Source organism: Jaculus jaculus, unplaced genomic scaffold, assembly GCF_020740685.1.
Source record: "Jaculus jaculus isolate mJacJac1 unplaced genomic scaffold, mJacJac1.mat.Y.cur mat_scaffold_46_1_974171_arrow_ctg1, whole genome shotgun sequence".
Classification (NCBI taxonomy): domain Eukaryota; kingdom Metazoa; phylum Chordata; class Mammalia; order Rodentia; family Dipodidae; genus Jaculus; species Jaculus jaculus.
In genome coordinates, this window is record NW_025423499.1 from 861,693 (window position 1) to 927,352 (window position 65,660).

The following is a 65,660-nucleotide window of genomic DNA, read 5'->3' on the forward strand; positions in this document are numbered from 1 at the left end:
GAAATCCCCCAAGCCGGTTCTCCAACCAGGAACGTTGCCCTCTGGTCTTGCCATTTCTCCTCTTTCCTTTTGTACCATGGGACAGAACCTAGGTAAGCATAAATTGTTAAAAGGCTTAAAACTTCTCTCAAGGCACAAGGAACACAGGTTTAAAAAAAAATGATTTAACAAAGAGTAAAAAGGAACTAATTGCCATAGTAAAAGATATTTTAAAAACACAAACAATTGAGATTACTTCAAGTTCTTTTTGATTTTATCAGGAGGATTTGTTCTCTGTGAGTGTGTGTGTGTGTGTGTGTGTTTATGTGTGCTCATTGTGCTTGCTAGTCGTGTCATGTTTGTGACTGTAACTAAAGAGATGAGATAGACGGAGGTGACATTCCTTTCTCTTCTAGAAAACCATTCAAGGAAATCAAAGACCTAAGCATAGAAATTACAAAGGAAAAGTTAAATGTCTTTTACAGGAGTAAATTTGCCAGATATTTGTTCTAGATCAAGTTCACCTTACATAAAGGATTATTAAAAACAACAAAACTTCCTCCAAAGAGGTAACTTATAATTTGCCAGATATTTTAAACAAGATTGTAATGTCCTGTTACTTAAAAGGAGGAGGCAACTGACCTGACTTCTGAGCCGGCGTACCTCAAGATAACAACACAATTTGCCTTAGCTACTCCTAATAAAATCATTTCCAAGTGTGTTATTTGTATTATTGATAGAAAATTGTATTAAGACTGCTTTCTTTTTAGTAATAGGATTAATCAATGGGGTGTAATATTTTAATAGCCTTATAAGAAAGATAATCACTTCTTGGCCTTTTGGCTAAGATCAAATGTAGTATCTGTTCTTATCAGTTTAATATCTGATATATACTCTATCTGAGGACAATATATTAAATGGCTTTTTGTAGCTCGGAGCTGGAATAGGAGTTTGCTCCGTCCACTCCATGCATCGACCTGGTATTGCAGTACTTCCAGGAATGGTGCACCCCCTCGGGCGATTAACAACAAAAAAAAAAGAAAAAAAAGAAACGATAATTAATTATCGGGTGAAATGAATTAATTAAAGGAACTGGAAAAGAATTTTTCAATGTTGAGACATAGAATGCTCATTAAAAATGCTTTTTCCGTGGTACTGAGAATGTTAAAGTATTTGGATAAAGATGTGCGTATGTAGGAAAGAATTTTCAGGCTAAACCTAAACGCCATGCCTAATGTTAGAGATTCTTCAACTGTTTACAGACTCTTAAGGATACTCAAAAAGTTTTATATTGGGACAAGATCTTAATCTAAATTCATCTTATATTAGACACAGGTGATGCCTATGTTAGGTGGGTCACAGAGTCATAAGTACAGATGTAATTGGAAGTTTAACCAAGTTAAACATACACAAGAGTCTATCGCCTTGTGTTTTCCAAATGGGTAAATTTGCTATGTAAAAACAAACAACTTCGGAATAGAAAAAAAAAATGTCAGTATGCTTATCTCTCTTCTCTGTAATTTCATTTTGCTCTTGCTTTCCAACATATGCTACTTAAATTCATGGAAAGCTGGACTCTGGAAAAAAAAAAAAGTAGATGGAACCCCCTTTATCTCAAACCCTATGGAAGTTTAAGCCATGTGTCCCCCAGACTCTGACTAGAGACAAAAATGACCAATTGTCTCTGACAAGGAAAAAGAAATGCAGCATATAACTGGTTCTCTTTAATTCATCTCTTACAAACACCTAAGGTCACATCTGTTAGATAAAGTTTCTTACTAGACAAAATGTTAAATAGATAAACTGAGTACTATGATAAGGCCTCACTCATTAACAGGTCACTGATGCTAATTTGTTATGATTTAAGGGTTACAAGACTGGCTTTAAGACTCTCTCAGTAAAGTAAATTAGGTTCCTCTTTTCATCAAGGTTTTAACTATTCTAAAGATAAAGACTCACATAGAAATAGTTAATTTCCAAAGGTGAAGTACTGATACCTAAAGACATTGTGACTTTACAGATAGCTTCTGTCTTATTTATGCTAATTGTATTAATTGGTCATAATTAGGTTTAATTGCTTAGGTTTAAGTGATTTAATTTCAGTATTAATAACTTTCATCTTCCTGGGATATGTTGGAATAACTTACTTAAGTTTTATCAAACTTAAGTCATGGGTAAAATATAAAATTGTTTTATGTTAATAAAAATTTCTGTGGTACATAAAAATCAATAGCTATCAAGTTTAAGCCAAAATCATTGGTTGTCAAATAATATTTTTCTTTCAAAAACTTTATCAAGGGTTATATTAATATTTATCTAGCTGTTTTGGCTCAGAAAAGACCAAATTCTACTCTGTTGTATGTAAAGTAACTATCTCAATTTTGGCACCATGATAACATTTTGTTAGATTTGGTTAACTTACATTCAAAACTTCTAGCTATACAGAACAGTCATCTTGATTTTGATGCTACTAAGGCTGCTACTGATTTATTAACCACAATTAAACACAAGTCTGTGTTGCCTGGTTGGGGCTCTCCAAGTTCCTGGATAGGCAGCTTTACAGCTGTGGGAGTTTGCCTTCTGCTTCTCTTAGGCCTATTGCCTTTTTTCTTCCAGTGTTTAATGAAGTCTATTGTAAATGTTCACACAGAGGATGGAGCTATACACTATAGGACATGTCCCTGGCTCTCTCAGACTTTATCCTAGTTCTCCCTGAATTTTGTCCACTGATGGCCAGAGATGGATAAGAAAAAAGAAGGAGAATCTAAAACAGAGAAACCTGCTGGGTCAAAAAACACTGAGGATAAGGTAATCTCCATTGTGATAGGCTGAGCAAACAATGGAACTTTAAAACTTTTAAAATGATAGGTTCATCTTAACAGGTGGTCAGAGGCCAGAGGCCCCCCACAGTGGAGTGTTTCTGAATTGCCCTTAAAATGGAGATTGCTTCAGGACCTTAAAAAAATTAATAAGGCCATAGTACCTATGGGAGCCATACAATCAGGCCTCCCCACTCCAGTAACAATTCCTGCAGGATATTGTAAAATCATTATTGACCTAAAGGGTTACTTTTTCCCTTATACCCTGAGAATTGTCAGCATTTTACATTTAATTTACCTGTGGTAAATTTTAGAGGCCCTAAATGTAGTGCAGGCTACAATTCTGAGCCAAAGGGTCACTTTTATCTCTTATAAAAAGCCTCTTCTCCTGGTCATTTGTGCCACTAAATTTATATCCACCAGGGTGTTCTGGCAGGAGGGGCCTCTCTTCTGGGTACATTTACCCTCCAAAAGTTAAAAACGGGGGATTTATATCCCATAAAATGCTCTCCAAGAAATATCCTTCATCATGCCTTGTTTGTCCTAAACTTTTTAACCCTTGATACTCAGGGAAATTCAGCTGCTGATCGCCTTTTGGCACACAAATACAAAAAATACTTTGCTAAAGCCATGTGGAAAGATCCTTTAACTTTAAAATGGAATGGCCCAGACCCAGTACTCATTTGGGGCCAAGGATCAGTATGCTTGTTTGACACCAAAGAAAATGCTGCGAAATGGTTGCCAGAGAGACTTGTAAAACAAGCTGATGATCCTCCAGTGACATCTCACATATCTAGGGCAAAAACACTTCCCTGAGAGAATCTCCTTTTTTTCCCTAACAGGACAAAGCTGGAAGGACCTCTACTTATCTTAATCCTCTCACTCACAATTGGACCCATTATTATAATTAAAATCATGTCTTTTATATGTCAACAGATTAAAGCCATTAAGGTGCAGTCTTTACAGGTCCAATATCACTGACTGGAGCGGGCGGATCGAGGCGTTGCCACTAAAGACCTGCAGCTGCCACTCTCCCTTTATCTTACATTCTGTACTTATTTACTATACTGCTGTCCTCAACACATCTGTTATCGCTGCGGTCTACTGGTCTTGGCCAAATAGCTACCCCTCCTACAGGAGCTGCATAGGATTCGGACCTATGCATATCAACACACAATAAAGTGAGTGTGATATGGACACCAACGTGGATGCGAGGCAAAGCACCACAGGGGAAGGTCCTTATCTGACCACCTCTGGATTCCCTGAGAGGTATACCTGGCTTGCATGGAGGTTGGTACCATAACTGTTATCACTAAGGCCGCGCCTCGCTCTCCGGCCACATAGGCCCTGCCCCCCCAAAAGGTACAAAGGGACAAAGATTGTGGGAAAAAGACATCCCACGGGAGGAGTCAGGTCCCTACTTCCCCAGTTGGTTAATGCCCACAGCTGCAAAGTGGGCCTTCCCTCTTTTTGTATAAAAGAAGGGAGATGTTGGGAGCTATGAACCAAACCACAGCCATGTTAATAGAGACTGCCATATAGCAAGTTAAACTTTCTACTTCCTCACCTAATACTCAACTACCATAAACAAAGACTGACATATAGCAAGTTAAGTTTCTACTGCCTCACCTAATATTCAACTACCAGAAACAATGGGATCGTACACCTAGCCAAACATTCCCCCATCCTGCCGGTAGCTAATGAAGAAACAAAGGCATTGCGATTTAACCAGTAACTCTGTGATCTTTGCCTTGATCACATCCCCTTCCTCCTACAACTCCTTGCCCTGACCACGTCCCCTTCCCCCTACAACCCTATATAAGCCTACATGTAAGAATAAACTCTTGAGGCTGTGACAAATGCCTAGCATGGTCTCCTTCCTGTGTCTGTTTGTCTTTCACTCAGGTTAGCTTATCCTTGAGTCCTTGTTCAACTCCCCGCTGGCTGGGGCATAATACAGCTTTAGGTCAGGCATGGTGATGCCTCCAGGGTTATTTTCTTTTTCTGAGGATACACTTGGCTATCCGATGCATTATACCTTTCCAAATGAATTTTGAGATCATGTTTTTCTATTGCTGTGAAGAGCAATGTTGGGATGTTAATTGGAATTGCATTAAATCTGTTTATTGCCTTTGGTAGAATTGGCATTTTCACAATGTTACTTATGCTTATCCAAGACCATGACAGGCCTTTTCATTTTCTCAGGTCCTCCTCAATTTGTTTTTTGAGTGTTTTTATGTTTTCATTGTAAAGATCTTTCACTTCCTCAGTTAAAGTTATTCCAATATATTTCATTTTTTGTGTGTGCTTTTGAAAATGGGACAATGTCCCTTATTTCTTTCTCTATATCTTTGTCATATACATATAGAAGGACTACTGATTTTTTTCCATTGATTTTGTATCATGCTGCTTTGCTAAAGCAGTTAATCACCTTCAAAAATTTTGGGATGGAGTTTCTCAGGTCTCTTATATATAGAAAGATTTCATCTGCCTATAGAGCAAACTTAACTTCTTCCATTCCAAACGTATCCCTTTTATTTCTTTCTCCTTATTGCTTGAGGTAGGACTTCCAGTACTATATTGAAGAGCAGAGGTGAGAGTGGACAACCCTGTCCTGTTTCTGATTTCAATGGGAATTCATCCAATCCCTTCCACAAAGAATTATCTTTTTGCGTTAGGAAGTTTTATGTATAGCCTATATTATGTTAAGATATGAACCGATCATGACAATTCTCTCCAATGTTCTGATCATGAAGTGATGTTGTATTTTGTCAAAGGCCTTTTCTGCATCTATCAAAATGATCATGTGGTTCTGTGTTTAACCTTGTTTATGTGGTGCATTTTATGACCAGAAAATAGGAGGGCGGGGTGGGAGGGGAGGGTAGTGTGGAGGTGGGGTACACTAAACTGGATCCAGATGGCAATGGTACCATAAAATTGTACATCCTAAAAGACAGACTAAATGTTTGAAATTTCATCAAGTCATTAGAGGGAAGACCTGAATCACAAGGCCCTCAGGAGGGTATGATGATAACTAACCTTAATCTTCTCCCCCGCACCACTCTCTCTCTCTCTGTTTCCCTCTTTTCTCTCTTCTCACTATATCTTTTATATAACCTATATTTTTCTTCCTTCCTTTCCTTGGCTCTGGCCTGTAACTCCCACTACCTGCATTGGCTAACATCCACAATGAGCTGTTGATCAGAGAGACCTACAAGGTGTCCCAAAAGAAGACATATTTCTGTCAGAACAATAGATGACACACCATAGAGTAGTGCTAATAACCTACTGCTGAAGACACCAATGCTGTTGGTATGGACAACATGGAATGACTTGGTTGGAATCTGGAAGAGAGTCAGTCCCCAGACGGTTAGCTCACCTAGTGCCAGAAGGTGGTACATGAGTACAGGGGTATGTGACTAACAACTGTCCAAGCAACATGTGGTCTTAGCTACTCAGCATCAAACAACTTGACATGATGCTCACACAATTGCCATAGTGGTACACAGCCATGGTGGGTAACCAACTATTCATGATTTGTCTAACTGATCAACTCAATGGAACAGAACCCAAACCTGGAGCTAGGAAGCAAGTCAGAATCATATAAAAAAGTGCCTGCTTTACATTATCAAGCTCCTATCAATTGTGGGCTACAGAGGGCCTACACCTATTAAATTCTCTCTAAAATAACAATGGTTACCCCATTTATCTGGTGCTGACTTCACTGTCTGTTGGAGAATTTCCTTCTCCTGAGGAGAGATTCAGCCCATTGTACCTCAATAGGGCCCAAGCAAAAACCAAGAAAAATTGGGAAAATGATCAAGAGTGCTGCTTTCTTGGTGGAAAAGAATTATAGAAGAGCGATCACAACATATGTAAAACATAGAACCAATATGTTAGTGAAGGCAAGAGAAAAGTTGATGACATTGTTTGTTATAGGGAAACAGGAAATATTATTCAGAACCCAACATCATGGCTACATAGAGTCTGCATTGAAAGTAGGATGTTATTCGTAGGGCCAGAGAGATGGCTTAGCAGAAAGCATTCTGGCCTGCAAAACTTGATGACCCTGGTTCAACTACCCAGTACTTATGTAAAATCACATGCACAAAGTAGTGCATGTGTCTGGAGTTTGTTTCCAGCTACTATACTTTATGGTATACTCATTCTCATATTCTCTCTCTCTCTGCTTAGATATAAATAAATTTTTAAAAATAAAAATAAAAAATCATTCTTTTTCTTAAGTGTATTTTTGTAGTAAATTACATTTGTCAATTTCCTTATTTTGAACAAACCCTGCTGCCCTGACAATAAACCTACTTGGTCAAAGTGCATGAAAATCTTGATGGGTACTTCAAAGGGGCAGAAAGATTGTTACAGCCACAAGTTGGGACATTTTGCACAGAGATATTGCCTCTCCAACATAAGTGCATGCTGCCCATATAGGCATGACTCACAATACCTGTGGGATTGACCTGCATCCCCAATGAGGAAGTACTCCTCAGAAAAGGGACAGGTAGGAGGGAAATTTGGTACCAATGTGTGATGTTTACATACAAAATATGTCCATATCTAACAATTTAAAAAAGAAAGAGAGCATGAGTGTGAGAAAGGAAGACCGAAAGAAAGACAAAGATTTGGGGTGCAATGGTCTCTAGCCACTGCAGTCGAATTCCATACACATGTTCCACCTTGTGCACATGTGTAAATTACTCATGTGTCTCTTTAGGCATCTGACTTATGAGGGATGTAGTAAGTCAAGCATGGGTCTTTCAGCTTTGCAGGTAAGCATCTTAATTGATAAGCCATCTCTTCTGCAGTAGAAATCATAGGAATTACCTCATGTAAGCAATGTTATTATATAATTCTAATACACTACAAAAATATTTTATTCTTTTAAGAAAAACAAAGGATCAGGCAAATATATAAGGTAAGTTAAGTGAATGAAATACAGCTTCGTTAGGCTGAGGAGATTGCTCAGCAGTTAAGGCACAGGCATGCAAAACCTAACCAACTCAGTTAAATGACCTATTACACAGGAATGACAGATGGACAAAGTGGTACATGTATCTTGTGTTTGCTTTCAGTAGCTAGAGGGTCAGGTGAACATGTTTTCTCTGTGTCTCTTATGAATAAATAAATAATTTTTTAAAAGCCTTGTTTATATCACCATAATATGATGGTCTTTATTAGTTGCCATCACAACTATAGAAAGAACTTCCTTAATTGTCAATAGGAACATGGAATACAAGTATGGTTCATCTCTGAGACACTTTTTATGCAGCGTGCCATGACAAAGAAGGCAATGCTACCACTAATCTGATACTTTGCATCGTTTTCAAGATATGGATTAATATGTGAAATGCCCGACCAATCAGTATGCCAGCATAGAGAAAAATCAGTGTCTCTAAAAACTATGAAGTTTCTGACTTATGAAGATGCCTTGGGAACGGCTCTACTTGTATAGCCCTGTGCTTCTCTACACTTACTGCTCTTGTACTTGGGACTTTTGTGAAGCACCAAGACACACCGATTGTGAAGGCCAATAATCAAACAAACAACTACATGCTGCTCAGCTTTCTCAAGGACTGCTTTTTTGGTCCATTAGTCTTCATTGGACATCGCAACATGGCCAAGTGCATCCTGAGGCAGATCACATTTGCAGTTCTATTCACTGTGGCTGTGTCCACTCTTTTCACCAAAACCATTACTGTGGTTCTGGCCTTCAGGGTAAGTTTTCCAGGAAAAGAGATGATGGGGCTGCTGGTATCAAGAGCATCTACCTTCATCATTCACATCTGTACCTTGTTTCAACTTGTTCTTTGTGGAATCTGGGTAGGAACATACACTCCCTTTGTAAAAGTAAACAATGCACCACATGCTTGAAATATGCCCATGATTCTCCAAATTTCATTGGTATCAGTGTGACATCTCCACTTTCACTTTTAGGCATGTTACTTTGAGAATTCTTTTTGTTTGGTTGATTGGTACATTTGACCACAGGAATATCAATCTTGTTCAATTTCTCAAAGAATCGGCTCTTTGTTTCATAAAATTTTAATTCTTACTTTCATTTCCAATTCATTGTTTCTACTGTGACCTTAATAATTTATTTCTATCTCATTCTTGGACTGTTATTGTATTTTCAGCATCTTTAAATGGGTATTTAAATTATTTATTTGAAATCTCCGTTTTTGTAATATGGGCATTTAATTGTATAAATGGGAAGTAATGTTTTACCTGATTGAAAAATAATGATTTAAATTACTTTCACAATTACAAAGAAATTAAGCATTGGACCTAATAAACAAGTTGCAGACATATACAATGTGTTAGTTTATATGTAATCTCCCAAATTCAGACTGAGTCCTTTAGCATTTTATGGGTCAGTTGAACTATGTGTTTGCTCCAGTTTGATAAGAGAAGTTTTTCAGATCTGATGGGCTCACTTTTGTATGATACTGAATGTTTCTAGAATGAGTTCTCAATACGCTTCTTACTTCTGTATATTAACAATTCTCACTATGACATACCCTGAATTTTTTTCTGTTTTGGCTCATGTGCATTTGCTATTTATTATACCTTTTGTACCTAGATAGTATCTTCTCCCTTTGAAAGAGGAAAATTCCTTCTACATATTTTTCAATGCCTTCAATATCTTTAGTCAAGGGTTCCTTTCTTTCTAAGCCTATATTTTGTACACTTGTCCTTTCTGTTGTGTTGCAGATACCCGTGATTTCCTTTATAAGTTTTGACCATATTAATTTTGACAGAAGCATTAATTCTTTGTCTTTGTCTTCATCTGCTAATATTCTTTCCTTCATAGGATTCAATCTATTGGAGAGGATTTCCAGCTTTTAATTTGACTTATTATGTTTTTTCTTTCCAGAAACATTGCAGTTTGATTTTTCATTGGTATATTTCTATTTATAAACTTCCATTAAAATATCCTATTATGATATTTTGATTCTCTTGGTTGTTTCTTTTGAAAGGCTAAATTTAAATTTTCAAATATTTAATTAGATGTCAAAACCACAAGTGAGGAAGAAAATATTTTTCACTAAATAATGCTATGACAACTGTGTAGCCATTTACAGCCTAATAACATTAAATTGATTTTACTCTACCCATATAAATCCAAGTGCACAAATTGGAACATACAACTGAAATTTGTTTGAAGTGGCAGGAGGTACTGGGGCACCCTTTTTCTCTCTCTCTGTCTGTCACTCTCTCTCTTTCTCTCTCTGTCTCTCTCTCTCTTTTCTCACTGTTTGTCTCCCCTTACAAATATATAAATAAAATTCTTTAGAAACATTCTATGCAAGAGATGAGATACCTGCCAATAAGTTGTGGCTCACTGAGGCAACATAGGCCGCCAACACATTATATGCTATGGCAGTTGTCTTGTTTGCATACCTAACATAAGTTGTACATCTTCATTTTTATTTCTTACATATAAATCTCCAAAGCTGTAAAAAAATCTGTAAAATCTACACCTCTACAGAATATCCCATCCAAATGTGGCACAATACCCATTTTATCAGCAGCATATGGAACAGTCCCTAATCATGTAGAGAAGGCAGTGAGTTTGTTTCACAGTTTAAGCACATTTATTCTATGCTCACATGTTTGTTGCTAGTACTTCTATGCTGTGACGACAGCAGCACATCCTTAGTGGAATGAAAGGCAGAATGTGCCGCCACATAGTACAGAGGGAGAGGAGCAGTTTGTGAGACAGTATCCCATGCAATAACATAGTTAAATATCATTTACTAATGACAGCAGATCACCTCACTTAATGTACAATCTCCAAGAAGATCATGTCCTGGAGACAAAACGTTCAGCCTATAAGAATTACTGAAGAGTTAGTTACTAAACTCTGTTTTAAGAAACGGGCTGATTTCTGTAACTCTTTGCGTAGACTGACTAATACATCAATGAGGCAAAACCCTATTTACTGGAGAATACTTTCATATTACACAATATGTTTTCCTTCATTTCATTACACATAGAATTGAAAATACTGGATCTTGTCTTTGCATATAGCTCATAAACTAACATTGGTTTGTATGGGTTTTTAAAAATTAATTGTTTATTTTACATACTTATGCAAATGTGAGTAATTAGTTTATTCATGTCTAAATGAAAACAATTCTTGAAATCATCATATCTATAATTTAAAAAAAATGGAAGATTAACAGTTACATATAACCCATATTTTGCAGTATTATATTTGTATAAATTCATATTTTAGAATAGTCAATATTTTCACAATGGATAAATGTTTGAATCATTTGTGTAATTTCTTTACAAGAATGGGATAGAACACACACTAAAAACAATCAAAAATAAAACTCCTGGTGAGCTATTCCCTTGGTCACTATGATTTAAACTTCTCTACATATTACATTCAGAATTCCATGGTCCAGATAGATGTTCGGGCTTGATATAAGATCAGGTTTCATGGACACAAAGGCTGATATATTCATTCAGGAAAGACAAGAAATATTCAGCAAAAACATGATAGGGCAATCATCTTAGTTGTACCAGGAAGCACATATTGGATCATTCCTATGCCTCACTGTCTTTCATGTTGATCATGAACAACATTTTCACTGTCACCAACGTTTTGCTGACATTCTTTTGTATATTCCCTACCACAGAACATCAAATGGATAGTGATTTAAACCATAACTATTGTGTTTCAATTTTCCAGGGGATGAACTATTTGCTCCTATGCATGGATTAACCTTAATGCATATTGAAAACATCTTTAGGTAAGGCCTCTGCTACTTTCAAAGGGAGCTATTCTTTTACTCCTCATCAAACCCCCATGTATCTCTGAATAGTCTTTGAACACTCAAATACAACGTTTTAAGACATTCTCAAAGACATTTGCTCTATCCAGCAAACTATAGTAGGTTTCTTTGAAACAATCTGAAGAAGGTATCAGATACATTTCAATTTATCCAGAGTAATGGGAGCAAAATACACAGTACATTAGTAATGCTTTGTTCTAAGTGTTTTATTTACTAATTGGAGAGAGATGTGAGAAAATGATTATTCTTGTTACTGCAAACCATCTCCAGAGGCATATGACAGTGTGTGAAATTGGCTTATCATAGGAGTTGGTAAATGGAACCTGGCATGACAGCTGTACATGGAAGCTGATAAACAATGTTGGAATGTAAGAGCAAAAGGAAGGGTAGGACTCCTTACAACGTGCTCCTTCCAGACATAAAATGGCCTGGGTACCCATGACCTCATAGTGCCTGACACTACCTACACAAGACCATCATAAGAGGAGGAAAAGATCATGACATCAAAATAACAGGGATAGTGATTGAGGTGAAGAGGGGATATGACGGAGAATGGAATTTCAAAGGGAAAAGTGGGGGGGAGAGCATAGAGGGTATTACCATGGGATATATTTATAATCATGGAAAATGTTAATAAAAATTGAGAAAATAAACATTGTTAGAGACCAAATAAGACTTGTACACATTAACAAATATCTAACCCTCCTTTAAATATTTAGTGATTACAATAGTGCAAGGGTTTCTACAAGATATAATTTAAGTTAAGACATATGAGGTAAAATTTAAAAATCAATTGGTTGTACAATATGTTTTTTCTTCACCCTCTTTAGATTATTTTTACTGGGTCTTATCAAAAGGATGTAACACTTGGGGAAAAAGATGCAACTTATCAATCCTGTACTGGAGGCCAAGATAGAGAAGACTTCCACTATCACCATGGCTATCCCCTTGGTGCTGTGATAGACAGGAAGGAAAGTGACCCACACACTGCAGAACACCAGCATGCTGAAGGTCAGAAATTTGGCTTCATTGAATTCATCAGGCAGGTTTCTGGCCAGGAAAGCCACAGTAAAGCTCCCTATAGCCAGAGATCCCAGGTATCCCAGGACACAGTAGAAGGCAGTGTCTGAGCCTTTGTTGCACACAATGATGATGTACCCATGTTCCGAGTGTTCATCAGTGTCAACAAAGGGAGGGGATGTTCCCATCCAGATGCCACAGAGAGCAAGTTGGATCAAGGTACAGATGGGAATGATGAAGTTAGGTGCTCCTGATACCAGCAGTCCCCTCAACTTTTGTCCTGGAGCAGTGGCCCTGAAGGCCAGAACCACAGTGATTGTTTTGGCCAAAACAGTTGACACAGCCACAGTGAAGAGAAGTACAAATGTGATCTGCTGCAGGATACACTTGGCTGCGTTGGGGTGTCCAATGAAGAGTAATGGGCAGAGGAAACAGAACTTGAGGGAAATGAGCAGGATGTAGCTGTTTGTTCGATTATTGGCCTTCACAATTGGTGTGTTTTTGTGCTTCACAAAAACCCCAAGTACAACAGCAGTGAGTGTAGAGAAGCAAAGCGCTATACAAGCCAGAGCTATCACCAAGGCATCTTCATAAGCCAGAAACTTCATAGTTTTTTGGAGACAGTGATTTTTCTCTAGGCTAGCATATTGGTTGATTGGGCACTTCACACATTGATCCATATCTGGCAGACAATGCAAAATAATCATCAGATTAGTGGCAGTATTTACTTCTTTGTTACAACATTCTTGTATTCTATTTCCTATTTACAATTAAGGTAGTTCTCTTTATACCCATGATGGCAAGTAATAAAGACCATCATATGAGGTGAGATAAACAAACCTTTTTTTAAAAAAATACTTTATTTATTTGCTCATAGGCAGATGGTGACAGAAAAATCCAGAGAGAATGGGTGCGCATGAACCTCTAGCCACTGTAAACAAGCACCACATACATGTACCACTTTGTACATCTGTCTTTCTCTGCGTAATGGGGAAGTGAACTGAGGTGGTTAGACTTAGCATGTCCTTGCTTTAACTGGTGTGCCATCTCCTCAGCCTAACAATGCTGTATTTTATTCACTTATCTTACCTTATATATTCTCTTGACCATTTGTTTTTCTTAAAAGAATAAAATAATTTTGTTGAAGTGTACTAGAATTATATAGTGACATTTCTTACATGAGGTATTTCTTATGATTTCTGCTACAGGAGAGACAGCTTATCAATTAAGATGCTTGCCTGCAATGCCTAAGGGCCCATGCTTGATTCACCACATCGCTTATAAGTTAGACACACTTGGTGATACATGAGTAAGTCTCACATTTCCACAAGGTGGCACACATTTGGAATTCAACTGCAGTGGATAGGGACCATTGCACCCCATTTATCTCTCTTTCTCTCACTCCCTCACACTCATGCTCTCTTTCATTAAAAGAGGTACTCTTGTCTCAAAAAGAAAACAAATCTCTAGCTTGGAGTTCTGTACAAAGTGCAGTATGAGATCAGAGAGGTACATGATACTATGTTGATTTTAACACCTTTGTTAGACAATATCCATAAATTTAGATAATAAAATGTGATTTTTCTCTCATACTACAGTTCTCTGTCTTATGAAGCCTATCTGTCTGTATCAGCTGATGTTTTATGGCTTTGTACCCAAATGTCAGTAGGCACAAATAATTGTTCCAACACATATTTTAGGGAATATGAATGAAATTGAATACACCTAGATATAATTAACTCTAATATGATTATTGCTGAAATCTATGTACTTGGAATAGGTATTCATATACAAATTTTGAGATGACATATCATTTATCTGTTTCTCCAAATTTACCTCAATAATCCTTGGTCTATGTTTTAGCATAATTTGGTCAAGAAATTTCTTCAAGAAAGGATTATGAACAAGATAATTTGCCAACTTGAAAAGAATGAACATGATACACAATAAGGAAGTGGGGAGAATTCTTGCCCCCTATAAGTTGTATTTTCACTCATGGTGCATTACAGTTTTTATTGTAATTGCATTGAATCATAAAAGAGGACTTATAAGAAATAAATGGTATCTCCTATTGAATATTTACATAAAGGAATATTTTTCCAATAATTATAATATTACTGCTCTTAATCATGTATTGTAAAATTATGCACATATATTTTATGAATCATATATTATAAGGCCATACATCCCACCTAATTTGGTAAATAAAACATGGCCAACATGTATAAATTAAAAAAAAAAAAAAACACTTCAATGGTAATACTGAACTTATCCAACACCACTAAAGTTTGTATTTAATTAATTAGTTTGGGGCTGGAGAGATAGCTTAGCGGTTAAGCGCTTGCCTGTGAAGCCTAAGGACCCCAGTTCAAGGCTCGGTTCCCCAGGTCCCACGTTAGCCAGATGCACAGGGGGGCGCATGCATCTGAAGTTCGTTTGCAGAGGCTGGAAAACCTGTCACAACAATTCTCTCTCTCTCCCTCTATCTCTCTTTCTCTCTTTGTCTGTTGCTCTCAAATAAATAAATAAATAAAATAAATCTATCTTTAATTAATTAGTTTGGATTGCATGTTGACGTATTACATGAATGAACACTGTTTTAATATACTTCTAATTATATTATTTTATTCATTTTGTGACATTATCCAATCATACTAAAAATTCATGTCAATCTCATTCCTTTTTTAAATCATGTATCAATATTCCTCTGTATCCACATTGACTCTGGTACACTGAAAAGGTGGTCTGGATCTTAGCATGTGCTCCAGACTCTAATAGATGAAAATACTGAGGAATTAATATTTATATCATATTTAAATCCTATTGATAATATTTACCACACCCTTTAGGTTCTACTTTAACCTACCACACCTATTGTATTGTGTTCTCACCTGTAAAATAGAGGGCAACATAAAATAGTACCTATTTTTCCATTCTGTGCTCAACCCAGTATGTTTGACATATGAGATATATGTTTTATTCTTATTTTTAACTTCAGAATATTTCCCATTATCTCCTTAAATGCTTCAAATTAAATCTAAAACGACGCACATGATATTTTAATTGGAATGTTTGTGTTTCCTGATAAAGGTTTTAAATGGCTGTGATATGATATTATCTAAAGTCTTAAACTCAACTGCTTTCTGAATTATTTCATAGATGCTAAGGAGATATTAAGCTTATATTGAAAGTGTTTGCAAAATTGCATATTGCTAAAGCCAAAAAAGGGTGGAGTGGTGGCATACTGTCTAAAGTACTTTCTTGCAAAGACGAAGGACCCAGGCTTGACACTCCACATCCCATGTAAACCAGTTCTACATGGTAGCACATGCATCTGGAGTTTGTTTGCAGTGGGTAGAGGCTCTGGCATTCACATTCTCACTTTGTCTCCCTTCCCTCTATAATCAATCAATAAATAACTGAATAGAATGAATATAAATATTTAAGTCCAAAAATTATATCTCTGAGCATTTATTACTCATCAGCAACTTCTTGCATGCTGGGAAGATAATGATGTGAATGATTTCTTCTTATTAACTTCATTTTATGTAGATTCACAGAGGATTATATGAATATGTGACATTCCTTGATAGAAATAATATATTCATTAACTATTTGACCTCAAAGAGTATTTTTATTGTGGGAGTACCAATATATACAATGGATCTAGGTACTAAAAATGTGGCTCATGGAGTAAAGTGAGTATTATGTTTATGGTCATGAGTGTATATCATTTCAACCAAGTGATTACATTAAGCAATGAAGAAATATTATATTTTTTCAGTTAGATGGATAAAAGAGACAAACTGGAGACAGACTCTCTAAACCATCAACTTACCCGTTTTATTAGAAATCTCATTTTCTGGGCAGGGGAAACAATCAAAACAACAGGCTGCATTTCCCTCATGTCGGAACTTCCTGAAACCAAGCTTGCAAGTCTCACTGCACACAGAGGAGGGAATCTGAGGTAAACCAGAAGTGTAGTTGTAAAAGTTAGTAATGTTATATACTCCATTCATAACGATATGTGAAAATAATCACCCTTACTAAACTCTTTATTCACATCTACAATAAAATTGAGGTGTCACACTCCATTTATTACAATGTATGTTGTCATGTCTGTCAAGATTTTTTTTTGTTTGTTTTTAAGGTAGAGTCTCACACTAGCCTAGGCTGACCTGAAATTTACTATGTGATCTCAGGCTGGCCTTGAACTCACAGCAATCCTCCTGACTCTGCCTCCCGAGTGGTGGAATTAAAGGCATGCACCACTACACCCAGCCTGTATGTCAAGATGCTGATGAAATTTTTTGTCTTTTCCAAATATTTTTCAAAAGATATAAAGAAAATCTAGGACACTGGTAAAAGAAACATAAACAACATGTTGCACTTGGCCAAATTGTGAGGGCACACATGGGCCCACATGATTTTATCTATTTATGTTGAGAGTAAAACATCAGTTAGGTAAATATACCTGCCTACTCCCTGTGGCCCATTCTATGGCCTCCTCAGACAAATACAATTGTTGACCAAAGGAACCATATGATGTAAACTGTCCTATTTTCACCTTGATTCCAAAACCTTGTGGATAATTTGAAATGTGGAAAATATCATAGTCTGCATCACATTTTCTTTTCTCATTAATAGTCACTAGGTCTCCAATGGGGTTAATAAATTCCATATTCTTCATAGTGTGGTAAAACTAAAGGAAACATATCAGTTCCAAATAAGCAAAGACAAAATGGACATAATATGTGATATGAATAATACCTTTGTTTTTTACAACCCTACCCAGAAAATGAAACTCTATTGCATGTACCCAATAATGTGCAATAAATGAATTCCCTCAGATAAATGTAGAAGCACCCAAATTCAAAAGTACTCCCAGCAACAGGTTTTAAACATATACGGAGCCACTTAGAAGGTATTACTAATGACAATACATACCTTTGAGCAGTCAGGTACATATAGACTTGTTATTTGGTGAACATCTACCTGTTCATAATACATTGCATGGTAAGCATATGCCCAGACATACACAGCATTATATAGATTATAACTCTCATCATTCAGGGCTATGTCAAATCCTTGACTTGCAAACCATTTTAATGAATTATTGAGTGCACATTTACTCTGTGTTCTACATTTAGATTCAATGTCCAAACAATGAAAGTACATCCATTCTGATCTCAGAACAGAAAAGTCTATTGGATATTGAGAAGTGTTCATTGACTGAATAAATTTTTTAAAATTTGGAATCTCATGATGGTGATTAGAAAATGTGAAAGCACCATAGAATGAGTCAAAATTGATGTCTCTTCCTGTATTTGTGATTACATCCCACTGTGAGGTGGTGACCCAGATCCTACGGATGCCTAAATTTGCCCATCTTCTAAAGCTCACTTCCAGTGTGGAATTTAATTCACCATAAATGACCACAACATTTGCCAATGATGTCACAATTTGTTTATAATATTTCTCAGCCCTTGTATTGTATAAGTCCATGTTTAATGGGATCACATTCACAAAGGCTAAACAGAGTTCATTTCCTTGCATCTTTTCTCTGAAGTCTGAGAGAAATTGAATACCTTGGTCATCATCAGAGATGACCAGCCCCATCCAGGTCCAGTTGAAATGAAGCATTAGGGAGACTATGGCAAAAGGCAGCCTTGTTTCCTTGGGAGCAATCTGATACACATAAGGATACTGAAAACGGTCACTCAGAACAGGATTAAATGGGCCATAGTGAATCTAAAGGACACAGAACATAGAAATGAATGTGAGGAAGAACAATGGAAGAAAACTCAAACTAAGATCTGAAATGTTTTAAACACCATTTGGCAAGAATGTTTGGAAGGATGTTTGCTCACACCATTATTCATTGTATTTCACTATCCATAAGACTCTGGAAAAGTAGTGAACAGAGCAAATCCATTTTTATGTCTCCATAGATCCTCCTGTCAATTTTTGAAAGTTAAGTGCTGAAACCCCACTAAGTCAAGGATTATGATCTCTATTAACTGGATGTAATGATACATGAATAATCCAAATATCTACTGAAAATATCCCTAAGCACATGAGATTCATAACTCTACTCTGTACATAACAAAGTCTCACCTGTCCTATATTAAATATTATTGAGAGAAATGTCCCAATTTTACTACTTCTTTCCCATGATGGTCCTGTAAATGATAAGCCACATTCATTTATTTCACATTTATAATTAGGAGGAAAAATCCGTATAGCTTCTGTGGAATGTAGGCAAGAGACAATAGTCAATGAATCATCCCATGTGGAAGGATAGAATAAAAAATTAATAGACATGTTGGGTATAAGTTTGGGATTTCTGTTGATCTCTTCAGTAACAAAAATCATTGTCAGAATATATTGATATTTTTTGACTGGCACACTGAAATGAAACACAGTAATCATTATCGATGAGGCTTCAAGCAGGATAATCTTCAAACAATTGGAATGGACATGTGATAAGTGATGTTTTTCTCCTGAAATTCTCATGTAATCATGCACCTTTATGTGAGGATATGATCCCACATAGCATAAAGATCAACTAGGAATTTTAAATTATTAAATGAATGCCAATTCATAAAGGGATTTATGTTATGAATATATAGAGAGAGCTGTATTAACCTTTGGCTAATGAGAAACTGGTAAAAAGTATATATATATATATATATATATATATATATATATATATATATAAAATATATATATGTATATATATATGTATATATATATATATATATATATATATATTGTTTATTGGTCATAAACGAACTTGGAAGTAGACTTACTCCAGACAGAATATCTTGATACTAGAATTCTCAATTTTAAGAAATGAAAAATAAATGCAGTAGTGATCGAGTTTATGGTATTTTGGTGGGTATATGTGGGTAATAATCACCATGTTTGTGGAAGATCACATTCTTTGTGTTTGTGTGTGTGTGTGTGTGTGTGTGTGTGTGTGTGTGTGTGTGTGTGTAAGAGGACCTGTGCTTGTTTCAGTGTGTACACTATAAACTAGTGTAAGTTGTTCTTATACATTACTGTACATGTCATTATTTGTCTTCAGTATTTATTTTGACACAGGTTCTGACTCTTGCCCTTTCTGACTTGGGATTCAATATGTAGTGTTAGGGTAGCCTGGAACTCATGGTGATACTCCTACCTCTGCCTCCTAAACACTGAGATTAAAGGTATGCATCACCATGACTGATATACCTGCACTTATTCTGATGACTTGGAGTTCACTAATTTAGTTATACAAGCAACCAATCTCTAGGGATTAGGACTTTTCAAACTCAGAACATGGGATGACATGTGCTCCAAGTCACAATTTTAGGTTAGGGTCATGGATTTGAACAAAGGACATCATGTTTATGGGGAAATTCCTTTACAAATACCTATGTTTTGCTACTTTTGTTAAATACCATCCTGAAATGAGTAAGGCAATTCCCTGTTTAATGGTGAATATACAGTCAATCCAATCTATTTACACAAAAACATGGCACTTATAATTCCTTTGAAGGCATAGGTATCTCTTCTTATTGTAATGTGATCTCTATTTCACCAGGAATTGGAAGTGTCTCTTCATTTTTGGAGTTCATTTGCTTCTTGTGTTAAGTAATTCCCCTTTGCTAGGACAACATAGCTGACAAAAATCAGGTTAAAGGAAGGCATATTTGTTGCAGATTATCCTTCCAGAATACTCAAAATTGATAAGGATATTATTGGCAGCCATAGCATGTTATCTGGGAGTGGCCTCTTTCAGTCCAGCAAGGAGGCCCACAGAGCTATATTAATATTGCACATTGGCAGTCATGCCTCTTCCTTTTTATACATTAGAGGATCTCTGCCCTGCTATGGTGCTGCCCACAGTAAATTTGGATATCCCCACTTCAATTACCTAGTCAATCTTATCTAACAGGAATTCTCTCCAGGAATAACGTCATCCATATAATTCCTCTCAGATGATTATATGTCTTCTCAAGTTGAATATAAAAATAAAACGTGACAGTTAAAACATCTTTTTCCATCTGTTACCTCAAAAATTCTCTCTCACATTTATCGTACCAATAACTGTGGGCTAACTCCACAATGCACGACCCATGTACATCAACAAGACGGGGCCATTGGGAAAGTGGTAGTCTGTGGATGAGCCTAATAATCATACCAAACTGCCTGTATTTGCAAATATAAAACTAATAAAAAATAAATAAATTTAATAAAATTATCTCTTTAATGGTAATGTGAACTATTATAAGGTGAAGAAATAGTCCCTCTGTCTGATACAGTCTTCTACTGTTGAGTCTTTTGATCAGAGAATTAAGACCATAAATATCCAGAGTTATTGTTGTTCTGTGTGTTTATTTTTATTGACTGTCAAAGATTTGTTTCATTATGGTGTTTTAAAACAAGGTTTCATTCCCCTCTTCCCCTTTTCTATTTACACATCCCTTTAAGTTCCTCCCTGATATTTAGCTTTTCAGCCTTCATCCCTCAGGTTTCCTTTGGTTTGGTGGTATAACACTGTAGTTGTGCCTCTTGGGGTTGGTCAATAGTTGTAGCTCATGTTACCTACCTCTTCTTGTATTTAGAGTTTGTTGAAAAATCACCTATCTTGAAGGGCTTTTTTTTTTTTTTTTTTTTTGTAGCTTTCCATCAGGAGTTGGCAAAGGTGGTATAAAGGGCAAAGAGTTTGCCTCTACATTCGGACTCACAATTGGAATCCTAGAAGTAATTATTTATCTAGGAAGAGGTTCATGGACATTGGGAAATTGCTCCTGTACTCTTATTGGAACCCAGAAATGGGGAGTGTGGGTGGAAATAAGGACATGGGTAAGGTTAAGTGTGCCCAAACTAGCATGAGTGCTTCTGTAGACCTGCAATTATGATTCTTGCCACAGGTGATATAGGAGGGAGAAAGTGTATAAGTATAGTGACTGGGCAGCTATGCTGAGAGTCATGTGTGACATCCAAGTCCATGTAACAGTGGCAGGAGGATAACATTTGAGATCTGAGGATTTGGATACACTGGAGGGAGGATGTGTTGTGAAAACAAAAATCATTTTTATCAATGGAAAAAAATGATGCTATTGATAATTATTAATGTAGTTCTTCTGACATCGTGCTCTACCTTTACGTTACATTTTTCTATCTCTATGTACCATTACTGGACTTCTAGTTGATCAAGTAAGCAGAACAAACTCAGGATATAATGTTATTTCAGATGTTTATAATTTCATGTTCACTTAAACTTTTGGATCTCTCTGCAAAAGAAACCCTTTGATATCCTATATAATTCTCTTATTATTAAGTCTTATTTACTTATATTTACTAGTATTTAATGTGTTTAATGGTTTCTAGCTCATTAGGGGTATTCTGTAGATGCATTTTGACATCCCATTTAAAATAGTTCTTCATAGTCATTTACTCTATGTGGTCTTTTTGTGAACATTCAATATTTAATTATTTCAAGTGACTACAGCAATGTTACCTAGCGAAAACATAGCATTCTCAACAAATGATTCTGGACATATTGAATAACTACATATAGAAAAAGTGAAACTACACCCATTCCTCTTCCCATGCCAAAAAAATTAAACTCCAAATGGATGAAAGGCTTCAAAATAAGTTCCAGAAATCTAAAGATACAGGATGAAACAAAAAGGGAACTTTCTACAAAATATGACTAGGGCCATACTTCCTGAATAATACACCAGTAATCCAGGATATTAAATAAATCAATCAACCCATGGCAAGTAATAAAGATAAAATGTTTGTCTACAAACAACATACCCTAAACAGAGCCCACAAACTACCTACAGATGGGGAGAAAATCTTTGCCAGTTATACCACTGACAGAGGCCTAACTTCCAGAATCTAAAGTAACTCAAAAAACTAAACAATAGGAAAAAGAAACACTAAACTCAAATAATGGGGCACAGAATTCAACAGAAAATTCTCAAAGGAAGAAATTAAATGCCCAAACTCATCTCTGAAAATGTTCAACATTCTTAACCATCAGGGAAATTGAAATTAAAAATTCTATGACATTCCACCGCACTCCCTAAAGGATGGGAATCTTTAAAAAATCAAATGAGGGCCGGGCGTGGTGGCGCACACCTTTAATCCTAGCACTTTTGAGGCTGAGGTAGGAGGATTGCTGTGAGTTCAAGGCCAGCCTGAGACTCCATAGTGAATTCCACGTAAGCCTGGGTAGAGGAGACCCTATCTCAAAAAACAACAAAAACAAAAACAAAAAGTAAATGACAGTACAGTTTGAGAACACCTAGGGAAAGAGGGCCCCTAATTAACTACTAGTGAAAATACAAAGTTGTAAAATCAATATACAAATCAATAAGTAGACTCCAGAAAAGGAGTATAATATTGCTACCAACTAACTCTGTCATTCCTCAACTGAGCATCTACCCTAAATGCTCCACTCTTCACTCCAGAAACATTTGCTCAAAAGTAGCTGCTCAAATCACCATGACTAAGAACTGGAATCAATCAAGATGCCAATCAGTTGACAAATGAATAATGAAGATGTGGTACATACACACAATGGAATTCTATTCAGCCCCAAGCAAAAAATCTAATGAAATTGGCAGGGATATTGTAGGACTTGAACAGATCATACTAAGTGAAATCACTCATATATATAAATACAAATGCCTGGTTTCCCTCATCCATGCTTCCTAAACTGGAATAGCTTGAATTGCTATCATACCCAACAAGAAACTGATGGTCAGATGAGAGGAGTGGAAAGGTTTCTGGAAGGGAGTGGGAAGGCACAGTGGAATGGAAATATAAACAAAATGAAATCCAAAAATATATTGGTATCATAGAATACTTTCTCATCAGTAGCAGACTAAAATATATAATCATCAATAGGAGCATGGGGGGGATTATCTGGTAATGATTAGGCCTGAAGAGAATGGAATGGAGGCTTAATCTAAACATGGAATACAATGCTGTATGAAAGCAGCCAGCAATACTGTGACTATGGTATACCCAAGCAACAATCCTGACCAGATGTACACACCTGAACAATAGTGTCAGTCACCCTAGTTAAGTAAACAATGCCTATCTCATTAGCTAAATGATGCACTGAGTGGAAAAGAAACCATAGGTAGATCTAAAAGTCAATTCAGAATCCTATGGATACCAAGATAATAGACTCTGATGAGAACCATCCATTTGTCTTTGGTCAAAAGTGAGGTTACAGCTATCAAAATCTCATTGCCGGGTGGAGGCAGGGTATTATCATGGGATATTTTTTATAATCATGGAAAATGTTAATAAAAATTGTGAAAAGAAAAATAATCTCTTGAAATTCATAATTCTTGTACATCTTAACCTAGTCTGATCCCACTCTACATTGGAGTATCTGTTTGTCTTTCAAGGAAGCAAAGAGAACAAAGCACAACCAAAATATATCAATAGAACAAGAATCACCTACTGTATATCAGGAGGTAAGGGATAGAGACACTGATAATATTCTGAATGCAATAAAGCAATAATCCAGAATGATGAGACTTATACACTAAGGTAGACATAAAGCACAGTGAAAAAACTCAGAATTTTGTGGAAGAGTGTGTGGAAAGAATGTACTAGCCACATATTGGGCAGAAACATCCAGAGGCATTGCATTCCCCTACAATGATAGACTTTTCAACTCACATGTCATGACCAATAATTACATTGTGAATACCAGTAATTATATTTGGAGGGCCCTCAGTGAAATGGTGATAGGGGTGAGGGCAATGATGGTAACAACAGTTGATATATCCATACAAAGTGTCAACTTAATAAAAAAGAAAATATAATTAGAAGTGAAAAAGGAAATTTCTGTTTGTAACATGTCAGTCTTGCTATTAAAGTGTAACTGCTACCACTTGTAACACTGGCCAGTTTAGGAACTCAGGAGGGATGTAAGTTCACAACTTTGAGTGACATCTTCTATTCTACCAAGAGTACAAATATTCTCTGGGCTTTCTTAATTGTGTGTTTCACCATTGTATTAACTGGAATATAGACAAAACACCTGACAGACTAAGTTTCAAATTCTTGCTATTCTTATTTCCAAATAAAATGCAGTAACATAGGAAAATAATGCCAACTTGGCAACTGTCTTCTCCACATACCCTGTTACTAAAGGAAGAGAATATCATGGAATCACATATACCTATTATCTGAGAGATTAGCATCTATGAGAAAAGTCTGTCCAGAGTTAGAGAGACAAGAATATGGTTCTCATTTCAGAGACTTTACAAGTTATGTGCTTATGGGTGAAAGATGAGCAGCAACTTATAGAATCCTTTCTCTCAGCCACTTAATAATGAGCAAATATGAGTGATGTTTATTTTCTAAAAGGAGGGTCTAATATGAAGCAAGTTGTAAAGCGCTGTGTTCTCCAAATTCTACCTTTCTACAGAAATAAAATAATGAAGAAAACCAGGACGAAAGTCTACCTCTTGATAAAACAGTCAGCCAGGTAAAAAACTCTGGAAAATCTCACCAGCAGAATGGACGCAGGAGAGAACAGATGTAAACTAGAAAACCAGGAGGCAGAACTAATACAGTCCAACCAAGAGAAAAGCAAGCTAATAGAAAAATATGAATGAGAATTTCAAGATATCTGGGGTACTATGGGAAGATCAAATGTAAGAATTCAGTATATTGTAGAACGAGAAGAATTTTGATCCTGAGGCTTAGGAGGCATTTTTAACAAAATCATAGAAGCAAAATTTTCCCAAATTGAGAAAGAAATTCCAATGCAGATACAAGAAGCTTTTAGAACACCACACGGACAAAATCTGGAAAGAACCTCTCCTCGCAATGTTATAAATAAACTACTAAACACGCAAACCAAAGAAAATATATTGAAGTACTTAGAGAAAAAGTGTCACCTACACAGGCAAGCCCATCAGAACAACAGCAGATTATTCAATACAAACTCTAAAAGCCGAAATGACTTGGAATGATATATTCTAAGTTCTGAAAGATAACAACTGTCAACCAAGATCACTTTATTCTGCAAAATTTATCTATCCAAATTGATGGAGAAATGAGGATATTACAAAACAAAAGCAGGATCAGTAAATTTATAACAACTAGACCAGCTCTACAGAAAATACTCAAAGGAATCCTTCTTAATGGAGAGAATGCAAAACACAAAGAGGAGGAAAAATTAAAAAAAAAAAACTTACTCAAATAACAGTTAAAACAAGCAAGTAAAGGGAAAACAGGAAGCCCTACAAAACAAGAATGGAGAAAATAATACATACATTTCCATAGGAACTGTTAATATGAATGGCCTCATTTCACCAACCAAAGCACACAGCCTTGTAGACTGGCAGGATCCCGACATTTGTTGCCTTCAGGAGACTCATCTCTCAATAAGAGACAGACTCTGTCTTGGGGTGAAAGGTTGGAAAATGGTATTTCAAAAAAAATGGGCCTAAAACAAGCAGGAGTTGCTATCCTAGTATCTGACAGGATAGACTAAAAAAAAAGAAAAGAAAAGAAAAAAAAAACACAAGTGAGGAAAGATAAAGAAGGTCACTTTTTACTGATTAAGGACCACTCCACCAGGAGGACATTGCTATCCTAAACATGTACGCTCCTAACATGGGGACTCTCAATTTTATCAAACAAACACTATTAGACTTAAGGTCACAGATAACAACAAACACAATTTCAGTGGGTGATTTTAATACCCCAAACTCATCAATTGACAGGTCAACCCCAGAAAAAATAAACAGAGAGACATCTGGATTAAATGATGTCATGGAACAAATGGACCTAACAGATATATACATAAAATTCCACCCAAACACTGCAGAATATATATTTTCCTCAGAGTACATGGAACATTCTCTAAAATAGACCATATATTAGGACACAAAGCAAATCTTAACAACTACAGGAAAACTGAAGTAACCCCTTGTAACCTATCTGAACACAGTGGGATTAAATTGCAAATCAGCAACATGAAAATCTACACAATTCAGATGTATTTCACTATGGCAACATTCTGCTCAGTAAAATATAAAATAAATTTGGATTCATTCATAAATGATATGTTTGGGAGGAAAACTGCAAGGGATCCAAAAATGTTAGTGTACCCATATAGAAACTTCATATACATTATTCATGACTTTCCAATATAAAGTTAAGTAACAAAACTGACAGTTACCGATAAAGCTGGTTCATTGAATCATAGTCTATTATATGCTTCTTTGATGGTTTAATTAAAAACATACAATCCTTGCACATATCTCCATCATTTTCTGTGTTTTCTTTTATTCTCCCAAAGCAGCCTCTTTCTGTTAAACTGCAAAAGAGGACAGAAAGCATTGGAAGAAACAAGACAAAAATGAAAATGATTAGCTTCCCCATGTCTTAAAACTCATAGTCTGAGCTCTAATGTAATAGGCAGCATCAGGTAGATACACACATCGCATATGCCTGTTTATGTGTGTGTATCCATCCTTACTACTATTGCTGACTAGAGGAGATATTTATATCCCTAATTTCTATCTTTGTTGTCTTTGCCTTCCTTCCCTGATGAGTACAGAACACAGCCCTGGGGCTCTGCATCGGAGTTCTACATCAAGGTCATAACAATGAGTTGAAAAACATGTTGTGAGCATCATCTTTTGCTTCAGGTGCTATGAGTTCATGTATCTCCAGGCATGAATATCATGGGGATAATCTCCTGAGCATAGTTGTTTTCAAACTAATTTCAGAATTCCATTTGGATGAACAGGACCTGAAATCATCTAAGTGGATTGCATTGGAGTTTCCAAGTCAAGATGTAATGTGAAAAGGTCAGAAAGGTTTCCTGCTTATCATAGCTCATGAAGGTATGGACAGCATTGTTCAAGCAGTGGAGAGATCCTCACATACCTCACTTCCATCAGCATCATAGCATTTAATGTGAGGTCCATGCACTGCTCATAACAGTTTCATGCTTGTAATGTCCCACGACCCCATGTTTTCCATTGTCTGAGGACACAACACAGAAAACAATCATGGAAAGTCCAGGATTGCCAGCTAGTCTCCCCATAACGATGCAGACATTAAGCTTCATACTTTAGTTCTGACACATGACCTACATCCTTGTTCCTCAGTTCCCACAGAGTAATAAGCTCTGATGACTCAGATTCTCATATTTAACATTGTTTTTACCTCATTACAGGATTCCACACAGAATTTTTATTTTATGTTTGTACAGTCCACTTCCACCACCTAAGTAAGGAATTATTTTTTGTTGTTGCTTTCACATTATGTATTCCAGTTGGATAGTAAATAAATAAGTGTGAGGGTCTGGACACATGGCTTAGTGGTTAAGGTGCTTGTCTGCACAGTCAAAGGTCCTCAGTTTGATTCCCCAGGACACATGTAAGCACAAGGTGGCACGTGCATCTGCAGTTCCTTTTCAGTGGCTGGACCCAAGGGCCTGCCCATTCTTTCTCTTTCTCTCCCTCTCTTCCTCTGTTTCATTCTCTCTCTCAAATAAACAAAAAAAAATTATATAAGTATATGAGTGTATGATGCAGAGCCTGGTTTTTATTAATATGAGCTGTGTAGAAATTTGCATAAATTTAGGTAATTTCTTTCTTGTGACTTGAGAGATTGATCTTGGGACATGAAATAACGCTCAACTGTCCTGATTTATTTCCTTATTTCAAATCTAATTAATATTTTCACATTGTTAGCTGGGTTTGGTGGCACATGCATTTCTTCTCAGCACTTGACACTCAATGTTAGGAGGATTTTCATGAGTTCAAGTTGATTCTGAGAGTACATAATGAATTCCAGGTCTGCTTGGGCTAGAGAAAGACCCTAACTTGAAAAAAAAGCAAACAAAAAATCATTACTCACTGATTATATATATGAAAAGAATGATCCTGGAGAATTATGAGAGGCAGGTGCATACAAAATAAGGAGAATCAGCCATGAATGGGAAGAACATAGAGCTACCAAGAAACCCGGTTATTCCCTTATTGGACATGTATCCTAAAAAGTCCCAAGTCTCACTACAGAAATAATCTACTCAACCATGTAAACACACACAATCACAGGAAGATAAACACACAAACAAAAATCTTTGTATGTTCTCACTCATCCTTGAGGACAGAAAATAAAATTTCTGTGAACAGTGTTGAGCATATTATAATTAGCATTTACTGTCATCATTACAGTTTTTATTGTTTTATATATAAATCTTCTTAATTAACAACATATTTTTGTGTGTACACCATGTATTTGTTCCCTCTTATCCTTCATTCTTTCCCCCGTTTCTCTGGGGGCCTTCTTACATGGGGTTTCAGGTATTCCCCATGGGTTGTGTGATATGCATTGTGGGAGCAGCAGTCAGAGGTTTTTTTTTGGGGGGGGGTGGGAGTGCCTTTCATGATGTTCCAACATGTGTATCTTACAATCTTTGTGCCCAACCTTCCACAAAATATCCTTAGCCATTTTGGTTAGGTGTTAAATCTACTACAGTGAAAAGTTCTTAGGAGCCTCTAGATCTCTGCTTTGGTAGGTATTGAATATCCTCAGATTCTATCTCCTTCACCCTAGTGCTGGTTATCAGGTTCACTATGGAAGTAGCATTCTTGCTCATCTCAATTCCTTTGGCTTTTCATCTGACATACAAGGGGTAGCTCATCTCCTAGTGTCCCCCTGCCTTCTAACAAAGAAGATTCTCCAATTGAAAATGAGTCAGTATAGTTTAAATGTGATAAGCATTATTAATTCAAGGACAAATTGATGTATGCAACCCCTCTTTTAACCAAAGACTCATGAGATCTTGACACTGGAAAGCATAATGTTTGATCTATAGGATTGTTATCTGGTTCTCAATTCCAGATATGGGTTCATTTACAGTGAGTGGATCCCTTAGCCAAAACTAAAACTACTGATTACCTACCAAGCCTGTGTGCCACTATAGCACTGGAGTGTACATCATATCAGGGTGTTTGCTTCTGACTAGCTTAGACAACTGGTTGCTCAGACCATTGTTGGTCACTTTCCCCCAGTAGTTCAGGAAGTACTTTCCTGCTCTGGACAGGATAACTGCCTGAGTATTGGCTCTATTCCAGATTCTATACAGGACACTTTATGCTCTGTGTCAGCAGCATATAGTGTCTTTGAATTCAAACAACTATGAGATTCCACCTTACTACAGTAACAATAATGATCAGTAAAACATCAAGTGAAAACAAATGGTGAGGATACGGAAGAAAATGATCCTCATTCACTGTTTGTGGGAATTTAAACTTGTACAACCACTATGGAAATCAATATGGACTTTCCTGAAAAGAAGCACATAGAGCTACCAAGAAACCCAGTTATTCTCTTATTGGACATCTATCTAAAATGTCCTAGTCTCATTACAGAAATATCTGCTCAACCATGTGAACACACACAATCACAGTAAGAAAAAACAAACAAACAAAAAAAATCTTTGCATGTTCTCACTCATTACTGGTTCCTAATCTGGAACAGCTTCAGTTGTCAACATAGCTGATAGGCCACTCATAGCCCAGACATTAGGGTTAGAAAGTTTTAGGGGGAGAGGAAGGATAAGATAGGTGAGGTTTGGGTGAAAAAACACAAAACTAAATCAAAAAATTATCCCTGGAAGTCAAGTAAAGGATATAACCTTCAATAGGAACATGGGGTGACCATCTGAAAAGAAGGGCCCCAGAGATGATAGGATGAAGCATTACCTTATTTTTGTTGTTGTTCTTCTTCTTTTTGTTACCATGGGCCTGTAACCCTCAGAACCAGAAACCAGTTGCTATCCACAATAAGCTGTCTGTCACAACTTCAAGGCCTCTGCACCAAAAAAAAAAAAAAACAAACAAACAAACCAGAAAACACGTTTCTCTCAAAGTACTTGGATAATTAGCTGAGGCAAAAGTTAAGATCCTGCTTTCATATTTAGTTAACATGGAACAGGAAGTACTTATACATGAAATTATTAATTTTATGACATTGAAATTTGAGCTTGATGCTCTTCCATCACCTATGTTTATCCCTTACCGAATACTTACCATATCCTTTCCTTACCTGAAATATTGCTCATGCCATTCATGTCATATATGTTTATTTATACTTTTCATATGAATGATGGAATTTGTCATCTTGTTTTTTAATGCCAATTTTTATATCAGTTTCCATCTCCCAGCTCCTTTTAGACTAATGCATTCCCCCAAATAGTCTTCTGTTATCATTACTACATATGGTTATCCAGTTTGTCCAGCACCAATTGTTGAAGATGCTCTCTTTTTTCCAGCCTATATTTTTATGACCTTTGTCAAATTATCAAGTAGTTATAGTTACTTCACCCAAAGTCCAGGTGCTCAATTCTATTCCACTGGTCAATACTCCTGTTTTTATGCCAATGCCATGCTGTTTTTATTACTATGGCTTTATAATATAGAATTAGATCAGGTATGGTGATGCCTCCAGAGGTATTATTTTTGCTTAGGATATGCCTGGGTATCTGAGGCCTTATGTCTTTCCATATAAACTTTGAGATCATTTTTTTCTCTCTCTGTGAAGAAAAATACTGGGATTTTAATGGGAATTGCATTAAGTCTGTATATTGCCTTTGATAGGATTACCATCTTCACAATCTTAATTCTGTCTATCCAGGAGGATGGGGAGCATGGTTGGTCTTTCCATTTTCTCAAGTACTCCTCTATTTCTTTTTTGAGTGTTTTTATGTTTTCATTGTATAGATCTTTCACTTCCCTGGTTAACGTTATTCCATGGTATTGTTGTTGTAGTTGCTATTAAAATGGAACCATGTCCCTTATTTCTTTCTCTGTATCTTTTCATTTGTATATATAAAGGCTATTGATTTTTGTGCATTGTTTTTGTATCCTGCTAATTTGCTATAGGAGTTAATCACCTTCAAGAGTTTTGGGATAGAGTCTCTCGTGTCTCTTACATATGCAATCATGTCGTCAGTGAATATAGCTAACTTAACTTCTTCCTTTCCAAAATGTATCCCTCTTATTTGTTTGTCCTGTCTTATTGTTTGAACTAGAACTTCCAGTACTGTATTGAAGAGCAGAGGTGAGAGTGGACACCCCTGTCTTGTTCTTGATCTCAATGGGAATTCCTCCAGTCTCTCTCCATTGAGTATTATTTGGGCCTTAGGAGCTTAGTATATTGCCTTTATTATGTAAGGATATGAAAGGACCATGCCAATTCTCTCCAATGTTTTGATCATGAAGTGGTGTTGTATTTTGTCAAAGGCCTTTTCTGAATCTCTTGAAATGATCATGTGGTTTTTGTGTTTAACCTTGTTTATGTGGTGCATTACATTGACAGATTTCTGTATGTTGAACCACCACCCCTGTGTTCCTGGGAGGAATCCCGCTGGATCAAGGTGGATAATGCTTTTGATGTGTTGTTGGATTTGGTTTGCAGCGATTTTGGTCAGGTTCTTTGAGTCTAAATTCATCATGGAAATAGGCTGGTAGTTTTCTTTTCTTGTGGCACCTCTGCCTGGTTTTGCATTAGAGTGATACTAGCTTCATCGAAGGTGTTGGGACACAGTTTGAGAATCTTTGGTTTGAGTTCTTCCAAAAAGGATTGACAAAATTCAGCTGAGAAGCCATCTGGTCCTGGACTCTTCTTTTTGGGGAGGTTATTTTTTATTACTTTTTCAATCTCGATGAGTGTGATAGGTTTATTTAGGTGATTCATCTGCTCTGTGTTTAGCTTTAGTAGATGGTATGTGTTGAGGAATTTAGCCATTTTATCCATATTATCCAGTTTTTTGGAGTAGAGATTTTTGAAATAAATCCTGATGATTCCCCCAATTTCATGTATGTCTGTTGTGATATCTCCTTTTTCATTTTGAATTTTGTTACTTTGAAGCGTGTCTTGTTTTGCTTGATCAAATTGCCCATGGGTTTGTCAATCTTGTTCATTTTTTCAAAGAACCAGCTCTTTGTTTTGTCGATTTTCATAATTGTTTTCTCAGTATCCAATTCATTCATTTCTGCTCTGATCTTAATTATTTCTTTCTTTCTGGAGTTTTTGGGTTGGATTCTTCTTGCTTTTCCAGTGCCTTTATGTGTGTGGTTAGGTTATTGAATTAGGATCCCCTTGTCTTTGTTATGAAGGCATTTAGTGGTATGAATTTTCTCCTGAGGACTGCCTTCATTCTGTCCCATAAGATTTGCCATGTTGTGTTCTCATTGTCATTCATTTCTAGAAATTTCACATTCTTTTAATTTTGTCCACTATCCATTTATTTTTAAAAATTGTGCTGTTCAGTTTCCAGGAGCCAGTGTGATTCTTGATGGGCCTTTTGTTGTTAATTTCTAGCAATATAGTATTGTGATCTGATATCATGCAGGGAATTATATCAACCTTCCTAAATATATGGAGGCAGGCTTTCTGAACTAGTGTATGATCTCTTTTAGATAATGTTCTATGGATGTTGAGACGAATGTGTAGTTTGTGGATTTGGGATGGAATGTTCTGTAGATGTCTGGTAGGTCTAAGTGATCTATGGTTTGGTTGAGCTCTTTTACTACCCTGTTGAGTTTCTGTTTGGATGGTGTGTCTATTGCTCATAGTGATTTATTGAAATCCCCAACTATGATGGTTTTGTTGGTTATTTCTGTGTTATTGTCAAGTAAGTTTAGTTTTATGAAATGTGGTGCCCCTGTGTTTGGTGCATAATGATTTTTGGTTGTGATATCCTCTTGATAGAGCATTCCTTTGATAAATATGAAGTGGCCTTGTATGTGTTTTTTGATTATTTTTGGCTTGAAGTCTATTTTATCTGGTATTAATGTAACAACGCCTGCTTTTTTCTTATCCCCATGTGTTTGGAATATTTTTTTCCACCCTTTCACCCCGAAGAGATTTCTGTTTTTAATGGTGAGGTGGGTTTTTTGAAGACAACAGATTGAGGGGTCTAATTTTCTGAACCATCCTGTAGGCTTGATGGCTGAATTAAGGCTGTTAATATTTATGGTAATGACTTTGAGATTTGATTTGATCTCTGCCATATTGTGTTGGTATATGTGGCTGAGTGTTTACATGGACTTTGAAGTTTTTTGCACCTTCTCTGAGTTTGCTTATTGGTATCTGCTTCTTATATGGATTTGTGTGTCATTGTTTGATTCTCTTGTATGAAGAAATTCCTGAAATTCTCTGTATGTTTGTTTTGATGTTCATATAGTTATAACTTCAGTTTTGTCATGGAAGGCTTTTCTTTCACCATCTATTACTAGGGATACTTTTCCTGGGTAGAGTAGTTTGGCTTGGAAATGATAGGTTCTTAGAGTTTGCAGTGCTCCATTCCAGGCCCCTCTGGCATTCTGGGTTTCCATTGAGATGTCTGAAGTGATTCTGATGGTGTTACCTTTAAATATGATGTATTGTTTTTCCCTAGCTGCCTTTAGGACTTTCTATTTCATGTCCATGTTTAAAGTCTTAATGACAATATGTCTTGGAGATTTTCTCCTTTGGTACAATCTATTTGGAGTTCTTTTAGCTTCTTGTATCTTTTTGGGCCTTTTTTTTTGAAAGAGTTGAAATGTTTTCTTAAATTATTCTGTTGAATAAGTTCTCCATTCCTTTGATATGAATTTCTACCCTTCTGGAATTCCCATGATGTAAATGTTGGAACATTAGCGGGTATCCCACATTACCCTCATGTTCTCTTCACAGGCAGATGTTAAGCACGTGTGTATAACACTTTTTAAATTATTGCTTTTGTAATTGAAAGTATTGTAAATTGTGTAATCCTCTTCAAAAAAGACCATGAGAGCCAGGTGTAGTGGTGTACACCTTTCATACTAGGACTTGGGAGGCAGAGGAAGGCTTATAGTCACGAGTCCAAGGCTACTCTGAGACTACATAGTGAATTTCAGGTCAGCCTGGGCTAGAGAGACAGACCGTACTGTGGAACAAAAAAGACCATAAGAAAAACCTTGATGATCAGCATACCAACTGTGGCTCAGGGACCACTTCCCTGGACAATGCACAGATTACATATATTTAACATAGATTTATAATTCAGTTACTTTTCTCAAGATTCCATAGTAACTACCATTTCTATTCAAAATCATCTTCACAAGCAGAATCTGTCATGCAAATTTATTGTTTTCCAACACAGTAGAATATTTAACATTGACATTTTAAGACAGTGCTCTCTGGTGACATCTAGATAGATATTTCCAGTATCTCCACATCACACTGTGGATGTGTATCCATGACTGTAACACAAATACTTTTTAGTGGGGACAGAGTAGACATTCGGTTGAGGGTCAATTACTCAAATTATTCCTTAAGAGAACAGATGATCTTAGTCAAAGCCACTCCACTATGCTCTTATTTAATGAAGGTGGCAATACAAAACACTAATGGGTATGACTGCATGCCAATAAAACTTTTGAAACCACATTCAGATCCTTGTTCTAAATACAGATTTGATAAATAAAATATTATGAAGAAAAAAGGCTGGAATGTTGTAGAAGTGGCTCAGTGGCTAAGAGTGTTTGCTGTATAAACATAAGCACTTCAGTTCAGACACCAGACCCAAGGTAAAAGCCAGGTATGGCTCTGTAACCCCAGAACTGAGGTGAGCTTTGACAGGAAAATCACTGAGCCTTGACTGTCAGCCCTAGCCAAAACCAGCAACCTCCAGTTTCCGGGAGAGATCTTGTCTCAGGGAACAAACATAAGTGAAACTTTTATTTTAAAGTTTCCAAATAAATATTTCTGTTATCTAAAATCATGGTATCTCAAGAAAGGATGATTTTTAGATAAGTAAGAGACAAACCTATACATTTTCCTTTTTATTATTATGAGGTTTAAAGAACAAATGATCAGGCAAGGAGAGCAGTAACATCGTTTTATGACAAGCATGCTCCTGTGTTCTTCGCTGTCCTCAGAATACTTGTAGCATGTTTTTTCATGATGGAAAAAAATAAGATTTTACCTTAATATTAGGAGGTGAAATTGTCTATTACTGATTTAAACTTTTGCTTCTTTTCAGTTTTTCTAGCAATAATTGTGTCTCTCTCTCTCTCTCTCTCTCTCTCTGTGTGTGTGTGTGTGTGTGTGTGTGTGTCACCAAAATCAAGAAATCATAGCCAGGTGCAATGGTATACAGTTTTTATCCCAGCACTTTAAGCAGATGTGGAGAACCTCCCTGAATTTGAGGCTCCCTGAGACTACATAGTGCATTCCAGGCCAGCCTGGTCTAGAACTAGACCCTATCTCAAAAGGAGCACCAAAAACAAAAATTGCAAAATTTGTTTTAGGTGATTGCATAAGTTATGCATGACATTAAAAATATATTATGTGGGCATTTATAGTTTCTGGAGTTGGGCACAGTCATCCATTCCTCTGATCCAAAACTTGCTAGGCTTAGGCAGGTGAATCATGAGTTAGACACAAACCAGAGATACCAGGAGAGATCATCTCAGAAAATCAAAACCAAGCTGTGCTTGGATGGCTAATTCCTATCATCCAATACTTGGGAGGCTGAGGCCAGCAGGTTGCCATCAGTTGGGTGGTCTGAATTGGTATACATAGTAAGTTCAAGACAGACTGGGCTACAGAGTGAGATTCTATTTCAAAAAATATAGCACCATACCATCACTAAAAGTCCCATATCATATCAAAACAATCCAACCCAAAGCAGAAACAAAAGCTCACTTGAGATCATACTTCCTAGTGATATTTTGGCAGATTAGAATAAAGAAGTTAGCAAGGCATGGTGGCCTTTTATCCCAGCACTCTGGAAACCAAAAGAGGAGACTTGCTGTGATTTAGAGACGAGCATGAGAATGCATAGTGAATTCCAGGTCAGCCTGGGCTAGAGCAAGAGGCTCCCTCAGGGGGAAAAGTGGAAGTAAGAAATTAGTAATAGATTCTTGATGATTGCTTTATTTAACTTTAAAATTTATTATTTATTTATTTATTTATGTGAGAGAAGCAAATAGTGAAAGAGGGACAGAGAAAGAGAGAATGGGAACACTAGGGTCTAGCCACTGCAAAGGAACTCCAGACTCATGTATTGCCATCTAGCTTTATGTGGATACTGGGGAATTGAATGTGTGTCCACTGGCTTTGCTGGCAAGCAATATAACCACGAAGGAACATCTTCAGCCTTCATTATTTTAGCCTTAGGGATATGGTATGAAGAACAGCTGTTCTGGTGATTTTACAAGTTCCATTTCATTGCTCCTAATCAAGTACAGTGCAGCCATACTATGTTTTGCAAAAAACTTTATGTCAGGGTTGTTGAGGTCATGGCAAATTCTTTGCACATATACCTTCGGATGTTTAAGGTAGGTTGGCAATTTCAGCAAGTGCTCAGTAGTCATGACAAAAATGTAGTTATGGAATTAAAATTCTAATATTTTAACAAAATCTGACAGAATTAAGTTGTTTTGAATGCTATAGTATTATATAGAAAAATGGTAGTTATGGAAAGTGATTTAAATTTGCAGATTTGAGAGTTGTGTGAGCATTGGTCCTCTTTTACACAGCTTCCTGGGATGAATAACAGCTTTTGGAAATGAAAAATATAGATATTCTATATAACACATGTTGAGTTGTGTGTAATATATGCACATGTATGAACTGTTCCCCCTCCATCACTCATCTGTTTGTTTCCTTCTGATGGAGTTTCTCTTTGTACACACAGGTATCTGTGGTGGTTTGAATAGATGTCCCACAATATATTCAGTTTTTTAAATTTGTTTGTAGTTTGCATGTGAAGCCACCTGACTGGAGGCAGTGTCAGTGGGTGGATCTTAAGATGTGGTGGTGGGTGGTGGGTTTCAGATTTCAATCTAAACTTATGCAAAGTGTGCCTAGCTGGAGTTCCTGAAGTGGGCTGTGGCTTTTGGCTTTTGGCTTTTAGGCTTGTGCACCTCTCTCTCTCTCTCTTTCTTTTTCTCTCTCTCTATCTCTCTCTCTCACTTTCTCTTTGGACCTCTGAAGGCAGGCCAGCTTCTTCTGCCACTTATGGAACTTCCCTTGGATCTGTAAGCTTCAATAAATATCCCTTTGTCCATAACTATGTCTGGTCTGGAATTTATGTCAGCGAACCTGAAGCTGTTGGCTACAAAACTTTGTACAGAGGAGTGGGGAGATTTGAACCTGACCATGTTGATGTTGATCTTTCATAAACTTTGTTTTGGAGGAATAGACATGGACTTGGTACTTGCAACTGAAGATGCCTTCTAGAGTGTTAAGCCAAGTTTTGTGGACTATTCTGATGAGAGTTTGAGAATGCTAAGTGCACTCATTATTGTGCTTTCTAAGAGGAAGAAAAGAGTACAGAGGACTTTGTTGGAACCAGGCTACTGGCATAAGGGCTGGCTGTGTTCTGCTGCTGAGGCCCAGAGAGTTTGATCAAGGTTCTATTTGTTATGGACTGATGAGCTTGGCTAGAGATATTGGATTGAGGGATTTAAGATTTTTAAGCTGGAAAACTTCAAGCAAGTTAAAATCACTGGTACAGAGACTGGTTTTAGGTTAATCAAGCTGCTATTGTCAACACATTACCAATCTTAAGGAAGATCATCCAATTTCTTTGCATTAAAACACAGAAAGGATGGCTGAGAAAAGATTCCCATAGAAATGCAAAGTCTTGGAAAGGGTTGACTGCAGAAGGAACCTGCTTTTCAGGCTATGATTTGTTTTGTCCCTGAATTAAGAATATGGCTGAATCCTGTACAACTGGTATTGGTTTCAGCAGCATGAAAGTTGTGAGGAGTGGTTGTGAATTGCACACTGTTCCAGGAACTGCTGCTGAGAAGTACCATGATGTAGGGCCTGATGGCCTAATAGGGTGAAAGAGCCTTTGGAAGATGGACCGTGGTTTGGGTGGAGACCTGAAAATATATTGGATATACCAGGACTGTCAAGGGCTACCATGGAGGGCACCATTGGTCTAGGATGGAAGTGTGCCCTGGCTACTCTGCCCAGCTATAGGGGCAAATTGGAATATCTGGAGACTGTCAGTTTCTTGTTGTATTGAACTTAAACTGCAGAAGTTTGATATTTGTTTCATGGTGGTTGAGTTTGCATTGTTTTAGTCTCTCCGTGCTATGCATTATACTAGTTGAAAATGTTAACTTTGTGAGTTAAGGTGTTAGAAGTGTTTAACTTGTTTGATTTTACAGGTCTTAGTATCTTAAATTGGTCAAGACTGTGGGGACCCTTGATTGTGAACTGAGTATAATTTACAATGGATGATGCTTATAAATCTATTGGAGGCCAGGGGCAGAATGTGGTGGTTTGAGTAGATGTCCCCCAATATATTTCGTTTTTTATTTGTTCTGCAAACAAGTTACTGACCTAAGATAAGTAGGCTGGAGTTCCCACGCATGCCCTCTCTGAAATTCCTGTGTGTGTCCTCTTAGAACCAATCATTTTAAAAGTTGAAATATGATATTAAAACAGTGATATTTTTTTCTATATAAACCCCTTCCCTCTGAGGGTCAGGGCTTTCTCACTCACTATCGCTGTGCCAGACTGTGTGGTCAGAACCCAGGCCCAGGCTTGCATTAAAGAAACATGCTGCTTTTACATTCGAGTGACTCGGCTTCCGTGTCAGTTCTCTGGGTGACTCCTGGGTGACCGGGGATCTTGGCTCTTGGTTAGGGGTCTTGGCACAACAGGACTAGGATGGGTCACAAGCATGTGTGGCAATGCCCAGATGTTTATGTGGGCTCTAGGGAATTGTGATCAGATGTTTTCAGTCACACTCAGATCTTCATGCCTGTCTGGGAAGTGCTCTTATTAGAAGAGCATCTCTCCAGTCTTGATAAAGTATTATTATCCCAGTGTGGTGGTGCATGCCTGTGTTTACAGTGCTTGGGAGGTGAAGGTATACAGGAATTATATGAGTTCAAGGGCTACATGAGACTCTATGCTGAAGAACAAAAGCCAGAAACAAAGGACTTCCTTGTTAGGAGAATGTTTCTTTGTTGATGTGGGGGAATTCATCTGGATATAAATTCTGCCACTTGGCTGGGACTTTTGTAATAACTTGGAAGCCAGTAGTTGAGGAAACCTCCCTGTAGAATTCAACTATCACAGACTTCCAGCACCATGGTTACAAGTTCAGCTCCTGAAAATCCTAGGAGTTCTATAAAAACATGGTCAAATGTAAACTATGCTAAGTAAATGACTTAATTCCTCCATAATATAAAATAGCTTTAGTATGTAGTTACATAGAGTTTTCATGAAAACGCTTATTCTGCCAAGGCTAAATTGACTCAACAGGGAGAAATGAATCTCTTTAAGGGTCATACATGTTTTGTGGCTGATGGACCCATATTGACTCAGCTAGTCCAAATACTTTCCATATGAAAGGTATATGAAGTGAAGACTCCTCAATAAAATTTTCTTAACCATTTCAATAGATGCTGGGAAGGTTCAGAACAACCCTTCAGGCTGTGTGGTCCAAGTGTTGTCTGTTGCTTCTACCTACCTCTGCTGTTGTGGATTGAAAGCAACCATACATAGTGAGGTGTAAACTAATAATCTGGCTGTTTTCCAAAGAAGCTTCTTTTAAACATCAAAATCTGAATTGTATCTCATATCCACATTCATGAAATACTATTCATTTTTCTCCAACATGTTGAAAAGGTTCATATCCTACAGACATAAAGAAACACGTGTCTAGTCACATTAGGCTTGTGGCTATAATTTTCAATTCTTCCTCCACTTGGAGATGTGCATTATCAATCAATCTTCTATTTAACTATCAATGTATCTGTCTACCATACATTACATATCATCTGCAGATTTGGTAACTATAAATTTTGTCATACTTTCAAATGCATATACCTAAATTTTCCCAAAATAGTGTGGGTCACCTTGCTACATCATCAATTATTCATACTTGCTTATCACTCTAGTGCTTTCTATGTTTATATGCATTAGTTTTCTTTTCCTTTCTCCTTACTTCATCTCTCTCCATCCTTCCCTATATCCCTCCCACTCTCCCGTCTTTCTATCTCCCTGTTCATAATATCCCTTTTCTGCCCTTTGTCCTCTCTTTTTTATCCTGCCTCTCACCTCTCTCCTCTCTTTTCCTCTTTCCTTTCCCCTCTCTCCCCTGTCTCTCTTCTCTCTCCTTCCTCTCCTCTCTCCTCCTATAAGGTACACTGGTCTGGAATTTACTATATATGCAAGGATGTTCTTCAACTTCTAATGTTCTGATCTCTACCTCCTGAATGTTGGGCTTGCATATGTGTGCCACAAAGCCTTGCTTACATGCTATTTTATTTAAAGAAATATTGAACTCTTTGAGAACAATTCCAACGACATTTCAGTTTCTGGGAGTGCAAGAACCTTTCTAACCTAGGAAAATATGAGCTAATTCATGTTCATTGGTGGCATGCAGTGGGTGCATTTTATTCAATTCTCTAGCCTGGCTCTGTAGAGGACCATCCTTCAGGCTATTGGTCCTAGCAGTGCCTCTTCAGCTGGCTGTCAGCATCCCTCCCCTGTCAGTTCCTCATCAGTGCTAACTCTGCTAGATCTCTGTTCACCATGACATTTTCTGTGCTCATGAATCTCATCTCTGATGGAAACCTGGAGTGCCAACATGGAGTGATAGAGCAAACACACATTCATAATGTTTCTCCTAGATATATTTTATTTTATCCTTCTTCACTCTGTTCTCAGTGGAGCTTTAGGTAAAACCTCTACTTTCTTTTAATGTATTAAAAGAAAGACTTTAATATCTTCATAAGTTGTCAGGAAGTGAAGTTATGTAATAAATCCACTAAACCATTATCTTTCTTCATGGATGAAATTGTGATGTGTACCTATATAAATTCATACATTAACTCAATTGAGTAGTAATTAGGCTTCTCTAAATGAATTTAATAAAATTTCTTTTGTAATACTGTAAGCAATTAAAATGGTTTTTCCTTTGGGGTCCCAACTTTAGTGTAATTTATGTTAACATATCTTTTAATTCACACGTTACCATCAGCCTACTGAAAACAAGTTAAATAGCATCTCGTATCTGGATTCTAAAGAATTAACTGAAAAAAAATGTTTAGAAAATTCTTTCATATCTTTTGTTGCTTCAACATTTTCGTGAATTTTATGGTATTGTCTTTCTTACATTATTAATGTTTAGCTCATTTGTGAGCATACATGTTTCCACATTTCATGAGGATAATAATGGCTCTGTCAGACATTGACCTTTAAAACTGAGAAGCTAGACTCTAGTATAGATCAGGTATAACTGAATTATTAGGGTGGCTAATTCTTGCATAATAAAATGAGGGGCTTAGTGATGTTCTGATTCTCATTACTGAATGTACTTCTGTAGGAATTATAATAGCACCTGCACTTCAGGTGGAATTTTCCATTTGTATTTGCAAAAATAAGAGAACTCTTCTGAAAATGATGTAAATATTTATGACATTGAACTTTCTATAGCCCCAGATGATTTTGATATTTTGATTTGTTCTTTGACAAGGTTTCTCATAATCTTTGTTATTTTTTTCCACTGCTGACTTTGTAAAATATATTAAAAGGCCAGCTGATGGGCATTAGTTTTAACATTATATGATTCTATGGTTCCAGGTCCACTTGTGTTCAGTTTTGTGTCTCCCCCCACTTACCCTCCACTCAGGCCCTACTCTCCCTATTGCCCAGGCCTCCAGATGTCCATTAGGGATGTCAGTATCTCGTGCTGATCCAGTAGCCATCACCTCACAGCTATTCTACTGCATCTTACGTTTGTATGCTGAGATTGAAGGTAAGCACCACCAAGTCTATCGATCATGATTTTTTCCCTCATTGGTGTTAAGACAAAGTAGAGGTATTAAACAGAAAAAAATTGTAGTTTTTAAAAGATTATAATTTTTTTAATATAAATACATTTAAAATACAAATATTGAGTCAGGCATGATGACACATTCCTTTAATCCCAGCACTGAGGAGTCAGAAGTAAGAAGATTATCTTGAGTTTGAGACCATTCTGAGACTACATAGTGAATTCCAGGTCAGCCTGGGCTTGAGTGAGGGCTACCTGAATATATATATTTAAGTTTAACTTCATACTTATTTAGGCATATTCATTTATTCATATTTTAATGAGTTGAAAGTTTTTTATCCTCCATCTGTATTGAATGAGTTTGCATGTACAAAACTTTGTCTATGTAGACATCATAGAAAAATGAGAAGGCTCCAAGAGACAGTAACAAATAATTACACTGCTGTTCTTCTTTGTCAGATATAGGATATGTGTTTGTGTGTTTAACTATTTACAGAGTTAGTTGTACAAAGTTGACTTAGATATTTTTCCTGTAACTATTTGAACTTATTAGTCTCTAATTTGTAAATGAGAGTCTGAGAATCATTGTCTTCAAAGTTTTCTAAGACTCATCTGGTTGTGCATTGACAAAAGTACTTGAATTTTTGGGAGTGGTGACAAGTTTCAATAATCCCCACAGAAGATACTTCAGTATTGTATCCTCAAGGCCACTGCTTCTTTAAAAAATATATTTAATTATTTGAGAGAGACAGAGAGCAAGAGATAACAAAATTGCAGATAGAAAGAAAGTTGGAATGAAGGAACAAAGGAAAGAAAGGAAGAAAGAAAGAAAGGAAAGAAGAAAGGGAGAGAAAGGAAAGAATGAAGAAAGAAAGAAAGCGAGAAAGAGAGAGAGAGAGAAAGGAAGGAATGGTGGAAGAAAGAAAGAAAGAAAAAAGATAGATAGATAGATAGGAAGAAAGGAAGAAAGAAGAAAAGAAAGAAACAAAGAAAAAGGGAATGGGTATTCCAGGGCCCCTAGCCCCTGCAAACAAACTCCAGACACATGTCCCCGCCCCGCTGTAACTAGCTTATGTAGGTACTGGGGAATCAGACCTGTATCTTAGGCTAAGCCATCTCTCTAAGCCACCTTGATACTTTTAACCTTAGTATAATGGCATAGCAAGAATTTGTATATTGCTTGTGGTGGGTGTCTCTTTTATAAGGCATTGTTACTACATGCAGTGAGAGTGAAGGCAAGGATATGTGAATGCTAAACAAAAAGTCCCCTGGCCATATAATTTTCAACACAAATGTCTCTCAGTTCTATAAATGGCAAATTCAAGGTATTTGAGTGATAACTAAATTTGGTATAGATTATCTCATAAGGTTGTATAACATGTATCTTTGAGTTTACAAACAACATGTCTGAAACAGCTCCATAAATTCAGAACTGGTGGAAGAGGTCTCTGTACTGGGATTAAAGGCAAGTGCCAAAATGCCTGGCTTTAAAAATCTATTTTTAGGGGCTGGGAAATAAGCCAGCATTAAAAATACTTTCTTGCAAACCCAAGGCACCATTCCAAAGCAGAAGCTTAAGCCAGTTTGCAAAAAGTGGAACACATATCTGACATGAGTGACAAGATGCCGAGTAATGCCCAGAAGTATAAGTATGTTCACACACACACATATATGCATGTGTGAGCACACACTCACACACACCCCCTAATAAATAAATTAAAAACATGAAAAACAAAATTAACTATTTTTAAAATGTGTGTGTGTTTGTGTGTGTGTGTGTGTGTGTGTGTGTGTGTGTGTGTGTGTGTGTGTATGCTGTTACGGATATATCCCACACAAGTCTGTACCACTGAACTACATCTCCAGCAATATTTGCATTTCTTGGTCACTTTTACACGATGTGGATCAGATCATGTAAAAAGATTTACATAAAAGTAGTATGAAATTATAATCAAGAAATTCATTGATGTGAAACATAGTTTTATCATACTGTTTTTATTTCTCTTTATCAAGTAGACTCCAGAATTTCCTTACAGAATTACATGCACAGAACATAACAGTTATTGTCCATAAAATGTTTGAATATTTACAACATAGCAAAGAAGAGTTCGTCACTGTCAATCTAGATGGCAAAATAGCAGAGTTGCAGAGAAATATCATTTGCTTCAACTTGGGTCACAAATTATCTTTCTGTGGTAGCTTTACAATATTTGGTAAAGGCATGGTCACTTGTGAATTAAGTTCAGGGACACAGAAATAACATGAATTCTTGATTTTTAAGCTTTTGAAAAAATAGATATTTTTGTAGATTTATTCAGGAATAGCTAGTTTTTTTTTCTCATATCTTTTATTCATTTGGTATTTTTGCAAAGTATGTGCAGGAATGTCTATCACATTGCTTTTTTCTTTTCTTCTTTTTTGGTTTTTGTGCTGCATATTAAACCTAGTAATTTATGGAAGCTAAACATAACTCTACTTATCAGCACCTGGATCATATAGTCAGTCTCCATGTTCCTGTTTTAAAGCTGATAATACAACATTTCTAATTAAAATACATATAGGGAACTTTAACATAAGAACATTCCTGCTGTGTTTCTTTCCCAAGTAACAGATTATGCTTTGTACACGAAAGTATGGATACAACCGAATTTCAGGATCCAAAAGTGCAACTTTTATGATAGGGCTTTTATTGGAAAGCTTCACAAGTAAATAATTGAGATCTCCACTTAGAGTTTAATTTCCTTCATTTTTCTTATTTTAAAATTTTAAAAGGTATGTTTAATTTTAAGAAAGAATGAATAATTTTTATTTTCAGTTTGGCCTAAACAATGCTATAGCTTAATAGTGCTTAAAGTGTTGTTTAAAATTTACCTACGTAGCCAGGTGTGGTGGTGCATGTGTTTAATTCCAACACTCAGAAAGCAGAAGTAGGAGGATTGCCTTGACTTTGAAAAGACTCTGAAACCACCATGTTAAATTCCACATCACCCTTGGCTAGAATGAGACCCTACATTCTAAAAATTGCCTAAATAGATAAACCATGATATTAGCCTCTCTGGACTACATATAAATTTCCCACCATTAGATAGATGGTTCCTATCTCTCTACCCATCTATCATCTATCTATCTATCTATCTATCTATCTATCTATCTATCTATCTATCTATCTATTTATCTATCTATCTATCCATCTATCTACCATCTAGTACCTGTAATAGATAAGCCTGGTGCTAAAGTGATGTAAACTTGGGTAATTGAAGAAGTATTTATTTAGGACCTTTTTTGCATAAAACTGAGCTATGGATCATTTTATGGTAGAAGGTAAAGATCATTTCATAGTAAAGTAAAAGGGTCATGCTAAGATGAATTGGATCTATTTTCTAAAAGGATGCTGCAAAAAGCTTCATTTGAATAAGCAGCATTAAAAGAGTATGTGTTCTTAACACTGTGGACACACATATGCTCCTAACAATACATGGTTTATCCAGATAGTGAACGTTGTGTTTTTAGTGGGAGGAAATGTAATGCATCCGAGTATTGCCAATGACCTTCTGAGATTGTTAGTGGAAATTGCTAAAAGTTTGTAGAAAAGTCACTGTGGAAATGAGAGGACATTAAGTGGTATTTTAGTTGTTCTGTAAGTTGTGATGAAAAATCAGATCAATGGTGAAGACTCTATGCTGTGGAGTTTTACCCCCACTTACTTGACATGGAAGTCATATTCTATCCACACACATTTCTTCAAGTTATGAGATGGGTGAGCAAAGTACATTACATAATAACATTTGTAACCTTTTAAGACTAAGAAAAAACTACATATGAACAGATTTTCTCAGAAAAGGCTCAGTTCTACTCAACTAATTTTTTATTTGTCAGTTTTCTTTCCCAGTGGATAAGTTCCATCTTTGAACTGTTTACCTAGTGAGTGTCTGTTTGTGTATCTGTGCTTACAATTTATTTGTTGTATGTTCTTTTTATTGAGGCCATGTTAATATGTACCTGTGTCATGGATGTATTACAAGTTATCCCCAAGTTAGTAACCTAAAACCACACAAACTTATTCCCTCAGTTTCTATGTGGCAAGAATCTAGGCATGACTTACCAGAATTCTCTGTTCCTCTCGTATCGCTGGGCTACATCTAAGGTGACGACGGGAACTGAACTCTCATCTAAAGCTTGACTGGTGATGATGTGTCTACTTCCAGACCCAGGAAAACTTTCTCATCTCTTGGGTCTGACTTCCTGTGACTGAGGTTTCAGTTTCCTACTATCAGCTTGTAGTCTCCCTACTTGCAAACTGTACTTAGCTCTTTGAGTGTTTTATTTCTATCTATAGCACTTAAATATACATGTCTTATTCGTTTCATGCTTATGCTACACTTTCTTTTATTTATAAATTAGCTTACATAGTAACTCTTTTATAAGGCATTTTCAGGCATATTTAATTTTGGTTACTATTTCTCTCCCTCTAAACCTCTCTGCATCTCTCTGTTCCTCGTCAGCACTTGTCCACTTCGACATCCACTCTTCCTCCTCCCATGTTCACACTTTATATGTTCTATTTCTCTCCCCGTGTCCCTTCCTTAAAACCTCTTTTCCCTCTCATAAGCTACTTTCTACTTCATGGCCTCTACATGTATGCATTCTCATAACACATGTATATAAAAATTAGAAGCTAGGATCTGCATATGAGAGAGAACATGTGCTATTTGTCTTTGTGTATTTACTTAAACTTAATATAGTACTGGCTAGTTTCATTTGTCTTCCTGAAAATTATAATTTTAGTGTTTATTTATTTTCAAGATAGGGTTTCACTGTAGTCCAGGCTTAGCCTGAAGACTCATGTTGGCCTCAAATCCACAATGACCTTCCTATCTCAGTCTCCATAGTGGTTAAATTAAAGTCATGCATTACCACACCTGGCTTATAATTCCACTATTTGAATAGGTGAATAGCATTCAATGGTGTATATGCACTACATTTTCATTATTCAACCATCTGTTGATAGCTGTCCAGGATGGTTGCATTCCTAGCTATTGTGAACAGAGCAGCACTGAACATGAAGGTACAACCTTGTGGTAGGATAGAGAGGCCTTTGTTTATTTTCCCAGGAGTGATATAGCTGAGTAGTTTTACATGAAGTTCTGGTTTTTTTTTTAGTTTTTTGAAAACACCCTCAGATTTGCATAATGGCTGCAACACTTTATACTTTCACCAGCAGTGATCAAGAGCACTTCATACCCGACATCCTCACAGTAGTTGTTGGTAACATATTTTCTTGATGATAGCTAGCCTGACTGGTCTAAGGTGGAATCTAAGGCATTTTAATTTGCATTTCTTAAGCCTGAGGATGTTGAAAGCTTTAAAATATTTATGGGACATTTGTATTTTTATTCTTTTGTGAGCAGTCCAGTTTATGGATCAATTTATTGATTGAAAGTTTTGGTTATTCTTGTTTACTTATTTAATTTTTGCATTCTCTGTGTACAGTACATATGAGGTGGTGTGTAGTGTGTGTTTATGTGGGGTGAATGCACATGTATGTACAGATGTGTGTGTTTATGTAGAGACCAGAGGAGGGCCTTGGGTGCCCCTTCTCTTTCTTTCTTCCTTCACACGTGGTCTCTCACTCAAACTGGGGCTGCCATTTTTCAGTCAATGTGCCCAGAAATTCACAGATTTCCCCTGACTCCCATATATATGTGTAATAGATGTGCATTGGCCACTTCTAGCTGTTCTATGGAAATTGAACTGGAATGGTCTCAGGCCCCCTGATAGCCTTATATTTAAACAGGAAGAGTTCTTCACTGCTGAGCCATATCCCCAACCCTGGTGTTTAACTTTATGATTCTAGATATCATTCATTTAGATAAATTTTGTGTATTCTAGATATTAATCGCTTACTGACATGCATTAGTCACTCATTAGTACACTCATTTCAGGGACTGAATATTTGAAGTAGATTAAGGAAGGAAATATTTATTTTGGCTAACAATTCCAGAGCATACAGTCCATCTAGACAAAGATATAGCAGGAGTGGGTGGTGAGATGTCCATATTACATCCACAGTCAGGAAGAGATATGAATAATAGAAAGTGGGCTGGACTATCAACCCTCAAAGCCCACCTCCAGTGATCTATTTCAGTAAAGTTTTACCTCTTAGAGGTACCAAAACCTTCCCAAACAGCACACCACCTGAACATCAAGTGTTAAACATAAACTATGGGGTTATTTTGCAATCAAACCATAATCTGAAATATGGCTTCAACATATCTTCTCATTCATTTTGCTCCCTGTTCACTCTGGTGAATATATATGTATATATATATATTCGCCATATATATACATATATACATATGTATGTATATTTGTGTGTGTGTGTGTGTTTGCAGACATTTTCTAATTTCATACAATCTCATGAATCAATTCTTTTGGGATATTTCCTAGCCCAGGCAGACCTGAAATTCGCTATGTAGTCTCAGACTGGCCTTGATCTCATGAAGATCCTCCTACCTCAGTATTCTGATCACTAAGATTAAAGGCAAGCTGTACTACACCCAGTGGGATTTGTGTTTACTTTGAAGAAGGGTTTCATTCAAGTCCAGGATGACCTGAACGCACACGTGAAGCACAGCATGGCATTAAACTCCCCACTGTTCTCCTACCTCAGTCTCCTGAGTGCTAATATTAAAGGTGTATTGCACCATACCTGGCTAAGATGTTCTTTATTATCCTTTTTTAACTGTGGAATATGTTTATTTCTAAGAGATTTTCAAAAGAAAACTGCCCTCAAATGTGATGAAATGTTGAGTATGAAATGAATTTTTTAAATTATTTATTTATTTATTTGTTTAAGACAAAGAAAGGAATAGAGAAAGAGAGTGAGAATGGGCACACCAGGGCCTCTAGCCACTGCAAATGAACTCCAGAAGCAAGTGCCATCTTGTGCATCTGGCTTACATGGGACTTGGAGAATGGAACCTGGGTCCTTAGGCTTTACAGGCAAGCGCCTTAACAGCTAAGCCAACTTATCCAGCTCTGAAATGAATTTTTTATTTTTGATTTTTTGGTTTTTCAAGGTAGTGTCTCGCTCTATCCTAGGCTCACCTGGAATTCACTATGGAGTTTCAGGGTGGCCTCAAACTCATGGCAATCCTCCTACCTCTGCCTCCAGAGTGCTGGGATTAAAGGTGTGCACCACTACGCCCAGCCTGAAAGGAATTTTTTAATGAAAATAACAGGAATGCCAATTTCACATTGTGTGACACATTTTAAATTATGAGTATGGGCTAGAGATATTACTCATTTGGTAGTGTGCTTGCCAAACAAGCATGAAGCCCTGAGTTTAAGCCCCAACACTGCCTAGTTGGACATGGTAACACATAATGTAGCTATTCACATCTATACAGGGAATTGGAGGTTAGCCTAGGCTACATGGCCCTGACTCAAAATAAAAATATAATTATGAAAAAACTATGTTTCACTGAAGTGTTGGCAGATTTTTTTCATTTTTGTCATGAAGTTCTTAAGAACTCATTATTTTTTCTGTTGCAGTTCTGTCCAATCTACAGTATTGTTAATATATTGCAATGATATATCTCCCAATGGCAAATAAATTGTGCATGTGTGTGCACGCACACACTCATATGTGAGCATGTTCATGTGTGAGGGCAGGCACAGAGATTAGAGGAAAATTTCAGGTATTGGTTCTTGACTTCCACCTAGTTTGAGGCAGAGTTGTTCACGGTCAAGAGATTCTGAGTTTGTAGGAAATTCTTCAATCTCATGGTCAGCATACTGGAATTATAGAAGCTCACCATGGCTGCTGGCTTTTACATAGAACCCAGGGTTGGACTTGGGCACTAAAGTTTATGCTGCAAGACTTTATCTCAACTAAGGACTTTGTATAATAACAAAATTTCACTGGCTTCTATGATGGTTTGATACAAATGTCCCCCATAAACCTAGGTGCCCTGAATGCTAGGTCACCAGCTAATGGCAACTTGGAAACTAAAGCCGTTTGTAGGCAGTGCTGGTGTGGGCTAGCTCATGGTTGTTATAACCAGTTTACTCTTGCCAGTGTTTGGTACACTCTCTTGTTGCTTTTGTCCACCCGATGTTGGACAGGAGGTGATGTCCAACTTCTGCCCATGCCATTGTTTTCCACTGTATACATTCTTCTCAAATGTATAAGATAAAATAAATCTGTTTTTTTTCCCACTAGCTGCTTTTGTCAGGTGTATTTTGTGAGTAATGCAAACCTGACTGAAACAGTAAAATTGGTACCAGAGGTGGGGCTATTACTGCCAGATACCTGATTCTGTGGCTTTCCCTTTTAGAAGTGCTTTACAGGAAGAATGTAGACAAATTTGAAATCTTGTCCCAAAAGACACATTGTTAGTATGTAAGTGAAACTTGATGGACTATTTTGATGAGCATTTAAACCCTACATGCAATAAGAACTATAGAATGTGTGGTTTGGCTTATAAGGGTGAGAAAGAACTTTGTAAGGACTGGGCTACATACAGTCAGTTTGTGTGAGAGTGCTGCTGTTATGCCTGTTCCTGTGAACTTGTGCAGGTTTGTATTTCATAGAAATGGACTGGTGGGAGCAGAGGGATATAGCTCAGAAAGAAATGAAATACTTGTCCTAAAATTTCTGCCTGTTCATCTACAATTGTTTGAGATATTAAAAAGCATTGAGAATGGGCAACTTTACCTGCATTGAGACAACAGGAAGAATATAGACTTTTGAAGCGGGTTGATTGCCAACAGAGTGTCTGGTTCTTCAAGGTCTGCTTTATCACCCCCTCCCCTGGATTAACAAATTGGCAGTCCACCTGGTATTGTCGACTATAAAAAATACAAGAAAGAAAGGGTCATTGAATTTGCAACATTTTTAATGGTCATAGGCAGTGTGAACCAGGCTTGTTGGATTACCTGTGTGGCAACCCAATGGAGCCATGAGGATGAAATGTGGGTTGCAGTGGAGACCCAGTGGAGATGCTGGGAATTTGGGATGGCTACCAAGGAGAACTGCCTGCACCAGATGGAGTTTTACCAAATTGTTATTCAGCTAGCTGGAGGGGCAGAATTGGAGTTCCAGAGAATCATTATTGGTTAGAAATGACTTGGAGATTCATCTCTGTCTAGAGTTGTTGGACTTGGAGCAGCAGAGTTTGATGTTTGCTCTGTTTAAATGTAAATCTTTTATTTGATATCCCCAATGTCATCTTTTGCAGTTTGAATGTTTGTTCTATAACGTTATGGGCTGGGGGCTTTTTTAGTATTGCAACTCAGTTAAAAGACCTTGGACTATGGGAATCTTTGAACATCATTAGGATTGATAAACTCTATGAGGACCTTTAAAGTTGGATGAACACATTGCATTTTACATCATGTATGGTTATCAGTTCATGGGGGCCAGGGGAAGAATGTGGTGGTTTGATTCAGAAGAGAACATAAACATAGATGTTCTGAATGCTAGGCCCCATTAAATTAAGTTAAAGCCTCCTGGATACAGGGTATACTTGGGGGTGGGCATATGGGTATTATAGCCAGTTTTTCCCTGCCAGTGTTTGGCACACTCTCCTGTTGTCCATCTAATGTTGGGCAGGAGGTGATGGCAACCCTCTATTAATGTTCTTTTCCCCTGTCATCATGGAGCTTCCTCATCTCCAGTCTGTAAGCAAAATAATCCTGTCCCCCCCCACACACACACACACAAGCTGCTCTTGGTTGAGTGATTTATGCCAGCAATGTGAACCTGACTGCAAAGCTTCCTTTTGCTTCTTTAAAAAAAAATGCCCTAGGAGGGCTGGTGGAATGGCTTAGCGGTTAAGTTGTTTGCCTGCAAAGCCAGAAGACCTCCGTTCTATTCCCTAGAACCCATGTTAACCAGCTGCACAGGGGGTTGAATGCATCTAGAATTCATGTGCAGTGGCTGGAGGACCTGGCAGGCTCATTCTCTCACACACTCTCCCTCTTTCTCTGTGAAATAAAAAAAATAAAATATTTTAAAAATCCCTAGGGCTGGAAAGATCTCTTAGTGATTAGTTTGCTTGCCTCCAAAGCCAAAGGACCCAGATTTGAATCCTCAGGACCCACATAGGCCAGATGTACAAGGTGGTGCATAGATCTATAGTTAGTTTCTGTGGCTGCATGCCTTGGAACACTATCCTCTCTCTCCCTCCCTCTCTCTCTCTCTCTTTCTGTCTCAACCTACCTGTTTTCCTCTCCGATAAATAATTAAAAATAAAATAAAAAGCCTTAAATTGATTACCCTTTGCCTATTTATACTTCCAACCAAATTTTGTATCCGAGTCTCCTTCTGCAGCCCATCATACCTTTATGGAAGCTCTTCTGTATTCCCTGTTTTTGGAATATATCCTTTTGTCTTTCCTAGGATGCTTGTCATATCCTGTGCTCACTTGTTGAAAGCAAGTATGTTTAAAACTTACATCAGATGTCTGTCCCTGTACTGATAATTGCTCAGCCCCAGTTGATCTTCTCTTGTGGCAAGACACTTGCTCCCTCTACCACTGGGTAGAAAAGTGAGGGATATATTGAATTCTGGAAATCTCTTGATTTCATAGTCCCATGTTCTTTTTCTTTTTTTTTTTTTTCTAGTGTGTGTCTGTAGTTTTCTGTGATTCAAATTTCTCTGGCATCTGAGTTCCGCTTTAGATTTGGGATTCCATGGGCTGGAGAGATGGCTTAGTGGTTAAGCGCTTGCCTGTGAAGCCTAAGGACCCCGGTTCGAGGCTCGCTTCCCCAGGTCCCACGTTAGCCAGATGCACAAGGGGGCGCACGCGTCTGGTGTTCATTTGCAGAGGCTAGAAGCCCTGGCGCGCCCATTCTCTCTCTCTCTATCTATCTTTCTCTCTGTGTCTGTCGCTCTCAAATAAATAAATGATTCCAGTTGTTCACACTCTCCCCATGGCCTGTGCTGCTCTTGGTTCCTGGAGTCCTTCCTCAACCTCCCTGGTGGAATCCAATCCCTTGCCTGATGTAGCAGAAATCCCACCAAATTGTGTTTCCATTTTCTATAGATATTTCTCATATTTTTCTTTTGGTATCTTTTGGGTCTTGGATTACTTCCTCCTAAACTGTTTCCAAGTTTCACTGGTACCATTTCTTTATTTATGTATGTTTTTCAAGATAGGACCATACTTTAGCCCAGGTTGGCCTCAAAATCACAGCAATGCTCATACCTCTGCCTCCAATGGTCTGGGATTCAAGATAAGCAGCACCACACACTCCCAACTCTGGTGCTATCATCTTCACAGAATCCCTCAGGAGTATGGGAACCCCAAAGCAGCAGCAGCACTTCAGTGTCTCATCCCACAGTGTATAATGACCACATGGAATGGGTCACATTATAGTGTTCTCAATTGTTTCCTTTGCTTCAAAGCACTTGAAATGTATTACACTTTAATTTTGGTTTGCTAAATACTGGAAATGTTATGTTATTACATATAATTAATAAATAATTATGTTAAAATCTTAAATATATAATGATTTTAGAGCATACAATTTCAGAGTCACCTCTTTCCAAGTACTAAACCTGTATAACTTCTGAGATCAGAAAAGATAAGGTGTGTTCAGGGTGGTATAACCACAGATTGTATCCTATAATTTGGTTAAATTCAATAGATCACGAATATGTTTTTAATATTCCTTGAGAGATGCTAGAGTTTATGCATTTATTAATGTCATGTATGAGACCTATATTGTTACATTGTATCTGCATTTTGCTTTTTTCTCTCTTTATTTTTTTATAAATTTATTTGAGAGAGAGAAACAGGCGTGTTGGGGAGAATGGGCATGCTGGGGCTTCTAATTACTACAAACAAATTCTAGACACATGTGCCGTCTTGTGTATCTGGTTTACAGGACTACTGGGGAATTAACCTAGGTCCTTAGGCTTCATAGGCTATCATCTTTCCTGCTAATCCATCTCTCCAGTCCTCTGCCTGCTTTTTATATCAAGTTAATGCAGATTTCCTAAAATAAGTTGTAAGCTAGACAGTAAAGTGCTTGTCTACTCTGCTTGAAGCCTAGGGTTTTATCCCCAAGACTGTAAAAGATAAGAAATGTTGGTGTTGCTTTTGTTCATATTTACTGGAAGAAATTGAACAGAATTTCTCCTAATTCCACCTTAATAATTTGGTAGAGTTATGTAGTGAAACCATGTAGAACTGGAGATGCCCTCCTTAGGACTTTCTATATTATGAATGACAAAAGAAGTTTTTATTTTGTTTTCTGTGTTTTTGTTTATTTGATTTTTTTTTAGACAGTGCCTCATTTGCTATTGGTATGACGGTATTCAGCAGGGTGCTCAGGAAGGCATCATGTCCGGCTCCACATGCAGCTTGTCTCTGGGTGAGTGAGCAGTGTCAATGGTAAACTGGTCCATCATTGGGCTGGTGACAAATTGCATAGAATGTGTACAAACACATGGGCATGTAGGGGAAATTTTATTTGCTGAGCAAAGACAAGATAGTAGGCAGAGTGTCCAGCCCTTACTGGGCCCGAGTTCATCCTGCTTTGATGTAACTGCTGTGCCATCCTTTGGTAATTTCTATTTGAGGCCCCACCCCAATTTGTATCCACGCGTGAGACTAAGAGCCATGACCTGTGTCATATAACGTGAGTCGAAGCAAGAATGAGTTTCCATGTTTAGCCTTAACCATAAGTAATTGAATGTGGGAATATTTGTTTGGACAGGAATAAACTGTGGTGACTGCAGACCTGTGAGGGTGATGCAAGATGTTTCAGGAGAACTCGGGCATACTGGGAGCAGTTTACCATCACAGTGATCTTGGAACCAAGGCCTGGGGAAGGTCTAGGAGGAGAAACGTGGGCAGTGGAGGGAATCTCAGACTACAGTGAAACTAGCATAATAAGGACTCTGATAGGTGTCATCCCATTAAAAATAAAAGGTCAATGTGTCTAGCATGCAAATACTGTTGGCAGTCATGAGAAAATATGAGAGGTAGTAGCCTTATTTTCTCAGAGATTGGTCAGCTAGTGAGTGTCTTGTTGGAGATTACTGAAAGATTGAAGTAAATCCTTGTAGAAGTTTTCAGTCAAAACTGAAGGTGCTTGCAGGCTTGCTCTTCCCAAACGTTCCATGGAAGAGTTTACTCTGCCTCTTTCAGGCTTCTCTAGCTCCTGGCTCCTCTGGAGTCGGGGATTATAGATTGTCATTACAGATGCTGTTCTCTCTTCCCTGTCTCTGGTACTTAATTTTTAGAAAAGATCTCTTTGTGCATTCCAGGCTGGTTTCAAAATTGAATTCTCATTCTGCAGTGTATCAAATGGGATTACAAGTGTGCACAATCAGGGCTGGAGAGATTGCTTAGTGGTTAAGGGGGTTGGATGCAAAGCCTAAAAGCTCATGTTCAACTATCCAGGTCAAAAGTAAACCAGACACAGAGTAAAGCAAGTGTGCATTGATGCACATGTGCACAAGGAAGTATGCATGCAGTGGCTGAAGTCCCTTGTGTATCAATGGTGTCACTTCATTCCTCTCTCCTCCCTCTTTCATAAAAATAGAAAATAAAATAAGTGTGTAAATCAGAACCATCCTCATGTGTCTTTTGTTGTTGTTTTTTGATAGGGTACTGCTCTAGCACAGCCTGACCTGTAATTCACTTTGTTGTCTCAGGGTGGCTTTGAACTCATGGAGATCCTCCTATGTCCACTTCCAAGTGAGAGGATTAAAAATATATTTAACCATACATAGCTTCTGATATCTTTATGTCATAAATTCCTCTTAAAATGATGCCAGACTTATGGGATTTGGACCCGTGCTAATTTAATTCAGCCATCGTTCGGAAGAAACTCATTGCAGTAGTCAGTTCTAGATGCTGGGTTTTAATATATGAATTTGGAAATCAGAGACACAGTTTGGCCCACAACAAAAGTGCAGGCTATGAGGCAGAGAGGTGTGAGGGAGAGAGAGAGAGGGCTATCTCTCTCCTTCACATTCTCTCTCACCACCTCTAGTGGTGTACAGACAGGTGACAGCCAGACATGACTCCTGAGAGGCACATTGATCTACTTGTCTTCACTTAGTGTCCTGTGATGACCTGGGTGTCATTTTTCTGCTGAGAGAAATGTCCTTTATAAGCTCCACCTTGAGATCTGAAAAGTGTTCATGTTACATACAGCTGTGAACTCAAAGTCCTCTTGTGGAACTGGTCTTGGGCAGTAGGTTAGCTCACTGATATGAACCCTCTTTTACTACCCTAGATGTCCTCTCTCTTCTATATGGCCTTGATATTTCAAGTGTACACCTTTTCTTAATGTTGCGAAACACTCTGGGTACTGCATATTTTCAGTCTCCACAAATACCCTTCTTCCTGCACAATTTATCCAAAGCCCAAGAAACCCAGCAGCTCAGACATCTCTGAGAAGATTGGCCTGCAGGTGGGCATTATAGTGGGCAAGTGATGGGATAAGATTGAGACAGTGACATTATGGTACATATATTCCTGGAGCCCTGCCAGTGCCATATAGGGGCTTCAGAATGGCCTAGAATTTCCCATGCACCACCATTGACAGGACTGATTTTGCACATCTAGTACTGTCAATGGTTTTTTTGTTGAGGCATTCTTAGAAAATTAGGTAGGTCTGCCTATTGGAGACAAAGCAGCTTCTGGTTTGAAAATAGTGGCTGCATTCTTCATGGTATACCATGGCAGAAGAGGGAGAAAAGAAAATAGATGAGGTGGGATATAGTCTCCTGGGAATTTAGCACTTAGGGGGAGCTTAGTTCTGGTAGCAGTGAGTTCCCCAATATTATGGCAGAAAGTAAGGGGGTAACTTAGTTAGATGAGGGATTGGAGGGGAAAGGAGAAAAACACTTGGGCACTGGGGTTGAAGTTTAACATTGTGGTAGGTTTGCTGAGAGGGGAGAAGACAAAGTACATGAAGCCTTAGTCACCAAAGCTATGGAAGCCACAGGGACCCAGAAGAAGTAGGACCATCTTCAGAGGCATGCGAGTGCACACAACTGACCTTAGCACTATCACTATTACAGATACAATAGAAAGTTTATGAGCAAAGACGTGCTAGAAGTGCTGTCACATTGTCTTCATCGACACATCTCTTCCTGTAACTATACCTCACTTGTCAAGAACAGGCAGCCCTGGGTCTATGGGATGCACAGTGTGTGAGAATTGGGCTTGGGTAAAAGAGGAAGAAGAATTGCCTTTCAATAGTAGAGCAGGCTTGACAGGCAGGAACATACCCTTAAAAGTTTCCTTCCTTCCTCACCTATGCCTTGTCCCTGTAAAAAGAAAGGATAGAATATGTAGGTGGAGTTATTCATATTGTCTCAAGGATGTGTAAATTTTTACTTACCTGGAATGCAGCATGTATTAAATTAACAAGATTTGTTCCTTCATCTTATTAACTTTCAGAGGTGATTGAAGAGATTCTGATTGCTGTATTGTAACTACAGAGAATCTTGCTTCTTAAGTCCACACTTGGTGTTTTCAACCAGAAGTCTTGTGCTCCACCATGGCCAGTAGTCATGGCACTTCACCCTCTGTGGGCACTGGGACCTGGGGACTAAGCTCAGACTCCAGGCTCTGATGGGGGCCTCAGTGGCTAGCACTGCTCTTCTGTCAGCAGGAAGGTGGAATTGTGCACATTATCAAGTGTCAAGAGTTGCTGTTCCCCCTCAGAGGACCTACCTTCCTTAACAAAGGCAATAAAACTAGGAATCATTGTTGTTGGCTACATTATCCTGGCCTTTTCATTGACAACATTAGAGGTAGCTTGTTGGCTCCAGATGAAAAGCTTAGGTCTCCAGTTGTTTCTCACACACATGAATACTTCTAGGCTTCATGGCCCAGGTATATTTATGCCCTCCTCTCAGTGTCCCATCTTCAAGGACAGAAAAATGCATACATTAACACAAGAACAGAAATGAGAAACATAAACATAAAAAAATAAACCTCTCAGAGGGTCATCATGCTTCTTTACCTTTCTGATGTCCTTACATTCCCAGGGTGGTGGTAAGAATGGTGTGGCTCTCAGGTTCTACAGGTAATCAAGAAGCAACCCCACTATTCCAAGTAAGTTTCAGTGGGGGGGTCTGTGTCCCAGAAAGTAGACCCAAAGCTCAACCATGGTTCAGTATAGCTATTCAGAAGAGAGAGAGACACTTCTCTATATTCTGAATCTCAAGGCTGTCTGAGATAACTGAATTCTGAGGTTGCCTAGGCAGCAGCAGGTCTGCATCATAGTGCAGGGAAGAGTCACAGTGGGTTTCTCAGGGTGGGGAAAGGAGACACCAGCCCCTCCTCCACACCCATAAGCCCAGTCGAGCCTTCTCCCCAATGCTCTTGCTCCATTATGTATGGATATATGTATATGTGTATGTATATGTATATGGACAACTTCATACTTATAGACAACAAACCATGGTATTTCCCTCCCATCCTCTACTTTCCCCTTCATAACTCTGCTCTCTATCATATCCCCTCCCTCTCTCCATTAGTCTCTCTTTTAATTTGATATCATCATAGTTTTTTTTTTGTTTTTTCCTATTATGAGCGTATTGTGTAGGTATTGCTAGGCACTGCCAGGTCCTGGATATCGAGGCCAATTTCTGTCCAGACAGTGGTATGTAAGCAGTGGTACCCTTCCTTTTGTTCTTACATTCTTTCCACCACCTCTTCCATATTGGACTCTGAGCCTTGGAGAGTGTGGGATGTTTCAGTGCTGGACACTCCTCTGTCCCTTTTTCTCAGCACTATGTTGCCTTTTGAGTCATCCCAGTGGTCATCACCATCTAAAAAAAGAAGCTTCTCTAACCAGAAGTGAGAGTATCCTGCTCCATGTCTTCATTCATCTGTTCCTCATATCATGTTCCTCAGGGAACATTTCCATGTGCAACCAGATGTTCCTCAGTCCCCATTACTTTTGTAGCTTTTGATTTGTAAGCTACCAATTCTGTTGCTTAGAAAGTCTGACATTATGCCTGGAAGTTTTGATTTTTGTCATACATTTGAGTGTCAGGGACACAAATGTCCTCCAGTATATCTTACCTGCTTTAAGAATGGTTTTCCTTTTCACTATCTTGAGAAGCACAACACAAATTATTTTACATTTATATATTTTGGTAACTGCACAATAGGAAATGCATGTGATTCAGTTACTCTGCAATACCTTTAGTCAGAATGATGGATTCAAATCATAAAACTAAAATAAATACAGAACTAATGCACCTGATTAAAATTTCAAGCATGCTTGTGTGTCAAGTTATATATTTTTTTCTTGGTTCAGCCAAACTTCAGGCATTGTTCAACACACATACATGGAAGCACACACAAACACACACACACACACACACACACACACATCCTTTGGCAGAGCAGTAGATTATTTTCATACCTAAGAAAAATAAATAATTCCCCCTCCACTTCCATTGTTTCACTATTTTGACCCAAATACTACCTAAAGTAAAGAGTTCTGGAATAGTCACTTCAGCAATTTCTAGGAGCTAGATCATTCTGTTACGGTATTATGAACTGACTATAAGCTAAGGGTTACATTCCACAGTTCCTGGTGTCAGCGTTGGGCACAGATGGGTCAAAGCCTAAGGGAAGACCAATGGGATTGAGAAACATTCCTTGATAAACTGTGAGGACCTTGTAACTCTGATCTTTCTTGGAATGCATGTCACCATGAGAAAATGAGAAGATTATGTCTGCATAATCATCCTGTTGATGTCTGAAAGTGAATAGCCTACCAATGACAACTTCTTTAAGCAGAGCTCCTCTGACTTAAATAAACTCCAAATCCTGATCCCAACACTAGCAGACAGGGGCATTGGGAGGTGTGTGTTGGGTGCACTTTGCACATTATAGTGAGGAGAAAAGGATGTTAGCCTGGTTCAAATTCAAATTCAGTTTTTCAGATATCCAAATTCTTATTTCCATTCAAATTCATCTGGGTGTCTATAGACTTAGCCTCCTACGGAAACAGGATGGGACACAAGAGAATGGGCCCCAGAAGGCAAATCACTGAAACCAATCATATATAGGAAAGAGAAGACAAGGGCAGGCTTGCTCCCATCCTCCTAAAACTGATTTGTTTTTCCCATTCTATTCCCATTCAGGGAATTGCATATTTGAGAATTATCATCTAGAAGTTAGAACCCACACTGCAATAAAATTTCTTTGTTTGGTTGCAAGGTGGGTTGGGAATGGATTGCATTCTACAGTAATATCTTGTCTTGTAAAATGCAAAATTGCTTGATCCCTCCCCAAGCCCCCAAACCAATGGTATATGACCCTTTCTACATGAGTGCATGTAAATGGATAAGTAAATGGCCTAAGGAACTAACTACTCAGTCTGTCCATAATGTCCTTGAGCTCATTAATAAATAGTGATGGAAAATGCTTGCTTAACTCTGATTCACTGGACGAATTCCAGAACTGTTTTGTGAGGAAGGCACTGAAGTGAAATGTATGCCCCACCTTTCTTTCCGCTTTCTCATCTCCAGACACAAATTCACATTTCAAATTTATTTATTTACTTATTTTTAATTTTTTTCGTTTGATTTATTCATTTAAGGAAAGGGGGTGGGAAAGAAAGAGAGCAAGAGCAAGTGAGTATGCGTGACTCAGATTCTAGCCTCTGCAGACAAACTCTAGGCACATGTGCCACCTTGTGCATATGACTTACATGGCTCCTGGTGAATCCAACCTTGTCCTTTTGACTTTTCAGAACAAAGCTTTAACTGGTAAGACATCTTTCCATACCCCATTTCAAATTTAAATAAAACTGAATAATATGAGCCCTTGGACTCAAGGGTATATGCTCTGTGCACAAAAACAATAGCTAGCAATGAAATTATCTTTGACATGTAATTGATCTATACAATCTTCAAAATAAAATGTATGACTTCTCCCTTTCTTCATGTGAATAATTTTTTCCCCCCTTTAGGTCTCCCATGTAGTACGTTTATGTGAAATATAAACCCATATTAACTTAGCATTCCTCCTATTGAGCTGAAGCACTACTCAACTGCTAAGTACAGGAATTACCTGGACTTAGCAGTGAAGCATACATACCCACACAAAACTGAATATATGGTAGCATTTTTCAAGGTGTGTCCTCACCAGCAGCTCCAGAGTCCCCCAGCAGCAGAGGCCACACGTCTTTCTGTGAGGAGATATGTATAGCAGCTTAGAGCAGGAGAGATGGCTTAGCAGTTAAGTGCTTGCCTGTGAAGCCTAAGGACCCCAGTTCAAGGCTATATTCTCCAGGACCCATGTTAGCCAGATGCACAAGGGTGCACATGCATCTGGAGTTCATTTGCAGTGGCTGGAAGCCCTAGCGTGAACATTTTCTCTCTCTGCCTCTATTTATCTTCCTTTTTCTCTCCCTCTCTCTCTCTCTCTGTCACTCTCAAATAAATAAATATGAACAAAAAATTAAAAAAGAATAGCAGCTAAATGTTGGAAAGAAACTTCTCCTCCTTAGATGTGACTAGAGGAACACTCTAGGTTAGCATATTCAGACATGCATGGCCAGAGACTCCAAGCTGCTGACCCTCAAATGTCTCTTATAATGTAAATCCAAATATTCTAATGGCACAACACAACTAACCTCAAAGGGCAGAGTTCTGTAACTGGCCCTGTTGAAACTACCCTAGTAGTGTCTATGGTATATAGCTGACTTCATCAGTAATGCCTGACCTCTCACCTTCACACCAAATGAGAGGGAAAGGAACATTCTCACAATGATGTGATGAAATTATCATAAAAATAGAAAATAAGGAAGTCCTAGTGGTGCATGTCATTAATCTCAGCAGTGGCGAGGCACAAGTAGGAGAATTACTCTGAGTTTGAGGCTAGCCTGGGATGACATTATGTGTTCCAGGTCAGCTCAGGCTTGAGTGAGACCACAGCTCATAAAACTTGTCCCCTCAAAATAAATAAATAAATAGTAGAAAATAAATCCAGGTGTGTTGTTACCTGTCTGTTATCCTTCATTGGAGAGGCATAGACAGAAGAATCAAGAGTTCAAGGCAAGACTTCCTACATAACAAGTTCAAAACCTTCCAAGTCTACATGCGAAACTGTCTCAAAACAAAATGAGAGGAGGAAGGGCTGGAAATTTGATAGGTATATCCACTCCTGCAAAGCATAAGGGCCTGAGGGACTCTGAGACTGCTGAGGTTCAAATCTCCAGATTCCATGTACAACAGTTGAGAGTAGCCATGTATGTTTCTCATTCCTGTCCAGCAGAGGTACAGAGACCCAAGAATCAGCAGAGACCTGAAAGCTCAAGAACCAGTGAATAGGCGACTCTAACTCCAAACACAAGACCTGGCAGAAGAATGATGGAGCAGGATACTTGGTGCTCCACTGAAGAACTGCAAATGATCAACCTCTGCTGCAAGAGGGCACATGCATGTGCATACACACATCACAACTCATTGCAAACACTTGCCCAGAAATAAATGGAAAAATAATTTCTACAAACAGCTGGGTATGGAACTCAGAGTGTCAAGTACTTGACTTGCATGTACAAACCCTTTGGCTCAATTCTCAGCACTGCATAAACCAGACAAAGTGGTGCAGGTCTGTCATCCCAACACTGAGGGGGTAGAGGCAGGAGTCCAAGGTTATCCTCAGCAACATATTAAATTCTTGGCAGCCAGAGTTACATGAAACACTATCTCAAAAGTAAAATAAAATGAAAGTAAGGGGTTGGGGACAAAGAAGAGCAGCTTAAGGCACTTGATTGCAAAGCCTGCTGGTCTGGGTTTAATGCCCTATTACCATGTAAACTCCAGAGAACAAAGTAGTGGATATGCCTGCAGTTTGTTTGTGGAGGCAAGAGGCTCTAGCATCCCTATGTTCTTTGTCTTTCTCTCTCTCCTAAATAAATCAAAAAAGTTTAAAAACAGTACAGAGGGAGACACAGAGTTTGGCCTGATGGGATGAAAATAGAAAACATGTCTATTCATCTTTCTCTTATCCTTGGCTTACATCTCATTCAATACCACATCTTGTTCATTTAAGTTCTTGGTTTATTCTTTGTTTTTCTTTGAAACAGGTGTAATACTACAGCTTAGCCTGGGTTCTGACTCACAGCACCCCTCCATCCACAGCCTGTGCAGTGCTGGGCTTCAGCCTCTCTCATATGGAACTACAGTAGCAAGACACCTCTCCCAGCTACTACATATCTTTAGGGTTTTTGTTTGGTTTGGTTTGGGTTTGGGGTTTTTGACATAGGGTCTCACTCTAGCCAAGGCTGACCTGGAATTCACTATGTAGTCTCAGGGTGGCTTTGAACTTATAGCGATCCACCTACCTCTGCTCCCGAGTGCTGGGATTAAAGGTGTGTGCCACCACACCCAGATCTTTAGGTTTTTAAATGTTTATTTATGTATTTATTTTCCAACAGTGTGTGTGTGAGAGAGACAAGAGAGAGAGAGAGAGCATTGCAGGCCTCTTGATACTGTAAACAAATGCATTTGGGTTTGTGTGAATAATGGGGAGATGATCCTAGGCACACAAGCAACTTTAGCCACAGAGACAGCTTCTGAGCCCTTGTGTAATTCATTCAACATTCTGGAACTAATAATTAGGGTGCATAAATACTAACCATGCTCCTATGACATGACTTGACAACACAGACCTCAGCTGCATCCTGACTCAGCCTGAGCAAGGTGTCCAGGTGAAATATGGGCTGTGATTAGTCATGAGATGCAGATGTTCCATCACACTCATTTCTACATGTAAGGAAGTTCCAATTGGGGGGTTTAAACTGCTTCCTTGCAATGCCTGGTGGCCCAGGCCCAATTGCCCAGTATCTGCAAAAAGCCAGAGGCACAAAGTGACACATGCATGTGGTGTTCATGTGCAGTGACAAAGAAGGCCTGGTTTGTGTGCTCTCTCCTCCCTCTCTCTCTCACTCTCCTCACAAATTAATAAATAAATAATAAATATACCTGAAGTATAATGAAGGTTTCTAACATTGTCCACTAAAAGTAGACCAAGTCACTCAGTTTATAAGCAGTCCAATAAGTTATATATGTGTACACCTATATTTCTGTGTATATGTCTTATGTGACCTACATAACACACTTAGATCAAGATATAGGATCACTCTATTACCCTCCAGAAAAATCCCTCATGCCCTTCTCAGTCCACACCTCCACCAAAACCTCAGTGTTGTTCTTACTGATGATGGTTTATATTGATGGTCAACTTTATGGGAGCAAGAATCACCTGTAGGGATGACCTGGACTTGGATGAAGTGGGAAAGCTCACCTTAACTGTAGGCAGCACCTTGCCAATGCCAGACATCCTGGACTGTATGAAAAGGAGAGACAGGGCTGTGCACCAGCATTCATTGTTCTCTGCTTCTGCACTGTGGTCATTTGAATCTATGTCCCCCAATAGACTCAAATGTTTTATTAAAACTTGTACCTTGGATTTCCAGCCACCTAGCTTGAAGAGGTGTCACTGTGCACACATCCTCAAGTCCAGCCCTAAGGTGTTACTGGGGCCAGATAGAAAGGCCAAAGAAGCCAGGAGCCTAGAAATACTATCACACTCCATTCCTCAAATTCCAGGCCCTACTCTCTGCTAGAAAGTAAGTAAAAAGTCACTCTTCTTATTGCGTTAGAGCCCGCCCTCGATATAAAACTAGGTAAAGGGCATAAGACAGGCCTTTGAGGTTGGGAAGTGAGTAATGGATTAAACTGCTTATCTGGCTTCTGTAAACTGCTCGCACCATAGGCCCTAATACCCTGTCTTAACCACACTTTGTCACCCCCACCGAAGAGCCCGTGCAAATGCTGACCACTGAGGTTATAGGAAACTGATTGGTCCACAGAGCATGGACTTGAGTAATTTAAAATGATTGGCTTAGAAACTATGGAATGGCATAAACTGACTGGCCTGCACTGCACGGGCTCCTGATGCTAAGAAATGATTGGTTTTAATGCACAGGCTTTGTTAGATATCATATACAAGCTGTCCCGTTCCTGCATTTGTGGCTCTGCAATCCTTACCCCTGCGTGGTGTACGACTGTGGGCCCCAGCACGCTTGGAATAAAATTCCTCATGCTGTTTGCATCAAGGCTGTTTCTCCTGAGTGATTTGGGGTGTCGCCATTTCTAGGAGGAGTGTGGCATACTCA

The 65,660-nt window shown here is 37.9% G+C and overlaps 1 protein-coding gene and 1 non-coding gene across 2 annotated transcripts; one reads left to right on the top strand and one right to left on the bottom strand.

Moving 5' to 3' along the window:
* Positions 1-802: 802 nt before the first annotated feature.
* LOC123457430 lies at positions 803-993 on the top strand. The gene has a single exon (XR_006635014.1). It is a non-coding gene; the product is annotated as a U2 spliceosomal RNA (small nuclear RNA).
* An 11,406-nt stretch (positions 994-12,399) lies between these two features.
* Positions 12,400-42,408, bottom strand: LOC123457427 (vomeronasal type-2 receptor 116-like). The gene is made up of 5 exons (XM_045141345.1): positions 42,322-42,408; positions 17,585-18,388; positions 17,112-17,339; positions 16,476-16,599; positions 12,400-13,319 (listed from the first exon to the last, which is right to left on the bottom strand). The coding sequence occupies exons 1-5, from the start codon at positions 42,406-42,408 to the stop codon at positions 12,400-12,402; spliced, it is 2,163 nt and encodes a 720-aa protein (XP_044997280.1).
* Positions 42,409-65,660: the final 23,252 nt, after the last annotated feature.

Excerpts from the sequence above, each read along its gene's own strand:
- LOC123457427 (XM_045141345.1), bottom strand. The coding sequence starts at position 42,408 with ATGGCTACTGGATCAGCACGAGATACTGACATCCCTAATGGACATCTG. Across the intron at positions 17,340-17,584 it reads ATGTACCTGACTGCTCAAAG|TTTTACCACACTATGAAGAA; the intron begins GTATGTATTGTC and ends TGTTTCCTTTAG. Across the intron at positions 13,320-16,475 it reads TGAGATTTCTAATAAAACGG|ATATGGATCAATGTGTGAAG; the intron begins GTAAGTTGATGG and ends ATTGTCTGCCAG.